This window comes from Salvia splendens, chromosome 19 (assembly GCF_004379255.2).
Source record: "Salvia splendens isolate huo1 chromosome 19, SspV2, whole genome shotgun sequence".
Lineage (NCBI taxonomy): Eukaryota > Viridiplantae > Streptophyta > Magnoliopsida > Lamiales > Lamiaceae > Salvia > Salvia splendens.
The window spans coordinates 17580009-17652097 of record NC_056050.1 but is presented as its reverse complement, the minus strand read 5'-3'; the positions used below and the strand labels follow the sequence as shown (position 1 = coordinate 17652097).

The 72089-nt window shown below is 39.4% G+C and overlaps 4 protein-coding genes across 6 annotated transcripts; 1 reads left to right on the top strand and 3 right to left on the bottom strand.

Annotated features, from left to right (window-relative positions):
- Positions 1-30145: 30145 nt before the first annotated feature.
- Positions 30146-32088, top strand: LOC121778707 (L-ascorbate oxidase homolog). Its single transcript, XM_042176111.1, has 2 exons — positions 30146-31512; positions 31650-32088. The coding sequence occupies exons 1-2, from the start codon at positions 30146-30148 to the stop codon at positions 31948-31950; spliced, it is 1668 nt and encodes a 555-aa protein (XP_042032045.1). The 3' UTR covers positions 31951-32088.
- Positions 32089-33785: 1697 nt separating this feature from the next.
- On the bottom strand, positions 33786-37021 carry LOC121779105 (endoglucanase 12-like). Its single transcript, XM_042176447.1, has 5 exons — positions 36838-37021; positions 36208-36515; positions 35222-35819; positions 34286-34458; positions 33786-34175 (listed from the first exon to the last, which is right to left on the bottom strand). Exons 1-5 carry the CDS (start codon positions 37019-37021, stop codon positions 33786-33788), a joined length of 1653 nt encoding a protein of 550 aa, XP_042032381.1.
- A 1715-nt stretch (positions 37022-38736) lies between these two features.
- LOC121780155 (beta-hexosaminidase 3-like) lies at positions 38737-43212 on the bottom strand. Of its 3 annotated transcripts, none has more exons than XM_042177674.1 (15): positions 43099-43212; positions 41912-42245; positions 41574-41648; positions 41321-41356; positions 41101-41212; positions 40925-40995; positions 40651-40781; positions 40434-40499; positions 40177-40277; positions 40020-40079; positions 39858-39891; positions 39675-39773; positions 39533-39592; positions 39202-39452; positions 38737-39065 (listed from the first exon to the last, which is right to left on the bottom strand). In XM_042177674.1, exons 2-15 carry the CDS (start codon positions 42242-42244, stop codon positions 38899-38901), a joined length of 1596 nt encoding a protein of 531 aa, XP_042033608.1. In that variant the 5' UTR covers position 42245; positions 43099-43212; the 3' UTR covers positions 38737-38898. The 3 variants fall into 3 exon arrangements, with proteins under 3 accessions (XP_042033608.1, XP_042033606.1, XP_042033607.1); XM_042177672.1 differs by having other exon boundaries at positions 43071-43147; XM_042177673.1 differs by lacking the exon at positions 43099-43212 and adding an exon at positions 42852-43051.
- A 21497-nt stretch (positions 43213-64709) lies between these two features.
- On the bottom strand, positions 64710-65870 carry LOC121779104 (protein FAR1-RELATED SEQUENCE 5-like). Its single transcript, XM_042176446.1, has one exon. The coding sequence runs from the start codon at positions 65868-65870 to the stop codon at positions 64710-64712; it is 1161 nt and encodes a 386-aa protein (XP_042032380.1).
- Between the last annotated feature and the right edge of the window lie 6219 nt (positions 65871-72089).

The window sequence follows — 72089 nt, the reverse complement described above, 5'->3', positions numbered from 1 at the left end:
TCTATCACCCCAGTTTTGATTTTTCGACTGGTTCGTCGCACACATCGACACCAACGGAGGCTGCGCCTCCGGCCCAGTTTGACACTTTCTCCTTCGATGACTTGGGGTTAGATCTTTCCGGTGTTCCGGATGCTCCCGTTCAAACGGGGGGCGCAGGGCGGGGTCGGGGCGCCCCAAAGAAGAAAGGCAAGGGGAAAAGGGTCGGCGAGTCCTCGCAGCCGGGTGAGGACGACAACTCGGTACGGAGGAGGTGGACGGACGCGGAGAACGTCGCCCTGTCCAAGGCGTGGGTGAGTGTTTGCGACGATCCTCTCGTTTCGAACAACCAGAGGATCGTCAACTTGTGGGGCAAGATAGCAGCAGCTTACCAGAGGTTTTGCCCGGAGGGGAGGCCACGCAATGGGGAGGATTGTCGGAAGCGGTGGGACCGAATCAGGGTTGCGGTCTCCCGATTTTCGGGCTTGTACACCAACGCCCTCCGCATGATGAGCAGTGGGCAAACGGAGGACGACTGCAGGAGGATAGCGGAGAAAGCCTTCCCCCTGAAGGGGGTGTACAAGGAATTCACCTACTGGAACTGCTATCTTGTGCTGAACGACTCCGAGAAGTTCCGAGTAGGTATCGACTCTGGCTGGCCGAAGAAGCAACGATTGAACTATTCTGGTGATTTCAGCGGCAGTAGCGGTGGTTCCCACGACCTCCTTGAGACGGCCCAGGAGGTCCCGACCCCTCGTTCGTTTGCTCGCCGTACTCGCCCGGTTGGGCACAGGCGGGCTCAACGGGAGGCGAGGGGGGTCGCCGGGGGTTCACAGGAGGTCCAGTCGGCATCCCTCCTTGGCCAATCCACAACGGATCTCAGATGGTCAAGACGATGGCCGAATGGCGGGCGGCGGTGGACCCCGTGGAGAAGAGTTTGCTTCAAACATTGCTCCTGAGCATGCAGGAGGATTTAGAGGCGGCACGGAGGGAAGCCGCCGGGAGTAGAGGCGGCGGCGATTGTTAATTATTGTAATTTTTTTTAAAAATTATTGTAATTTTTTTTTAATTATTGTACTTTTTAAATTTTTAATAGTATTATTAATGTTTCCCGTATATGTCTCGTAAATTAAATTTCGTATATTGCGTGATTGTTAATTATTTCATTTTGTATATATTTGTTAATAGTGATGTGGATATTATGTGGCTAGGCTATGGCTGGGCTATTGCTGGGCTATTTGCTTGTTTTGATGATGTGGCTGGAGGATTTTTAGTGCTGATGATGTGGCAGTGGCTAGGCTATTGCTGGGCTATTCCTATTGTGGATGGCCTAATTGATTAATTATGCAATAGTTATAAATATTCAAATTTACCCCAAAACTCATAAAAATTCAAAATAAGGTCAAAACTCGCCTTTTATATATGTATAGATAGTTGCTGACATAGTAGTAATGACAAGTACTGGTGTGTCTTTCATATATGACCAGTTCTTTAGATATTTTTCTGACATAACCGACTCTGCCTACTAGTTTTTCTGACATAACCGACTCTGCCTACTAGTTTTTGATTGCGCCTCAAACATCAAAATCCTCATTTATTTATATTACTTCTTCCGTCCCAACTTAATTGTCACTCTTGGGGTGGGCATGGATTTTAATAAATTCAAAGAAAAGTTGTGATTGCGCCTCAAACATCAAATCCTCATTTATTTATATTACTTCTTCCGTCCCAACTTAATTGTCACTCTTGGGGTGGGCATGGATTTTAATAAATTCAAAGAAAAGTTGGTTGAAAAAGTTAGTGGAATGTGAAATTCACTTTTTTATATTGATTTTATAATAAAATGTTAGTGAAGTGAGTTAGTGGAATGTGAGACCTACTTACCATTTATAGTAAAAATGAAGTGTGACAATTAAGTTGGGACGGACCGAAATGGAAAAAAGTTACAATTAAGTTGGGACGGACAAAAATGGAAAAGAGTGACAATTAAGTTCGGACGGAGGGAGTAATGGCAATTCAAAAATCTAAAATGGAAAATTGAATTATTAGGCCCCTAAAATTTGTTGGCATTTACCATACTAGATCTGTCATATTAAAAATGAAACGTTTTTTCTTTTTGGATTGTCCCATTAAAAACTAAACATTTTCTAAAATGGAAACAAAATCTTCTCTATTTTAATACTATTTTATTCTCTCCTCTTTAACTCATAAAATCACTGTACATAAAATTATGTGCCAAAAAATAAATGTTTTATTTTTAATGCTACGGAGGAAGTATATTTAATGACTGTTATGACAAGTGTATTAGTGAAGCGAAAAAAGCGAAGAGCTAAAAATATTTCAAATATTTTGAAAATGACTTAGATTATGTTAATCCACAACGGTGCTAGGTAAGTGGTCACAGTCTTACATTACAGCACTGGCGGACACACATACAAATGGGGAGCGCTTAAGCCCATGCTCAAAATATTTTTGGGGATTTTTTCTATTTTGAAAATTATTAAAAAATTTTGAAATTTATCTCTAGCCCTCACCAAATTAACTATATTGAAGATTAAATCATCAAAAATTGAATAGAAAGAGAGGCTGAAATGAATCAAAAAGTTAAAAATTACAGAGAATAAAATGAAGAACGATGGTTTACTTAGATGAGTTTAAGGAAGAAGATGACTTGATTACGATTAATATTATAAACTTCCTAGTAAAATGTGTCAAGATGATGTGCTTTCTAAAAATGGTCTATTCTTTTATTAGCTACTAAATTAAATTGAAAGTACAACAACCCTTAAAAGTCTATTTCGTTTTGATGGAAATATTTGGATTTCTTTTAAAATGTATTTAGTTAAACTTTCTTTGGACTTGGGAAGAGTAAACTAAATTTCAATTTAATAGCTTAGTTTTCATCGGTGAACTCTAATTTTTCGTCTCCTTTATAACTTTTTCCAAAATCATAATTTACAAAGTATTATTTTAATTATCTTTCCAAATAATCGATGTAAACTCAATTTTTATTTTCTTAGTGACTTTAATCCATAAATTAAATTTTTAGACTTTTTCTTTTCAACCTAATTATGCAAAAACTTCTTGTATTTTTACAATATTTTTATTATAAAAAATACTATATGCACGTTTACAAAATAGTCTGTTTTTTTGTATATTCACCAAAATTAATATCGTTTCTATTTATAGAAAGATTTCCACCAATTTTTCCCCCCTCCTATTGTACTTTATCAGTGATTCTCTTTATCTTTTTACGATACCAATAAGCATTAAAAATTGTTTCGTCCATAAGACTATTTTTCATAGATAATGAGAGTATATAGTGAAGACCCTACTAACAAAATTTCCTGCGTCCGCCCCTGCATTACAGATAGTTACACGGTTACACTTTTACTTTTAAATACCAAATCTTTTTGAAAGAAAAATCGAAACTCATTGCGCGTACACTGGGGAAAGGTATTTAAAATTTATATTTCTAAAATATATTAGCTCAATTATTATAATAAATTCTTCTCTACTTTATAATATGAAAAAATTTAGGTACACATTGTACGACAAGAGGTACAAAGATGTCTATCTTTCTGTCGGCCCACATTTACGCATCTTCATTGCAACATATGGAAACACTAATTTTATTTACTTTTCTCTATCCCTCTATAGAAATATTTGACGCTCTGTTTATATTTACTTTAGGTTTGATTATAACTACAAGTGTGAGAATATTAATGTACAATTATTACAGTGTAAATATTTATATATTCTGTGCAAATTAGCACAGCCCCTTTATACGTTGCGTTCATATTGGTGCATACACTTAAGAGCATCCACAACCGTGCTCTTGCCAGCGGCACGGTTGTGGACCCGACCCCACTTTTTCTGCCTGCTCTCTGGCAAAAGCACAACATCCACAGTTGTGCTCTTCCGCAAGGACGAGCACAATTAATTTAAAATTCAATTACACAAAAACATTTCCATAATACTAAAATTCATTAAAAAACCACAATAAATATTACAAATTACAAATAAAATAAAAAAGACATAATTAAAATCCTAAAAATTAAAAATTACATAATTAAAATCCTAAAAAATAAAAATTACATAATTAAAATACTAAAAATTAAAAATTACATAATTAAAATCATAAAAATTAAAAATTACACAATTATTGGCTAATATTACCCGAGGAAGACTACGCATCCGGCGGCACCAACCCCAATTGTTTTTGGAGACCCAATATCATGGTCTTGTGCGTTTGAAGTTGTGTGGGGGTCATAGATGACCTATCGGCCATATTGAGTTGGGCCAAAAGGGCCCACAACGAGTTGTTCGCGGGTGGAGGTGGAACATAGGGTGCGGGTTCGGGAGTGGGGGCAGATGGAGTCGCGGCGCGACGGCGTTCGGCCGCCGCCTTCTTCCTTCCTTGCGGTCGGCGTCGGGAACCGCTTGGTCCGGCGTCGGGGCTACCCAAGTTAGCTTCGGCGAGTTGGCTAGCCACTTCTTCGCCGGCGTCGGATAGGGATGCCGACCGTGACCGTTTGGAGGAGCCGCTAGAGGAGGATGTTACGCCTCCCAGATACTTCAGGTGCGTCCTCGTTTCCTGCCAAACATTTAGGTACTTGAACGACTTACCGTTCATGGATTGGTAGGTGCTCAGCGCCGCAGTGATGATGTCGACCTCGCTCCGGCCGCTCCCGACATTACGTGATTCCTGGAGGAAATAGCCATTGAACTTGCCAATTTCGTCGTTGGCTCGGCCGATGCAGTTGCGCACCATACTCTCGTTGCGCTCGATCGTTCCCGACGTCGGTTTGCATTGTACCGCCGAGAGACGCGCCACCAAAAGTGATCGCCGGATTGGTTCGTGTCAACCACCGCATCTTCGGATATTTCCAAGTACGCCTTGAACAATCTATCCATCTCCGCCGGTGAGTACGGTGTGCGGACACCGGCGCGAGATGGAGGAGTCGGAGTTTGGGAAGGGACGGGAGGCCTAGGCTCTGGTGTCCACCCGTATCGCCCATCGGAGCCACCTTGGTCGTCGACTGGGTATGGCCGGTAGCCACCCGGAACGCCCGAATCTTGGGTGAGAGGAGGGGCCGAATAGTCCGTTTCCGAACTAGGAAACGGTTGTGAACCGAACCATTCGGGGTTCCAACCGTGGGAGCCGCTTGGGTTATCGTCGTGACCGGACATAGTGGTGTTGTAGGGTGTGAGAGAATGAAGATGAAAATGGATATGAGAGATTGAAGATGAGAATGGAGATGAGAGAATGATGATGAGAATTGTGTAGTTTGATGTGAATTTTTGGGAGTGAAATTGGGGGTATTTATAGATGAAAGTGTGTATTTTTGGGGTAAAAAAAATTAAAAAAAAATTAAAAAGTGGGAAAAACGGTTATAAACGGATATAATTTTTTTGGGAAGTGAATTTTTTTTATTGTTTATCGGTTTTTTAATTAAAAACCGATTTTTTTTTTAAAAAATAATTTAAACACAACGGCTATGCCGTTGACGAATGAGGGCGCGCCACGTCAGCTGCTCGCTGGCACGGCGCGAGCGCAGCGGGTGGCGTCCGTGCCAGTGGCGCGGATCGCCGTGGCGACGGACGCCACCGTTGTGGATGCTCTAATACGCAATGTGCGTATTAGCGCAATCAATTTTAACGTTTTTAATTTAAGAAATTTGTTATGTGAAATTTTCCCTCATATACATACTTTTACTTTTATGGAATTATAAACTTTTTTTCAGGAAATGGAGAGTCATCGCGGAGGAAAAATGACTGATTGTTTGAAGGTGTTTATGTGATGATACATTACTAACAGACAACTATATGTACATGAAATGAGGAAGATTGACTGATTGTTTGAAGGAGTTTGTGTGATGATATATTACTATATGTACATGGAATCTTAAATTTAAGTGTAGAAAAACTGAGCTTTATTTCGAAAGTTTCTATAATAACTTTGTCAGTTTGGCCTAGATACCTCTTAATAAATGTAGCCATTTATACTTATTGTGCCAATCATCTATGACACAAATCACTATCCAAAACACACAAAAACACATTTGGAACACTAGTTCAAATTTATATCTCTTCTTTTTTATATACTCCATATGCCAATAAATTTTGGCCTCTAAATATTGTTACAAGTTATTTGTAATAAAAACTTTCATTGATAACATCAAAAACTTTCGTTGATAACATCAGAACAAGATGAGCCAGGACAGGTGACACCACTGGCGGATCCAGTGTAGAACAAAGTGGGTACAACTGTACCCCCAAAACTTGAGGTGTTTATAGATTACTTAGATATTGACAATTACATTGCTCTAGCCTAGCGGTAGAATGCCGCTGAGTTGCCTCGATGACCCAAGATAAAATCCTAGTAGCGACGGCATTTCTTCTAGATCCGCCACTGGGTGACACGAGTGGAGCCATAGGGACGACTCGTCCTAAAAGTACATTGATTTATATATGTTGTGATTTTTTGTTGTTCAAAAATCTAAAATGTGTTTTTTTTTCAAAGTTTAGATATTTAAAATGGGCAAACCTCATTTTTGAAAGATTAATTACAAAATTCACTCTTATTTGTAATACTACAACCATTTGTTGAACGCCGATTCAAGATTTTACAAACATGTGACAAAACTTACTTGATTTAATTATTTGTACCAACTTCAAAAATATTACTTCCCCTGAGGGACGACTCGTCCTGAAAGTACATTGATCTATATATGTTGTGATTTTTTGCTGTTCAAAACTCTAAAATGTGGGTTTTTTTTTCAAAGTTTAGATATTGGGCAAACCTCAATTTTGAAAGACTAATTACAAAATCCACTCCTATTTATAATACTACAACCATTTGTTGAACGCTGATTCAAGATTTTACAAACATATGATTCTTGAATCTAACTCAATTGGGCACTAAACAAAACTTACTTGATTTAATTATTTGGACCAACTTCAAAAATATTACTTCCCCTATTTTGTCTAAGATGACACATTTCTTAGTCGACACGAGATTTGAGGAGTTGTTAGTTAACGTTTTTAAGTGGAGATAGAAAATGTGGGTATAAGTATTAAGTGGAGTTGAATATTTTAATTAGAGGGAGATAAAATAGTTTGATGTATTAATTGGATAAAGTAAATAACTTTATTGTTTTAGAAGATAGAAATGTGTTATTTTGTTTGGGATAATCTGAAAATAAAAGTGTGTCTGATTGAGAGAGTAATTACTTGTGCCCTTATAAAAAAAATTATTTGAGCTCCATTCAAAACCAATTGAATTATTAGGCTCCTAAAATATATGGGCATATATGTTTAATGATGGGGATGTGCTAAGTGTATGAGTGAAGAAAAAAATGCAAATTAGAGCTGAATTTTTTTTAAATATTTTAAAAATAACTTAGATTACGTTAATCCACAACGGTACGAGGTAATTGGTCAGAGTCATACAGAATTACAGATAGTTACACATTTTCAATTTTAATTTTACAGGTATAACTTTAAATTCCAAATCCCACGAATTAAATGTTTTTTTGCAAATGCTTTATTCCACTATACTTTATTCCTCCATCCCTTAATTAAGGGACGGAACCTGCAACGCTCCATCCCTTATTCCGTCCCTTAAATTACTATTCATTCAATTTCATTTTTTTTATTTTTTTTCCAACCCAATTCAATTAAAACAAACTCACTTTATTAAAAAACACACTTTATTAAAAACACACAACATAATTTAAAATACAAATTTAAAGAAAATAAAAAACTACTCCGTCGGCTAATCATCCTCCGGAGGCGGTCGAGGTTGAGGGGGAGTCGGAAGGCCAAGTTGTGCTGCCATATGCACAATTATGTTCCACCAGGCCGCGAATTGGGCATGCGAGAAGCGGGAAGTGTCCGCCATTGTGGCGGTCATGTACGCCACCATAAGTGTGTCCGAGCCTCCCCGCGAGCCCGATCCCGAGGCAGCCTGGCTTGATTAGCCTCGGCCCTTCCTCGCTCTAGCCGCTTTCGCCGCCTTCGTCCCTTGCGGCCGACGGCTGGATCCTACAGCATCGCCGACGGTACCCTCAAACTCCTGCGATTCAGCCTCATGTGGGCTGATGCCCTCAGCGGTGTCACCACCAGACGAGTATTGGCCACTCGCCGTATGCTTCGTGCGCTTCGAGTTTGAGCTCGAGCTGGAGCGGAAACCGCCGGCCCACCGTTCCTCGTCCTTCACGGCCTGCTTTGGTAGCGCGCGCAAAGCGGACGTCAAAATGTCGGTTGTCGTGGCGCCGCTTTGGTAGCGCGCCGCTTCGGCCGAGTAGAGGCTGCAGAATTTTTTGACCTGTCGGTCGACTCGGTCAAAGTGAGAGCGGAGCATTTTATATTTGCGCTTGCGGGAGCCTTTCGGCTTTATCTGGTGGTGGACCTCGCAGACCTTTTCCCAGAAACACTTCCGGGGTTGTTGATTCCCGACGATGGGATCGTACGAGACGGTGATCCAGGCGTTGTACACCGCCAGCGTTTCGTGGTTGTTGTACGGATGCCGGCCTAGATCCTCTTCCTCTTCCCTTCTTCCTCCTCTTCCTCTTCCTCTTCTTCCTCCTCGTCCTCGTCCTCGCCCGCCTAGGGTTGTACACCGCCTCGTCCACCTCCACCGCCTCACCCACATCCACCGCCTAACCCACATCCACCGCCTCGGCCTACTCCCGGCGTTGGATCAACGGGAAAATCCTCCCGGATCTGGGATAATCCCTGCGAATACCGCGGGGCGGAGGGACGGGCATATGCATCAACGTCAAAGTTGGGTGGTTGGTACCCCCCCGCGTCTCCGAACCCTGGGTCCCCAGCGTCGACGCACTGGAACCGCCCAGTGTGTGGATCATGGTATCCCAATCGCCGAAGGCGTTGAGATCCCACCCGCCGGAGCCGGAACCGCCGTAGTTGCCTTCGCCGGACATCTTGTGATGAGAGGAAATTTGAGAGGAAATTGAGATGATAGAAGAATAGATGTGTAGTTGTGTGTGAAATGAGGATGAGTGTAGGAGTATATATAGAGTAAAAAAATTAAAAAAACAAATAAACGGTATTATTACCGTTAGAAAAAAATTATTAATTTTTTATTTTTTATTTTTTTTAAAATTTGAATTTTTTTTTAAAAAATATTTATTGCGTCAGCACTTGACGACGCCCACTCGCGGGCCGGCGAGTGGGCGTCACGCATGACGCCGGGTCGCGCCACGTCGCATAGGCGCGTGGCTAGCCGGCCCGTCGCTTGTCTCTGCGATACAGGACGCGGGATGGGGCATGGGACGAGACGGGACGAGACGGGTGCTGCAACGCGGCGCGCGACGAACTCGTCTCTCCGGGACGGGTCGCGGGACGCCGACGCACCGCGTAGTGGATGCTCTAATCCATTTGTCACTGAATCTCTATAAAAGAATCATTAAAATAAAAGTATATGAGAATTCATTGTAGAATTGTGTAATTGTTAGAAATATTATTCACACTGAGATTGTACATCATATATAGGTTAAAGATAGAGCTAAACAAGACAAGATATTCTCAATCAAATCTTCCTAATAACTCGACTATGATCTCTTCTAATCTTTTCCTGATTTTGTGTTATCTCCTTTATTTTGCTGAATATTCGGGATCTTCAACACTCCCCCTCAAGTTAAGTGACGGGATTTCTGAAACTTAACTTGCACAATACTTCTTGAAAGCTCTTTGCAGAAACGGCTTTGGTCAAGATATCTGTCAGTTGATCCTCTGACTTCACATATGGAATTTCCACTATCTTCTCTCCAAGGTTCTCCTTTATGAAATGTCGATCGATCTCGACGTGTTTGGTCCTGTCACGTTGCACTGGATTCTCCGAGATATTGATTGCGACCTTATTATCACATAGTAACTTGCAAGTTTTCTGTGACTCCAAGTTTAGCTCCTTCATTAGTCTCCTAAGCCAAAGAATCTCGGTTAAGCCACTTTTGATGCCTCGGAACTCGGCTTCTGCGCTTGAGAGGGCCACCACCTTTTGTTTCTTGCTCCTCCAAGTAACCAAGTTGTCACCTACAAAGGTGAAATAACCTCCATTGTATCGCCTATCATCCAGATTTCCTGCCCAGTCTGCGTCAGAATACCCATGAATGTTTAGATGCCCATTCCTCCGGAACAATACTCCATGTCCGACGGTCCCCTTCAAATAGCGGACTACTCTAAGTGCTGCCTCCCAATGTTCGTCCTGCGGGTTATGCATGAACTGACTAAGCACTCCTACTGCATAGGCAATATCTGGTCGAGTGTGGGATAGGTAGATGAGTTTCCCAACAAGCCTTTGGTATCTTCCCCGATCAGTAGAAGCTGCCCCCTTGATGATTTGGAGCCCGTGATTTTGAACTATTGGAGTGTCTGCTGGTTTGCAATCTAGCATCCCTATTTCTGTCAGAAGGTCAAGAACATACTTCCGTTGACTGATGAAGATTCCCCTTCCGGATCTGAGTACTTCAATCCCGAGGAAGTATTTAAGATCCCCAAGATTCTTTATCTCAAATTCTGTAGCCAAGTGACCTTTGAGTTCCTTTATCTCCTCGGCATCATCGCCGGTAATAATCATGTCATCAACATAAATTATCAAGCAAGCGATCTTCTTCCTATTCTGGTTGATGAAGAGAGTGTGGTCGGAGTTACTCTGTTGATACCCATATCTTTTCATTACCTCGGTGAATCGTCCGAACCAAGCTCTCGGAAATTGCTTCAGTCCGTATAGTGTCTTTTTCAGCTTACACACCTTGCCTTGTCCAAATTCCTCCGTGAAGCCCAATGGAGCTTCCATATAGATAGGATCCTTCAGCTCTCCGTGAAGGAATGCATTGGTGACATCGTACTGATGAAGTGGCTAGTCTTTGTTTGCCGCAATGGAGAGTAGAACTCTTACAGTGTTCATTTTCGCAACAGGGGAGAACATCTCAGAATAATCAACTCCTTGGATTTGTGTGTACCCATTTGCCACCAATCGAGCTTCGTATCGCTCAATACTCCCATCTGGTCTTCGTTTAATGGTAAAGACCCATCGACAGCCCACTGAATGTTTCCCATCGGGCAATGGGCTAATCTCACAAGTGCCATTTCTTTTTAATGCCTTCATCTCGACTAGCATTCCTTCCCTCCAGTGTTTGATTTTCACGGCTTCCTTGAAGGATCGGGGTATTTCCTCCTCGCACAACGCAGTGTGGAATGCCCTCACCATCTTAGATACATTAGCCTCCACAAAGTTTGCCACTGAATATCTGCTCATTCTCCCTATTCTCTCATGTGAGTATCTCTTGGGAGGAACTCTTCTTGTACTTTTTGGGGGAAGCACGAACTGACCAGTATCTTGATCAATAGTAGTATCTTCTTCTTTTGTACTAGACGGGTCAGAAACAATAACTGAACTCTCAGGATGTGGGCTAGATATTACCTCAGATTCCGTTACGGTTGGATCAGAGGAACGCGGCGGAAGCGTTGTTTGGCTTGATTCTGTAGATGGGATCGGCTCATGGATAGTGCCAACTTGTTCTGTTGGTTCCGAATCGAAGTTACGTGGCATATACCACCGAAGGGAGTCGCTCTCTTGGGTCTCTCCCTGTCTTACACTCTTTCCCTGAGTCCCAAGGTGGTAAAAGAATTCTGTTTCGAGGAAATTGCAATTCATGGTAGTGATTACCCGTTTGGTTTTTGGATCATAACATCTATAGCCCTTTTAGTTGATTTCATATCCCACAAAAAACACATTTAATCGCACATGGGGAAAATTTGGTTCTTTCATGTTTTGGGACAAGTACGTAAACGGAGCAGCTAAAGTTTTTGGGTGGTAGGGATAAGGCTGAAGGGATTTCGGTTAATGTGGAAAGGTGGTCTAGAGGGGTTTTCCAGTTCAATGTTTTAGTAGGGAGTCGGTTGAGGAGGTAAACGGAGGTGGCTATGGCTTCGGGCCAAAAGGACGGTGGTACTTTTGAATCAAACAAGAGTGCTCGGGTCATTTCAAGGATGATTCTATTTTTACTTTCCGCTACCCCATTTTGTTCCGGTGTGTGAGGACACGATGTTTGGTGGATTAACCCATTATCTCTAAAAAATTTAGTCATAGAACTGTTCACAAATTCCCCCCATTATCGGACCGTAGGATCTTGATAGAGGTTTGAAATTGGGTTTGAATCATTTTGTAAAACACCATGAATTTATCATATACTTCAGATTTATGTTTCATGAAATAAAACTAAGTAGTTCTACTACAATCATCAACAAATATCACAAAGTATTTAAAACCAAAGCTAGTTCCAATAGGCACCGGGTCCCACACATAAAAATGCACTAAGGAAAAAACAGTTTCAACACGAGTATCATTTGGTTTAAAAGTTTCGGCTGCTCTTGGCCAAAAACACAGGCTTCACAAGAAAAATCTCCAAGAACAAAAAGTTTGGGAAATAAATATTTTAAATAACCCGGAGAGGTATGACCCATTCTTCGGTACCAGAGCCAAGTATCTTGATTAGTGGATCCATGAGCAAGCATCGCCGCACCATCTTGTCGAGCAATCTCGTCCACAAAATAAAGCCCACGACGTTCAGTGCCACGTCCAATAATCTTCCCCGTCCAGATATCCTGTAACATACAGAAGTTTGGATACATCAGTAGAGCACAATTTAAATCCTTAGTCACATGACTAATTGACATCAACTAGGAACATATAGACAATTTGAAATTTGCACATTTGAGAATATCTCTATAGTCCCTACCCCTTCAACAGGTGTTACCCCCCATTTGCGGTTTGGATATGTGACTTAGGGGTTTTATGATATTCCACAAAATCACTTTTATCATATGTCATAATATCAGTGGCCCCACAGTCAAAGATCAATCCCGTATCATCAACCTTATCTCAATCTCGAGCCTCAAAAGCATAAGATAAATTTTCCAAGGGTGCATATGAGTTTTTGCATATAATGGGGCCAGAATCGAAATTATTCATAAGTTTGGGGCGGTATTTGCATATACTATCCAGGTGGGGTAATTATTTGTATTTTCCATTAGTTGAGGATTTAATCATAAAGAGGCTTTTAATAGGGTTAGGGTTTTCAACCTCAACCTTTTACCTCAATTTTTGCCGCCTCCATCAAGTCTGAGAGAAGCCACCAATCGCCTCTGTCTTCCCCCCCACCTCCATTGTCATTGTGTCTGCCACCGCCGGTTTGGAGACCTCTTGTGTCAGATTTCCTTTCCTGGAACAGAGTTGCCTCACGACTCCCCTCTGGAACCGACTGATTCTTTCCTCCTCCCTCTGTTCCGACGGCGAAATTTTCCTTCCCGGTCTTCTCTTCTTCCCACCATTCAGGATACCCCACCAATTGGAAGCACGTTTCCTTTGTGTGTTTGTGCTTTCCACAGTGGGAGCACCAGAGTTTAGACTTGTCCAGTTTGACGTTTCCCCAGCGGTTGGTGAAGCGCGGCGGTAGTGGTTGACTTCTGTTTTGTGGTTGCGATGGGCGGTACTCTTTTGCTCCAAAGCCGAACCCTACTCCCGATGATGAGTCGCTTCCGACGGCGGTGGTGGGTGATTCGGACGCCGATGACATGATTTTCAATCGAGCTGCCTCCCGTTTCACCCATCCATACGCCTCATCGACTGAGGGATACGAATCCTCCTTGAGGATCTCGCGTCTGACCCAGTCATACCTTTCGTTTAATCCGGTGAGAAATTTGAATAATCTCAGTTCCAATTTGATACTTCGATAGTGTGAAACTCCTTTATCACAGCAATCGACGGTCTTGTGTGGGCACCGATCGATGTCCATCCACAACCCATGGAGCCTACTCCAATAGGCCTCCAAACTCGTTTCCCCTTGAATGATTTCGCTTGCTTTCTCTCGCAGGTCATAGATAAGGTAGGAATCGGCCGAAGTGGCGAACGTCACAGCAAGTGTATCCCAGAGTGATTTCACCGCTTGGTGGTGTGCGAAATCGGCTATAATGTGTGTTTCCATGTTGTTGATGATCCATGAGAAGACTATCAAGTCTATCTCATCCAAATAAGTGTATCCTTTCTCTCCCAGTTGTGGTGGAGTCAGGTTTCTGGTGATATGGCGGTAGACTCCTCTGCCGCCGATGGTCACCTTCATTAGTCGTGCCCATAGTGGGTAGTTTGAGCCATTCAATTTGAAGGCTACGGTAACACTCTTACTCGATCTAATCTTCTCGGCAATTGGTTCAGTTTTTGGTTTTTTCTTTGTCATTTGGTTGGGTTTGGTTTCTCACCGTTTCGGTCGAGAAAGGTATGTATTAGGGATATGATGATATTTTTCTGAGCCTAACCTGCTCGGATGCCATGTAGAATTGTGTAATTGTTTGATATAATATTCACACTGAGATTTTACATCATATATAGGCTAAAGAGAGAGCTATACAAGGCAAGATATTCTCAATCAAATCTTCCTAATAACTCGACTATGATATCTTCTAATCTTTTCCCGATTTTGTGCTATCTCCTTTATTTTGCAGAATATTCGGGATCTTCAACATTCATTATATAGTGAAAAAGTGAAGACTGCTTTTGTGAATTCAAGAAAATGCGAATTCATTCTCTTGCACTCTGGTGCAAAGTAGTTTTCATTTAGATATGTTCTTGTTTTGTGGTTAAATTCCTAATTACTCTTTTGCAGATTTGAAGTGTTTAAAATCAACATTAAGTTGCTTACAAAGGTATTGGTTCATTTCACCTTGCTTGTTGTTGATGATTCATGTTAACTTTAATCAAATCTCAGTTTGTATGTTTTATGATGGTTCCGCGAATTTTTGATGATGATAAATGCTCGTAAAAATAAATCACGACACAGAGAATTTAACGTGGTTCGATTTACTGAGGTAAATCTACGTCCACGGGGAGAAATGGGGGCAGGTTTGTATTGCTTGATCTGCCAAATACAGCTTACAACACAGACTTGCTATATGATTGTTTCTCTAGAGAGATTCTAACCTCTTCTATCAGATCTAAGTTCTATTTATATAATGAACTCAGATCATGGCTTGCATCACCACCCTAAGTCGTGGATGTCGTGTAGGTTATGGCCTAAGATCGTGGGCGAAGCGTAGGTCATGGCCTACGATCGTGGCCTGAACTGACATCACGTGGTAGTGGGTGTGTTGGACATCCTGTATGGGTCCACTAACTCCTTGTTCGGCCGAATACCGAGACCGAACTGCTTTGGTTGCCGATCTGAGAGTAGAGCTTGATGCCGACCTGAGAGCAGAGCTTGATTGGTTGGCTTTTACCGAGCTGTAGGCTGAGGCCGAACTCTTTGGTAATGCCGAACTGAACTCTTGGGCTTTGGGCTGGCCGAGCTGTCACTGCTATTGGGCTTGTTTAGTACGTACCCCATCACTACCCCCCCCCGAAAAGCGAAGTGATTCACTTCGGCGAAGCGAGTCACTTCGGCATTCTGGAAAAGGGTACGGGGGAGGCTGAAGTCAGGGGACGTGCCCTGCGCGTGACTGCATTAAATGCGGCATTAAATGCGACAGTAAAATCCGGCCGTTGAATCCTGAAAAGGTGGGATATGAAACGGTGCGATGATTTGAAATCTTTTCCAAATCTGATAAATACCGTCTTTCTTCATGATTTGAACACCTTTGCTATTGGCTTCTTCTGCACTCTCTATCTTCTGCGTGAAAAATTTCCTTCCGCTTTCAAAAATTTCTTCAGACTACCTTCACCTTCAAAAAGTAAGAAAAATGTCTTCTTCTTCTTCTTCGGAGTCGGGTAGCGTTAGGAAAGGGGGTAAGGGGTCTTCTAGCCGGAAAGAATCCGGGGAGAAGACCGTAGAGTATTTTCACAGTATCTTGAGTAAGGATACTGTGATATCCCTTTACGAAAAATACTCTTTTCCTGGGGGGAAGGCGGTGGTACCTGACGGTGATCACAGGGCTGACTCCCCGCCGGAGGGTTACGTCACCGTGTATGAGGCCTGCTTAGAATGCGGGCTTCGTTTCCCCCTCCCTTCTGCCTTTATAGATTTACTAGATTTTTTTCAGCTTCCTTTAGGCCAGGTGACTCCGAACTCTTGGAGGCACTTGTCGGCCTTCGCTGCCGAACTCCGTAGGTTAGGAAGGGATTTGTCTTTGAAGGCGATCCTTAAATTCTTTCAATTTAAGAGGAAGGGGTCTTGGTTTTACTTGATCCCTTTACAGCCCTTTAGGGCCTTTTGTAAAACGAAGTGGCCGAAGTGGCAAAATCGCTTCTTCTACTATGATAGGACCGCGGCTCCTAGTTTTCCCTGGAGAGGGCCGGAGTCCGTTATCCGTCACCCTCGGCCTGAACCGTTGGACGAGCTCGATGGCGAGCTCAACAAGATTCCCATAGTTAGGAAACAATACACGGAGTCTGAGCTCGTCAAGGGCGACGTCGTGTTCGACATCTCGTCTTCGGACGAAGAGGCCGAGGGTGAGGATTTCTCTTTATCTTTATGCTCTACTGCTTTAACGAAGAAAATCTGACTTTGCTTTCTTGCTTTTTGGCAGTGTTCATGTTGAATAAGGCTATCAGAAAGTCCTCCGAGCTTGTGGAGCCGGAGAGAGAGAAGGCTACCAGCTCGGCGCCTGATGCCGAGAAGAATCCGAAGAGGCAAAAGACCTCTTCGGGTCCAAAGAAGCCGGAGTCGACTTCGGCAAGCAAGAAGGGGGAGACCCAGAAGCCCCCAAGGGCGCCAGAGAAAGACGTGGTCTTGGCGCCTCCTTCGGAGCATATCTGTGAGCCATTTTTATGGCCCACGGACTTCGCCGAGGTGAATTGTCTTCTTGATTCCTTGGCTTGGCTTGTCTTGTATTTTTGGTGCCCTCTGTTAACTTTTTTCCTTATCCATTTTCAGAGGAATGATATGCTCTCCAAGCTCGTCGCCGTCGAACTCTCCAAAGCGTCCAACGACTATGCCGAGATGCAGAGGAAATTGGCGGCTGCTTGTCACCGGGCCGAGCAGGCTGAGGCAAACTTTGAGAAAGCCAGGGCTGCTAGGATTTCGGCCCAGGATGAAGCTCAGTTTGCCAAAAACCAGCTCGTCATCCAGCGAGAGCAGACGAAACGGAGGGATGCTGCCGCCGTGGTTGCCCAAGGAGAGGGTCTCCGTGCCTACACGGAGAGACTCTTTTTGAGCAGCCAGTTCTCGGCCTTTGTCGGTAGTCTGGTAAGGCTAATTGCCGATAAGGGCGAGCAGGGGCCCGACGTCGTGCTGCCTCTGTACAGCCGAGAGATAGCTGCTCGGCTTCAGAATCTGCCGCTCCTTGAGGAGCTCGCTTCATCCTCGGTCCTGCTTTCTGCAGACCGAGTCCGGAGTTGTCGAGCTGATCGGGACGAGAACCTGGAGGCTATCTTTGCCTCCGTGGGACCCGTTTCACCCGCTTCGACTTACAACGGAGAGGGTGAGGCCGAGCCGCTGGAGCGGGAGGCCGAAGTCGATCAGGCCGGGCATCCGGAGAAGGAGGCCGATCAGGAGGCGGAGGCGAGGCCGGCAGGAGGCGAGGCCGAGGCTGAGGTAGCCCAGGAGAAGGAAGCTGTACCAGACCGAGGAGCCGGAGACGAAGCAGGCGGAGTATGATTTCGTCTCCCTTCTCTTAGTCTAGTTTCTTCCTTGTAAAATGGCCTTGAAGCCCTAGTGTAAAAAATTTTCCTTGTGAATGAAAAATTCTCTACATTTGTCTTCGTATAGCTTTTCGTACTCGCCTTTACTCCTGTTGTATTTTACTATCTGCTCGGTACAGCTGCCGAACTAATATAGCTGCTTTGTACTCAAGGAGATGGAGATACTTCACTGGAAACGGCTGTACTCTTCGGCTTTAGACGAAGCTGAGAGAAGAGCTATAGCCGATCAGACGAAGAATGACGAGCTTCTGGCTCGTTTAGTGAAGCTGGAGGCCGATAATAAGGACTTAGAGTCCGATAAGAAGGATCTGGAGGCCGAGCTGAATACGACCATTGCTGAGAGGACTGCGTACGAGGATTACATCCGTGTGCGCGGGGGATTGACCATCTCAGATGTTCAGAGTCGAGTTGACGAACTGTGGGAGGAATATCTTGTACTCCGGAGGAACAATGCGCTGGAGAGCTCGGCTTGCCAACAAGTTGTGAAATCATTACGGCGCTGGGCTTCTCGGTACGACATTGTTCTTTCTCGGCGCCCCTCCATAGAAAGATTCCTTCGGCATATCGTGCCAACAGATGCTCGCACTCCAGATCAAACCTCTGGTTCCCTTGTTCAAAATCCTACTCCCAGCCAACAACGAACTCCGGAACAGCCGGAAACGTCAAGACGAGAACGGGCTCAGGAGCAACCGGAATCGTCAAGACGGGGACGGACTGAAATTCGCCGAGGAGTTGTGACTATGAGCGAGCAAGATCAGCAGATGCTTATTGCAGAGACTCTTCATCGCCGAGGTGTTAGGACTTCTCGGGCTCGGGGAAGAGGCGTTGGGTCGAGGATAGCATCTCGTCGACCTGCTTATTCTTCATCTGCTCGGAACAACCGAACTCGGCTTCCAGAGGATTTTGCAGATAGGTGGCTTAACTTCAGCAACCCTGGACGGTAGAATAGTCCTTTGTAATAGCGTAACGCCATTTTGTAGGGTAGCGGAGTTGTATGCCGAACAAGATTTGATAAATGAAATTTTGTTTTCGCTTCTAACACTGTATTTACAGCTTAGCGAAAAAATTTCATCGTACTTGTCCTCGGTCTTATGAAGTAAACTTCTTTGACCGGACTTGGTCCTTGGTCTGATGAAATAAACATCTTTGACCGGACTCGTCTTTGGTCTGATGAAATAAACACCTTTGACCGAACTCGTCTTTGGTCTGATGAAATAAACATCTTCGACCGGACTCGTCTTTGGTCTGATGAAATAAACATCTTTGACCGGACTTGGTTTGTGTTCTAATTTTGCGATTTTTGTCGCCGGGATCGAACTTTCCCTTGTCCTAATTCGGCGAGTTTTATCGCGTGGATCGGACTTTCCCAGTTAACCGAAGTGGTCTTATGCAGTAAACCTCTTTGACTAGACATGGTCGTCCTCGGTCTTATGAGGTAAACTGCTTTGACCGAACTTGGTCGTCCTAATTCGGCGAGTTTTATCGCGTGGATTGGACTTTCCCTTGTCCTAATTCAGGCAAGTTTTATCGCGAGAATCGGACTTTTGTTGCAGTTCGTTTCAGACGAAGTGCTTGATTCTTAAGCAGAATTGTGGTCTTGTATCCTCTTTAGAAGCTTTGACACACAATCGTGGGCTTGTTGCAGCTCGTTTCAGACGAACTGCTTGTTTAAGCTGAATTGTGGTCTTGTATCCTCCTTGGAAGCTTGGACTCACAATCGTTGGCTTATTGCAGTTCGTTTCAGACGGACTGCTTGTTAAGCTGAATTGTGGTCTTATATCCTCCTTAGAAGCTTGGACTCACAATAGTCTTTAATAATCGATCTAAAAAGGGGATCAGTCTTTAAAGAACGATATACCTTGGTACCATTTGTAAGAGACGACAAGCACATAGGGACAAAACACATAGAGAAAAAATGAAAAAGACGAAAGAAAAAACTTTAAACTTTTTATAAAACGACAAGTAAAAGGTGCAAGTAAAAAACAAACAAATAAAAACACATACCCCTATGACCGAACTAGACACGAGACGGACTGACCGGACTTGTCTCTTACAAGTGGAACTTCTTGAGGTTGGAGACGTGCCATGTTCGGGGTACTTGTTCTCCTGACATGTGAGTCAATTTATAAGACCCTTTGCCGAGGACTTCTGACACCCGATATGGACCCTCCCATGTGGGTTCGAGTTTGCCCAGCTTTTCTGCTCGGCTTACTTCGTTGTTTCTCAAGACGAGATCTCCCACTTGAAATTGAAGCTTTTTCACCCTTTGGTTATAATACCGGGCTACTTGCTCCTTATACTTGGCTGCTTTTATGCACGCCAATTCTCTTCTTTCTTCGGCGAGATCTAGTTCTGCTCTCAGTCCGTCGTCATTCATTTCTGAGGAGAAATTTAGAGTTCGGGGACTGGGTACGCCGATCTCCACCGGAATTACGGCTTCAGTGCCGTACACCAGACTATACGGAGTTTCACCGTTGGAGGTTTTGGGTGTAGTTCGGTAGGACCATAGGACTTGAGGGAGATTTTCTACCCATTGTCCTTTGGCTTGTTCTAACCGAGCTTTCAACCCTTTCACCAGAATCCGGTTCGTTACTTCCGTTTGTCCGTTTGCTTGGGGATGGGAGACCGAAGTGAACCGCTGTTGTATGTTCAGCTCTTGGCACCAATTCTTGAACGTCTTGTCGGTGAACTGAGTCCCATTATCCGAGATGAGGATGTGGGGTATGCCAAATCGGCACACTATGTTCTTCCAGACGAAGTCCAATGCCTTTGAGCTCGTTATCGTAGCTAATGGTTCAGCCTCCACCCACTTCGTGAAGTAGTCCACGGCAACGATAAGGAATTTCATTTGCCGAGGAGCTTGAGGAAGTGGTCCCACTATGTCTATGCCTCATTGCATGAAAGGCCAAGGGCTTTGCATAGTGTATAGATCGGTCTGCGGCATCCTTGGGACATTTGCATGAATTTGGCACTTCGTACACTTCTTGACGAGCTGCACTGCCTCTTGTACCATGGTTGGCCAATAATATCCCCATCTCAGAACTTTTTTAGCTAAAGCTCTGGCTCCGATGTGGCTACCGCACGATCCTTCATGAACTTCTCTGAGGATGTAGTCCGTCTCTTCTGGTCCTACGCACCGCAATAACGGCTGGAGGTAAGACTTTCTAAAGAGGACTCCTTCATGAAGTTCGTACCGAAGAGCTCGGCACGTGATCTTCCGAGCTTCTCTCTTATCCTCGGGCAATTGTCCATGATCCAGATACTGCAAGATCGGCGTCATCCAGTTCGGCGAGCTGGATACAGAATGTACCTCGGCTTCATCAATGCTTCGATGCATTAATTCTTCCGCCTTTGAGCTCGGATCTGAGGCCAACTTACTTAAGGTATCTGCTCGGCTATTTTCCGCTCTGGGAATGCGGATTATCCGAAAATAGGAGAAACTTCGGCTGATGCTTTGCGCTTTGTCCAAATACTTCTTCATTCTCTCGTCACGGGCTTCACTTGTACCCAACATGTGATTTACTATGACTTGTGAATCACAATGGACTTTGAGAGATTTGACGAGTAGACTTTGCGCTAACTGGAGTCCGGCCAGGAGGGCTTCGTACTCGGCTTCATTATTAGTAGTGGGGAATAGGAAACGAAGTGAGTAGGTTACCTCGTGTCCGTCGGGAGCGACAAGTAAAATACCAGCTCCACTTCCCATCTTGTTTGAAGCTCCATCTACGAATCCGCTCCAGCAGTCCGGCGGCTCTACTTCGGATTCCAAGGGTTGTGCTAGTTCGGCATTGGCAGAATTCTTCTGTTCGGCAATAATAGGAATTGCTTGATCGAACTTCGCTTCTGCAAGAAAATCTGCCAAGGCTTGTCCCTTGATGGCTTTCCGAGGTAGATATTCAATTGTGTGCTCTCCCAACTCTATAGCCCACTTGGCGATTCTGCCCGATGCTTCTGGCTTGGTCAAAACTTGCCGAAGAGGTAGATCGGTTAAGACGCATACCTTGTGAGCATAGAAGTATGGCCGCAGTCTCCTTGCTGCATTTACTAACGCCAGAGCAATTTTTTCCAGAGGTTGATACCTTGTTTCTGGACCTCTTAATGCTCGGCTTGTAAAGTAGATGGGAAACTGCTTTAGGCCTTCTTCTCGTACAAGCACCGCGCTAATGGTTTGATCCGATGCCGCTAAGTATAAGAATAGTACTTCGGCTTCGGCTGGAGCAGAGAGAATAGGAAGCTCGGCTAGATAACTTTTGAGCTCGTCAAAGGCCTTTTTCTGCTCGGCTCCCCACTCGAACTTTGGTGCCTTTTTCAACACCTTGAAGAACGGCAGTTGCTTTTCGGCTGCTTGGGAAAGGAATCGACTCAGTGCGGCTAGACATCCGGTTAGCCTTTGCACGTCATGTATGGACTTCGGCATTGCCATGTTCTGAACGACTTGAACTTTTGAGGGGTTTGCCTTGAGTCCGTCTTTTGAAACCCAACAACCCAGAAACTTTCCCGAATCTACCAAAAAGGTACACTTTTGGGGATTAAGTTTGAGGTTGGCTTTCTTGAGCACGTTGAGAGTGGACTTGAGGTTGTGCTCGTACTCCGAGGTGCTTTTGCTCTTGACGACTATATCGTCAACATATACTTCGACTTCCTTTCCAATCAGGTGCCGAAAAAGCTTGTCTACCATCCTTTGATAAGTGGCTCCGGCATTCTTTAAACCGAATGGCATCTTTTTATAAGCGAAAATGCCGAAATCAGTAATGAAGGCCGTTTTTGAAGCGTCAATCTCATCCATTAAAACCTGATGGTATCCTTTGTATAGATCAAGAAAACAAAAAATTTCAAAGCCTATCAGAGCTTCTACTTTTTTATCTATGTTCGGAAGGGGATAGCAATCTTTGGGACAGTGCTTATTTAGATCGGTGAAATCTATGCACATCCGCCATCCTCCTCCCTTTTTCTTGATCATGACAGGATTGGCCACCCACGAAGGATACTTCACTTCGAATAACACATCCGCCTTCAATAATTGACGGACTTCGTCATGGATGACTTGACTTCGTTCTGCCGCAAAGAGTCTTTGCTTCTGTTTTATCGGCCGGACCGAAGGATCAATATTTAAACGATGAGTGATTACCTCGGGGGGCACTCCGGTCATGTCCAACGGAGACCATGCAAAGACGTCTTTGTACTCCTTGAGGAGCTGGATGGTTTTTTCCCGAAGTAGAGGCGTTCCCGCGAAGCCGATCTTAACCGTTCTGGATGGATCGTCTTCGTACAGCTGAACTGTCATCGAGTTCGGCTCCGGTATGACTTCGGTCATCGCCTCTGACTCCGGCTGCTGTGATTGCTATGCTTGGTGGTGCCGATCTGACTGCTCGGCACTTCTAAGCGCAATTTGCAGGCATTCCTTTGCTCTTTTTTGGTCACCTCGGATGACCGCTATCCCTCCTTTAGTAGGGATCTTGATGGTGAGGTGATAGGTGGAGCAAACGGCCCGAACTGTGTTGAGCCAGTCTCTTCCCAGGATGACGTTGTACGGGGACCGAGCTTTTACCACGAAAAACTCAATCATCGTACTGGAGCTAGTAGGCGCTTTCCCCACCGTGATCGGAAGGCTGATAATACCTTCAGGGCGGGTGTCCTCCTGGGCGAAGCTCTTCAGGGGAAGCGGAGCCGGGCTGAGCCGAGCTGGGTCCACTTCTAGTTTGTCGAAGCACTCTTTAAAAAGAATGCTGACTGACGCTCCTGTATCCACAAACACCCTGTGGATCAGTTTGTTTGCCACTCCGGCTTGGATGACAATGGCGTCTTGGTGAGGAGAGATGGCCGGGACGGGATCAGCATCCGAGAACGTAATCACTTCGTCCTGCTTCAGCCTTTTATGCGTTGGCTCCTCTCGATTGGAGCCCCTGCGCTCTGACTTCAGGGACGACTTGGTCTTCCCGGCAGGGAGAGCGTCAATAGTCAGGATTACTCCATCATATTGCGGCTCGTCATCGTCTTCGGGATCCGGCTGCCTTTTCGGATCCTGAGGAGCGCAGTTCGCACCTCTCTGCTTCTTATTCTTCTTTGACTGCTTGCTTTGGTATTTTTTCAATGTCCCTGCCCTCACAAGAACATCGATACCTGCAGCCAAGTTTCTGCACTCCTCGGTATCGTGACCGTGGTCTTGATGGTAGGAGCAGTAGTTATCCTGGGGTCGGCGCGCGGCAGATTTCGTCATCCGCTTTGGCTTTTCGAACAGGTCGGAGTGTAGTTCGAAAATTTCCGCTCTCGGCTTGTTCAGCGGTACGAACTGAGCGGGCGGCTTCTCGGGATTGAGACGGGGTCCCAATCTGTCTTGCACCGGAGTCCTTTGAATCCTTTCAAAAGGAGTTCGGCGAGGATGTCCCTGATCGCCAAAAGGAGTTCGGCGAGGATGTCCCTGATCGCTATGATCGGGCTTCCTCCTGTCTCCTCGGGACGATGAGCTGTCTAACGACCGTTTGCGACGGTCTGCCTCATCGGCTCGGGAGTACTGGTCCGCAATGTCCCACATTTCCTGAGCTGTCTGCGGACCGCACTCAACGAGCTTCCTGTAGAGAGCTCCGGGCAGGATTCCATTTTGGAATGCCGAGATGACAAGCAGATCGTTGAGATCGTCCACTTGCAGGCATTCCTTGTGGAATCTTGTCATAAAGTCGCTGATTTTTTCGTCGCGACCTTGACGAATGGAAAGCAGCTGAGCCGAAGTGATTCGGGCTTCCGCTTTCTGAAAGAACCTCCTGTGGAAGGCATCCATTAGATCTCGGTAAGATCTGATGCTGCCCTGGGGGAGGCTATCGAACCACCTTCTCGCGTTCCCGATGAGCAGCTCGGGAAATAGCTTGCACATGTGGACCTCGTTGAGACCCTGGTTCGCCATGTTATATTGATAGCGCCCCAGGAAATCGTGAGGGTCCACGAGCCCGTCGTAAGTCATCGACGGAGTTCGGTAGTTCTGTGGTAGGGGAGTTCGGGTGATGTCGTCCGAGAACGGAGTCTTCAGTGCTCCGTACACGGCGAATCCGATATCTCGTCGGTATGGAGGAGATTGAGTTCTCCTGTGATTCCGGTACCGAGGAAGATCAGGAATATGTCGGGGTTGAGGATTCTTCTTCCTGGAAGACACGGCACTACTGCGGTAGTGACTTTCATGTCTGGATGAGGAAGGAGAATCCTCCGTTTTCGTCTTCGGCTCTTGGCTCTTTTGCAGGAAGGCTAAGAACTCATCCTGCTTCTCGGCCAAGAACAGCTTGACAGCCTCATTCAGATCAGGCTGCTGGGAAGACTCAGTGGGACGATTTTTGGAGCGGCCTGTTCCTTCGCCATGAGAACTGGTGGTGGATTTATCCCTAGGCTGTTTTCCAGACCTATGGGATGGATTGGCTTCCTCCGGGTTCTCACGGGCAGGAATGCGGGTATTCTGCGATCTGGTATGCATTTTTTGGGTGGAAAAAATGGATCAAAAATTCGCTTTATCACAAATTTTGTTCTTCGCTTCCCACAGACGACGCCAGTGATGGTTCCGCGAATTTTTGATGATGATAAATGCTCGTAAAAATAAATCACGACACAGAGAATTTAACGTGGTTCGATTTACTGAGGTAAATCTACGTCCACGGGGAGAAATGGGGGCAGGTTTGTATTGCTTGATCTGCCAAATACAGCTTACAACACAGACTTGCTATATGATTGTTTCTCTAGAGAGATTCTAACCTCTTCTATCAGATCTAAGTTCTATTTATATAATGAACTCAGATCATGGCTTGCATCACCACCCTAAGTCGTGGATGTCGTGTAGGTTATGGCCTAAGATCGTGGGCGAAGCGTAGGTCATGGCCTACGATCGTGGCCTGAACTGACATCACGTGGTAGTGGGTGTGTTGGACATCCTGTATGGGTCCACTAACTCCTTGTTCGGCCGAATACCGAGACCGAACTGCTTTGGTTGCCGATCTGAGAGTAGAGCTTGATGCCGACCTGAGAGCAGAGCTTGATTGGTTGGCTTTTACCGAGCTGTAGGCTGAGGCCGAACTCTTTGGTAATGCCGAACTGAACTCTTGGGCTTTGGGCTGGCCGAGCTGTCACTGCTATTGGGCTTGTTTAGTACGTACCCCATCATTTTACGAGATCACAGATGCACGTACTAAATTTTATGTAGACCCATGTTCATCAATTAATAGTTTTGAAGTGTACTGATTTTGAACATTTTAATTAGTAGGGGTTTATTATAATCTGGTGTAGTGTAGTAATTTCGATAAGTTCTTGTCGCTTCTTTCATAGATGTATATATTTTAAATCTTAGGTTTATCCATTATTAATTGTTTAGTCGTTACGAAGAATGATAACTTCGAGCATGTGTATTTATAAATGTTTATTGTATTTTGGTGTTGTCGTGTAGTAATTTGATGGATTATTCTCAGATTTTTTACATGTGTTTAGTAAGGTTTCATATCTACTTTAAAATATAAGGTGTGTAGATCCAACTATAATATTAACAAATACATAAATCCATAAGAGTGCATTTTACCTGAAAAATGAAAAAAATTGTTGTAGGATTTATTGAAAATTTCTCACATTTTTTCATAAAATATATTTCTTTTTTTCATTTCTATTTTGATTTTAAAACTATGCTATCGTCGTGAAACTCGTTGTGCATATAATTATTTGTATCAAAGTTTTATATATTAGTACCAAATAGCAATAACTAGTTATGTTTGTTTCTAAAATGTTTGTTTATTAAATAAATAAAAAAAATTAATTTTAATTTTTATATTGGTTATGGCTTATAATTCGGATATTGAATATTTTAATAATTTGTAATGTGCAAGTATGTAAAATTTTTCAGAAATAATGGAGCAAGGATCATCCTCACCAAAATCCCTATCAAATTCCAATCAAATGCTTAGTGATGAAATGCGTGCTATTGTGAATTCTTCTTCCCAAGCTTTCCCAGCTGAAAAGGAAGCAACACGCAGATGACTATTAATATCATCAATATAACTTGATAATTAGTCATGATTTAAATTTTTTAATAAGTAAAGTATATATAATTATTCATACGTCTAAATATTTAAATTAAATTGTAGCAATATCCCCGAAACAAGTGAATTGTATTGCAGGTGAGCTTTCTTGATCCTTTTATTTTACAATGATAATGTGGCTTAATTATGTTTATGCATGTAGTATTTTCTATCCATGAATAAATATTAAGCATATTATGATAAATTAAACATTATATTAAATCATTGTAAGGGGGAAATGCTTTCACAATTTCATGGCGCAAATGTGGAGCCTTCTGCGTCCTTTGGTAATTTAAAATCGCATGATCAACAGTTGTAAGTACTATTTTGATTCTAATAGTTAATTGTTTTATTTAGGTTATACTATATTTAAGGATCAATTTTTTTTTAATTAGAGGTAAATTTTTTTTTGTAAATTGTGCTTTATTTTGGGTTTTATTATCTAAAACCACAACGGTTTTAGTTGTTTTTAATTTTCAACCATAGTAAATGCATAATCACTTTAATTTTAAAACTAATCAAAATTCGTAACATTAGGAAAAGTTAATTGACTCTATTGGTTTCATTTTATAACAGTGTTCAGAGCAATAAGATGCCTGATGAAAACACATATTATGATGCGATGATAAATACATATAACCTACAGTCTACAAATGTCGGGATGCATATTCGATCCTTACAAACCGTGGTAAGAAATATGTATGTATAATTGCCCATTATTTTTATGATAATTGCAACTCACTTAGAGATCAAGGGTATAATTGTTTAATTATTAGAATAACGAAGAATTTTATTTTGGCTGCCCGTCTATTATGTGATATTCTAAATAAAATCTATGTATTTATGATAGGTACCGTTTGAAAGGTCAAGTGTTGATGCATCTCTTGGTGCCACCAGACACAATGCTTATTCGACATCTCTAGCTCAAACCATTGATATGGCATTTGAGAATTTAAATTCCATAAGGTAATGTTCTTGTGCTAAACAAAATACTGCCCATGTCCCTCAAATATTGTCCCACTTTGACTTGGTACGAGTTTTAAGAAATGTAATGGAAAATGAATTGAAAAAGTTAGTAAATTATGTGTCCTACTTTTATATATTAGTTTTATAATAAAATATGAGTATGAATGAGTTAGTGAAATATGAGATCCAATACAAAAAGGGTAATTGTGCCGTTGAACTATCTATTGATTGATTTAAATACCTTTAATTCAGATCAATGAGTTCTCATGCCCTTCCATATCCATTGAGCACACCCAATGCCTTTGATCTACTAATTGGCAGCTCCAATAAAAAAAAAGGCCCTGCAACATCAACACTCGAGGTAAAATACCGCTATGTACAAAATTTGAAGTTAATTGTTTTACAAAATTGTGTTTTGCAAAATGGGTAAAAAAGTTAATGATTATTTATCGATTAACTCTCCATTAATTGTAATATATGCAATCATTTGCTAGTTAGGAAAAATAAACTACATAGGTGATAGGTGTATGTTACTCCCTAAACACACGTAGTAGAGTCATTTAATTTTCTGCACTCGTTTTAAGAAAATGATAGTAATAAATAGTTAAATTGGAGAAAGAGTAAAATAAAATAAAAAATTAGATAAGAGTCTTTATTCACTTTAACTATTTTCAGCTCTCATGTAGCTCTTCTATTTTTATTTTGCAGAGGAAAGTGGCTTGCCGTGATGATACAACTCAAAACAATCAGGGTTGGAATTCATTTGGGGAAGGTCTTCAGAGATACAGTTCAAGCAGCTACAATGGGGGAAGGTATTTAGAATTTATATTTCTAAATTTACTTGCTCAAATCCTTCTCTTAAATAATACTTATATAATATATGAAAATTTTAGGTACACATTGTATGACAAGAGGTACAAAGATGTCCATCTTCCTATCGATCTTCATTGCAACATATGGAAATGGTAATTATCTTTACTCTTTATCAATCTCTTTATAGAAAGATTTGATGCTCTATAGTCTATTTTACTTATACTTTTGGTTTGATTAACTCTTAACATGATGATATTAATGCAAAAGTTATTGAAGTGCAAATATTTTATATACTCGGCGCAAATTAGTGTAGGTGCTTTATACGTTGTGTGCATATTAGTGCATATACTTTATACGCATTGTGCAATCGATTTTACCATTTTCAATTTAGTTGAACCTTTCCCATTTATAATAAATTTAAAACTTTATTTTTTCAGGAAATGGAGAGTCATCGCAGAGGAAAACGGGCTGATTGTTTGAAGGTGTTTGTCTAGGGCGAGCCGCTAGCCAGTGGCTAGGGCGTGCGGTCATCCGCCATTGTGAATGCTCTAAATAAAGTTTAATGAAAAATGTTAAAAAAAAATTATGTCCACACGAAAATACTCCTTTCTTTCGTGAAATAATGTCTCATTTTGCTATTCGGGAGGTTCGTGCTTTAAAGTATTTTTTGCTTTTTTTAATTTTAGGTAAGGGGGTCCACCATTCACCTAACTCATTACACCCACATCCTATAATAAAACCAATAGTTCTATATAAAACTGGGGTCCACTTTCCACTAACTCATGTACTCAGTTTTTTTTACAAATTCAAACAATTTCTTAAAACTCGTGTCGAGTCAAAATGGAACTCTAAATGATAGACGGAGGAAGTAAAAATTTTAGCAATTGCACGCAAGAATCGAACGATTTATCGTGATGGTGCAACTTCATGCGAAATTCAGAAATGCACACTTTGGTGCGAATTAAATTATCTCGTGTGATGTATATTCGTGCAAAAATAAGAAATTCTCATAATCGTATGAACCTCCAAATTGAATTATTTCCCGATTGTAAGTTACTAACATCATTTTGAAAAGAATTACTCCCCGCTTCCTGAAAATTTGCCATTTATTTTTCATTTTTGTCCGTCTAAAAATTTATCACCTTTCACTTTTATCATTTTTTGTTATGGATCTCACATTCCACTAACTCATTCTCACTCACATTTTATTAAGTATAAAACTAATAGGACTATATAAAAGTATGATTCACATGCCACTAACTTTTTTCACTCACTTTCAATTAATTTTTTTAAAATCCGTGTCTGATTAAATAGTGATAAATTATTGGAGACGGAGGGAATAATAGGTTCATAATTGAAATTTATATACTCATTCGGTCCCCTATCAAGTGCTATTATACAATCAATTCATGTCTAAATTAAATCAAACATTGCTTGAACTAGTCATATTATTTTCTCCAACATGACTTCTCCTACCTCCACGTCCTACTCTTATACATTTGTTGAAACCAAACCAACACAAGGCAAGAACCTCTCTCTCCCCATCTATTATTATTAGTTGAAACAAGTTGAAACCCAAAGAAAATCGAAACTCAAGGCACACCACGTACAAGGTAGCATGAATTCCTCCTCCCCCTCCAATATAAATCCACCTCCACCTCTTCTCTCTCTTCTCCAAAAACTGACGACCACCACCATGGCACCCTCCTCCTCCCTCTTTTCTCTCCTCCTCTTCGCCCTCCTCCTCGGCACGGCCCGGGCCGAGGACCCCTACCACTTCCACACATGGGACGTGAAATACGCCACCCTCTCCCCCTTAGGCACCCCTCAAAAGATCATCACCATCAACGACCAGTTCCCCGGGCCCCGCCTCAACGGCACCTCCAACAACAACATCGTCGTCAACGTCTTCAACCACCTCGACGAGCCCCTCCTCTTCACCTGGAACGGCATCCAGCAGCGTAAAAACTCGTGGCAGGAGGGCTTACCCGGCACCAACTGCCCCATCCCTCCCGGCACCAATGTCACCTACAAATTCCAAGTCAAGGACCAGATCGGCAGCTACTACTACTACCCTTCCACCTCCCTCCACCGCGCCGCGGGCGGATACGGCCCCATCACCGTCCACAGCCGCGAGCTCATCCCCGTCCCCTACGACTTCCCCGAGGCCGAGCACACCGTCCTCGTGGGCGACTGGTACACCAAGCCCCTCCCCGACCTCACCAAGCTCCTTGACTCCGGCCGCAGCCTCGGCCGCCCCGAGGGCGTCCTCATCAACGGGAAAGGCGGGAAAATTGAATCAAACCCTAACCCTAAGGAGGAGCCGATGTTCACAATGCTCCCTGGCAAAACCTATAGATACAGATTCTGTAACGTCGGAATGAAGAATTCAATCAATGTTCGATTCCAGAAGCATTCGATGAAATTGGTGGAGGTTGAAGGGTCTCACACGGTGCAGAACATTTACGATTCCCTCGATGTTCATCTCGGCCAATGCTACGCCGTTTTGGTGACCGCCGATCAAGAGCCGGGGGACTACTACCTGATCGCGTCGACGCGGTTCACGAAGGAGGCGGTGGCGTCGAGGGCGCTGGTGCGGTACGACGGCGGGAAAGCTCCGGCGCCGGCGGAGATTCCAGAGGCGCCGGTGGGGTGGGCGTGGTCGCTGAACCAGTTCCGGTCGCAGCGGTGGAATCTGACAGCGAGCGCGGCGCGGCCGAATCCGCAGGGCTCGTACCACTACGGGAAGATCAACATCACGAGGACGATTAAGATCGTGAACAGCGCGGGGGCTGTGGACGGGAAGCTGAGGTACGCGATCAACGGCGTGTCGCATGTGAATCCCGAGACGCCGCTGAAGCTGGCGGAGTATTTCAGAGTCGCGGATAAGGTTTTTAAGTACAATCTGATCAAGGACGATCCCGGCGAGGTCGGCGAGACGATGACCATGGCGCCGGACGTTGTGAATGCGACGTTTCGCGATTTTATTGAGATTATTTTTGAGAATCGGGAGAAGAGCGTGCAGACGTGGCATTTATCCGGCTATTCGTTCTTCTCCGTCGCGTAAGTTTTCTTTAATTTGAAAAAAAAAACAAAATTAAAAGGAAAATAATTAAGCAGGCGCTGTGTGCTTAATTAAAAGAGAACTGAAACCACTATATAAGTATAATGGGTAACTCTGATGCATGGACATGGAACAGGATAGAGCCGGGGAAATGGACACCGGCGAAAAGGAGCAACTACAATCTTTTGGACGCGGTGAGCAGGAACACGATCCAAGTGTACCCGGGATGCTGGGCGGCGGTCATGTTGACCATGGACAACGCAGGGATGTGGAATTTGAGGGCAGGCTCTACGGAGAGGGCTTATTTAGGGCAGCAGCTCTACTTCAGCGTGCTCTCGCCGGAGCTCTCGCTCCGCGACGAGTACAATCTCCCGGACGATCAGCTTCTCTGTGGAATCGTTAAGGACATGCCAAGGACTAAATTGTATACCATTTGATTATTTTTTTTTATGGATGGAGAGCGTGTGGTGATATGATATGATATGTATGACACTGATTAATTTGTAGGCAGACCTATACTTCATTCTTGTTTGGATATATATAGAATAAAGGTAGAGGTATTGGCCAACACGTATCAAAAAAATTGTTGCTAGAAACTAATATTAAAACCATTTCCATGTAACACACTTTTACAGTTAAATAGATATATACATACGAAAATTGTTTAAAGTACTATATTTTAAAACTAATATTAAAATCATTTCCATGTAACACACTTTTGATTTAACATTTTATTTCTTTTCTTACACAAACTTTTGAAGACATTTTTTTTCTTTCTTCTCATGCGTCACTTGGTTTACGGACGATCAACATGTGTAATCATGTATGAGTTTCAATACGGAAACGCGCAAACTAGAGTGATGTAGTTATAAAAGAAAAGCCTTGGAGGCTACGAAAATTATATTTTTGATTTTATTTATTTTCTAGTTAATAAAATTAGTACATGGAAAAATATTAATTATTTTTCCTTCTATAAATTAGATTTTTTGTTTATTTTTGTTTAGTTATTTTTCTTTCAATTTTATTTTTCATAAGTTTAGGATTTTCGTTTGCCTATATAAATGCCTCATTATTGAACCTAAGAGCATCCACATCCATGCCCGGACCCACTTTTATTAATTTTTTATTCTCTGCTCTTTCCCAAGAGCACAACACCCGCATCCATGCTCTTCCGCAAGAGCATATTCAAGGGTCTCACCATTCCATTATTCAATTTAAATACTTCAATTACTGAAAACATTTTCACAATATTAAAATGCATTAAAAATATCCGATACCATTACAAATTACTAAAAAGGTAAAAATTACATAATTAAAATCCTAAAAATTAAAAATTACATAATTAAAATCCTAAAAATTGAGATTGAGAGAGTTGTTTGGTATAAGGTCATTTTTTTGTGTTTGAAATGATAGTATTTATCGATGGAAGTATGAATTTTAGGGTAAAAATAATGAAAAAATAAATTAAAAGTGTGGAAAAAATGGATATATTTTATTAGGAAGTGGGAAAATATTTTTTTTATTACATCTGAATTTTTCAGCTTTTTTCAAATATTTTGAAAAAATAATAATAATAAATGATAAACCAATGACCAACCAGAGCATGCCACGTCAGCTGCTCGTGCTCTTGCCGTTGGCACGGACGTGCTCTATGCATAGAGCAGGGTCGTGCCGTCGGCAAGAGCACAGCGGCGGACACAGGCGTGTTCTTGCCGACGATACGGACGATGCTCTTGCCAAGAGCACCTTTGTGGATGCTCTAAATGACAGACTTTTGAATATTAATTTTACATTGAGTCTGAACTAGTTGAGTTCTTTATTTACCAGTTCAATCATTCTTCACACGTTTCTGCATCATAGAGTCAATGGAAAATACTCCCTCCGTCCATGTACCATTTAAGAGCCAATTTGACTCAACATGGGATTTTAATATATTCTTTGAATTTGTGAAGAAAAGTAAAAAAACAAAGTTAACAGAAAGTTAGACTCATTTTTAGTGGTATTAGTTTTATAATGGATTGTGAGTGAAAAAAAGTGGAATATGGGTCCGTATACTAAAAGTGGAAAAAAGTAAATGGATCTTTAAACCGTAGTTATCCCAAAATGGCAAAATAGATCTTTAAATCATGGATAGTTGGAGTATAAAACAACACACAAAATATAAAGTTTGTTATATTTTAAATCACTTTTGAAGTTCATAGACAATATCAGAATTAGATCAAAGTGGCTACAGGGACCAATATCCCAAAACAAGTAGTAGTATGTTTAACAACTACGGCGGCGGAGGGGGGCTAGTAGGGTAGAGCAGCGGCACACCTGCGAAAATAGAGTTTTTGTCGACTCCAACGCCGCCACCGGTGGTGAGGGAGACAAGCGCGGCCACAAGCCCAGCATTTCCGGCAAGTGTGGGCTCGGTGTAGGTCTGGTTAGTGCGGACGTCTTTGAATTCGTCTGCCGGATAAGGGCCAGCAACCATGGCACCGGTGACGATGTTGGGATTGGGTGTGCTGGCGTCTCTCCAACGCCATCCGCCGCGGCAAGAGTAGCGGGTTTTGTCTCTAGGGATGGAGGCGCCACGGTGGTGGACGTGCCTCGGAAATTTGGTGCCATATCCCACAACGTAGCTCGTTTTTAAAGGGTTGGCGCCTAGTATATAATTTATCTTAACAAAACAAAAACATACACAATTGTTAGTTGTTACCAACCATCTACTATAATTTTTTTTTTGTATAAAATAAAATTAGAAACACAATAAAAGAGAGAATATGGTACTTGTAAAGTTGCGAAATCTTTGAGAACACTTAGTGGCAAAAAGGTTGAGCCACAAAACCAGCCAGGAATTCCAGTAGCGTTGAGGTAATCAGCATAAACAGATGCCAAAAATGCTGCATTTGCTACATATTGCAAATTTTGTGGCCTCCCACGGTTCAATTCAACCATTCCTCCTATAAATTTCACAACAAAACAACCAAAGTTTATCAATTAAATAGGCAACTAAGCCTAACTACACAACTTTAGTTCAATTCTGATTTTGCACACAAATTATAAACTATGCCTCTAAATACACAACTTTCTTGTTATTTTATAGTACTCCCTCCGTCCCGGGCTACTCGCTCATATCCTTTTCGGCTCGAAGATTAAGGAATGAGTGTATAGGAAAATCAAAAATAACGGCTGTAGGTGAATTTTTTTACTAAAAATGGAAAGAGTGCAAGTAACTTGGGACGCCCAAAAAGGAAATAAGTGCGAGTAGTGCGGGACGGAGGGAGTAGTATACAATTGCTTTAGATTAGTGCAAGAGGTGAGCGCCTTAAATGTCTACATAGCTCAAAATGGTCAACTTACATACTATTACTAAACGACATAGTTAGATCATAGATTTTTATGTTATTTAGCTAGCCATGATGAAATTAATTTACAATAAAATACTCCCTCCGTCCCCGATTAATTGTCACTCTTTTCCATTTTAGTCCGTCCCTCAATAATTTTCACACTTCATTTTTACCATAAATGGTAAGTAGGTCTCACATTCCACTAACTAATTTCACTCACATTTTATTATAAAACCAATATAAAAAAGTGGGACACACATTCCACTAACTTTTTCATACAACTTTTCTTTACATTTTTTAAAACTCGTGTCCGGTCAAAGAGTGACAATTAATCGGGGACGAAGGGAGTATAAGATTAAATACTATGTAGTCATACCTCGAGTCCAATTGAAAACTTTGTTGCTACGAAGGTAAGAGCACATAGTAAGCCTGGTAATATTATGATGCATATTCAACATAGCCTCGTACGGATATCCCGGTTTCAAGAAAAGCCCGACTCTTGTCAGGAGTAGCATTGCCCCTGGCAGCTTATTATCCCAGCTAAAAACTCTCAAATCAGAAGTCATGTTAAAGGCCCGGGAATTCTTCGCCATTCCGGGATTAGTAGCCAGGGACAAGTACGAAGAGTTGCCGGTGGCATAGAAAAGCCACGCAGCGCCCCAAATGTATTCATCGTAGTATCCCGTTGAGTTGTAGTATGGCTCGATGAAAGGGTTACCTCTCGAGTAGCGGGCCCTCCGGCCCGGGTCGCGGGCAAAGGCGAAGATGTTCTTGGCCCCCTTGATCAGCTTCTTGGAGTAGGCGTGGTTGTCGCGGAAAACAATGGAGGTGGCGGCTAGGGCGGCCGCCATCTCGCCCGCAAGGTCAGGCCCGAAGGTCGTGGTTTGGACCGGGCGAGGGTAGTCCATGTCTTCAGGACGTTGCCAGCAGAAGTGGTCATCAGGGGTGGTGGAGCCGGGTCGGGATCCGCCAACCTGCTCGAGTTCGGGTCAGGATATATAATTGCCCGTGAGAATAGGTCCGTTATAATGTGCCTCTCGAGTTTAAATATATGGTCATAGTATGTACTCACTCTGTTTTCCCAACTATGTTTCCCACTTTATTCATACATAAAAAAATGTAAAAGAAAGTGCATTGAAAAAGTTAGAGGATTGATGGTCCTAATAATAAAATGTGTCCAAAATAAGTTAGTGGAATGTGGGTCCGCTGTTACCAATAGTAAAATTGAAATGTGACAATGAATAAGAGCTGGACCAAAATGGAAAACTGTGACATGGATGGGGGGATTATTGCAGGCACAAGTCTAATATTAGTATTATTAACTATACATTGATTTAAAATTATAGTGAAATAGGGGCATACCTGAGAATAAATTTGGTTTATTTTAGGGGAGGAGGAGTTGAAAGTTAGAAGCAAATAGTCAGCGCCCCATTTGATGAGGTCTCTAACGTGATTATATTCTCCATTTGCACGATATTTGTGCTTATATTCAATAACGCTCCAACTTAACATCGTGACGGAATATGCCATGGGAAAATGAAATTTGGCATTATCTCCGGCATCATAGTATCCTCCCACCAACCCGCCGTTAACGTCTGTTAAACCCGACCCGTCTTGTAACCCGGAATCCCCTCTCCATGGGATACGGTTATTCTTGCCCAATTTTCCGGCTGCATTGACAAATTAAGGATGTAAAATAGAGAATATATACACGAGGTAAATAATTTTACGTACATCAAATAAATATTTGTAAACATTTTAGGTAGAGCATAATGCTAAACTCAAATGCAAAAAGCATATTGTGAAAAAAACTTATAGAAGCTATGTAGAGTCTCCTAGAAATGATAAAGCTATAGCTAATCAGATCCAAATAATATAATTTTACACTATCTCATATCAAATTGAGTCCTCTATTGACTATTGACATATACTAATAAAAATTAATAAATAAATAAATAAGAGATTAACATATATAGTAGAGAGGAAACGTACACTTTTGAGCATCGAAGAAGAGAAGAGCCTTGTGGAGGGCGGCTGCGTAGTTATCCGGCAATGGATGCGGGGACGGCTCGTGCTTAGGTTCGGAGTTAGCTTCGGTTATCGGAAGCCCAATCACGATTAAAATGGACAAAAATGCCCATTTCAAAATGCATAAATATTTATTTTGTTGCCTCATATTGGTACTTAGAGATCTCGAAAAGAAACACAAACTCAAAGTACCTGAAAATGTCAGTGGCTAAATTGGACACCAGTTCTAATCTCTCTTTGTCTATCTGTAGCTAGTATATATGCACTTGAATTGTATATATAGAGATTATATTGGGCAGAATAGAAAAAACAAGTTGACTTCCTTGATGATTTTTCTTTGATTGATGCATGTGCAACTTTGTAATACTCGGAGTTTTTTTTAGGAATGAGTGTATAATTATTAATTATGAGATTTAGTTTAATAGAGTTGAGGTGGTAAAGAAATAGTTTAAAAATCACACTAAATAATATTTTTCTTTCGCAATGGAAATGGCCTTCAAGAAGGAAGTATAAACATTAATTTGCGGTAGTATTTTATGTCTCATGTTGTTATTAATTAAAATTAAAAAGAGGAGACCATAGACGTCGTGCTATATACTATCCTTTTGAAGGCTATGAAAAATACTAATGAAACTACAAGAATTTATGCAAGTTGAATTACATTGACAAAGCTAGAGAGATTTAGTTTATAGACTGAACGGAAGCAGCTCGAACCTAGCAATTTAAATAAACCAGTGCTGAAATTTAAAAACCCAATATAAAATAATATTAAAATATTTAATTTTATAATCTAATATCATTGCCGCTTTATGCTATCAAATTGCTATGCTGTCAAAAAATCTAATACGCTGCTCCCTCCGTTCTATGTTAATTAATTTTTTTATTTTGGAAAGTTCTAATATAATTTAGTCATTTCTATTTTTGACAAAAAATAACCTTATCTTTTAATTTATTTTATATTCATCTCTCTTACTTGTTCACTATCAATTTAACACAATATTCTTTAACTCCTTGCCGAAAAAAAATGTCTCAATTAATAAGGAATGGAAGGAGTATAAAACTGAACTTAGGAGAAAAAATGAATACCTATGCTCAATCTTCTCTTCTGGAGTACCTAAATTAAGCAATCATTTTTATCCTAAATTCATTAGCAGCAATTCTAAATGAAAGCCGAAAATCTAAATGTTGAAATATGGAATTCTAATTTCTAAATGTTGAAAGATGGAACAGTAAGTTTAACTCAATCATAAGAATCAAATTAATGTCGAAAGTTGGGTTTAAAAGTAGTGCCCGTTCAAGGGTTCAACCATAAAGAAATAGCATCTCATAAACTCAAGAAATAATCAAGATCCAAGAGTTAGTTAAAATAATCTAGTAAAATCTTTAATTAAAATTCAATTTCTTAGTTTTTTTTAATTACTAAAGGTATCCACCGGCAGAACCAATAACTATTCCTCGTTTTGATTTGTAGGCACCTCGATGGGTGGGACAGCTGACTCAAGGATTTAAGGCTGCTCCATACCCAAAGACAGGAATTGATCCATTGACCATTTGGTTAAACATGGACGAGTCTCATACCACTCGATCGCAACCCTTGGATTAAATTTCTTAGTTTTTTCGATTCCACCTATTGGTTCTCGATTGTTAGAATTGGGAACCGATGTCAGTGCAGAATCCCTAACCGAAATCGAGACCTAACCATAATTTAGAAGTCTGAAGTTAGAAGTCAACAACAACATCCTCTATCCAATAGGTTGGGGTTCGAATCATCACATGGGTAAATTATCAACCAGTATTGATCCTTTTTTTAAAAATTAGTAGTATTGTAGTAAAAAACAACTATTTATTAAATTAGTAGTATTGTAGTAAAAAACAACTATTTATTGCCATACTTTCTATATAAGTTATAACATTATAAAAGAGTGGCTACAATCTGAAAATGTTGTGATCAATAACAAATTCATTTACATTTGAATGTAAATGTTCAGTAAACATATCATATTTGTAGCAGAACTATATACTATATCACTGCAAATAACAAGAAGCAGGCTCTACTGGTGCTTCTCTCCCAAGTCCTTCCAATGGAGCTGCAGCTACTCCCCTTTGATTCAGCAGACATCGGAAATACGACAATCGGCTCTTGACCTTCTCCGGATCCTTTGCTAATTTGTCATAAGGTGTCCATAGCCTCTCTGCAAACATGGTAAACAAGGAAACAATTAGTGAGATCCGAACTTCAAGATTTAGCCGATTTCTCCTTCTTGTCTTGGAAGGACCTTCGAGATTTTAGCGAAAGGTTGTGTGTTATATGTTCATGTAAAAGGTTACCTGCAGCTGCTGCAGCTCGTGGCCAAATCGTTTGCTCAATGTCGGATGCATCGATATGCTCAGCCCACGCGCACACCTCACCTCCGAGGACCAAGGCTTGCTGCTTAGGATCTGTGATGTTTGTCAGCGGCTCATTCAAGTAGAAACCTTGCCAAAGTGCATCCAAATGGTCCAAATACCAGCTGTCTTGATTGCTCACAATGCAACGGAGCCCTGCTTTGACTACATTTTGAGCAACACTGCTGCCTAGCCTGCATGGCATCAATACGAGTGCGTGGGATTACCATGAAAGCCTGCTATTAGACCTTCGTTTGAGCATTTAGTTACGTACCAGTTATGAACCACGGTTTTGGGGTTCAACTTTTTCCCGAAGTTGTTGAAAGTCTCTTCCCTGTAATCAGATTTCACATGTTATCTAGTACATTGTTTAGAGAGTTTTTTAGATTAGGCTAATTTCATTTGAATGCTCGTACCAGTTTATGATGTCGTATCCATGAGAGAGAGCGATCTTCTGTGCTCTCAACACGAAATACTCGTAAGCCTTGGATCCATTCATGTGGTTTTTGTGCAGCCTGCAAAGGAATGTAGCTAATTGAGGTCATGTTTTTAAAAAATATTTTGACAGAGTATTGACGATTGAATCAGACGATTTTTACCATTTTTTAACATGAGGCGTCGTCTCCCAGCAACCTGCGATCCACATTACATGCATTTCAGAACAACGGTATGCAAAGGTAAATGATACACTAATACAAAAACACTAGCAACAAATAAAAACAGAATTGTTTTGCAATTTCGAATTTTTCCTAAAATCTTACTCGTGTTCACTTCATCGCCTCCCAAGTGAACGAATTTGTACTTGAAGATCTTACTGAAATCTGGAAAATAGAATAGCATCATATCGTTAGTTGATCGTAGTGTTCCGGGGTTGAGAGATGAGAGGGCCACGTTTCATGAAACAGAAATGAGATGTACCTGCGAGAATCCCATCGATCAGTTTGAAAGTAAACTCATTGCTGACATCAAGTGGCTGCTTACAATCTTTTGAAGGCCATAATGCAGGATATCCCACCCCCCTAAAAATCAAGAATTTATGTTTGTAATGCTAGTTCCGAGTTCATAATTTTCACGAAAAAGGTAGTAAATTTGATGTTGGTTCAAGATCAATGTTGTCGATCCATCATTAAAACACGTATCGTTGAACAAGTGATGAAGATGTTGAACAACAGTACCAGGATTCAGCGTGACCGGGCACATCAATTTCAGCTAACACATTGATCCCTCGTCTCTTAGCATAACTGAAATACCAAGAATGAAACGTTAGAGAAATGACACTATATGTATATATAGTATCTGCACTTATCACAATGCAGAAGCTTTATACATTCAGTACAGTGTTTTAACGTTTTCATGATAAAAAAAGGTTCTCACAAATGACGATTCACTTGCCTTACAATCTCTTCAGCATCAGCAAACGAGTAGCGTTCTGGTATGGAATATGCTCCATTCCACAGCTTCGGATACGATGGTAGCTCGAGTGGGAAGGATTGTGTATCTACAATATGCCAATGCAGCACGTTCTGTGACCAGTAACATTCATTACAGAAAAAAAGTTAGTTTTGGCAGCAAAAGATGCAGAGTCCTAAGAAAATCACTTGCCTATTTTCACGTGTTACATCTGAAAAAATCGAATTAGATACACTCTTTATGTCGTGTTACTTACTAGCTTGGCGTAAGTCATTGAATCGATGACCTTCTTTATGACTGGAACAGGAAGGTAATGCCGTGAAGTATCTGCAATGTCGCGAGCAAATTAGATACAAAGGATCAGAGGAATTCGAGAGAAAATGCATCTTAGAACTTCCATTTTTAGAAGGAAAACAGAGATGAGCGTCTCACCTATCAGAAGCCCTCTGTACGAGAATCTCGGTTGATCAGCTATGGTCCATGGAACTTGATGGACTTGAATTCCTCTTGATGAAATGTTGTAGTGGCAGACTTGGCTAAATGTCTGTTGCATTTTGTAACATTAATATTCATCACTTTTACACATTTAATACATGTGATAAATTGAAAAAAATAACTACAGATATTGAGCATTTGAAAAAGAATAGCAAACCTCTAGTCCATGCAAAGCTCCATAAACAGTTTTTGCCTGCAAAAACAAAAAAAAAACACTCTTAAATCATTTTCAAAAATATGAAGATATTAGCATTCACTGCATGAGCATCATGTCCAACTAGCTAGTGTTATCTTGCTAAAATAGACGAGCGAACAGCCTAATACATAAATTATACTATACGGCACAAGATGAGTTCTGTTTCAGAGGTCGTGTTGGTATACTCGAAGTCATAAATTTTCATTGTACACACCTCAATATGTGCATAAAGTGGATTTCCCTGAGCAGGGACGTGCAGCTTATACGATTCATCAGTTCCGTGCTGCAACTGTACCACCACACACGAAAAATGTTAGAAGCAAGGTTTAACAAAAACTGGACTAATAGGGAATAATAAGTATGAAACTACATTTGATTGAAATGACTCCATTTTGACAAGATAAATATTAAGCTTCATCTTTCCATATGAAAGTCAGAGGTGTAATCTCATTATTACTACTGCAGCATCCAAAAAATCGAAAACAATGAACAAAGAAGCAGAAAATGTGTTTTAAGTAAATTGCGATTCGCACAAAAGGTAATGAGGTATACCTCATCAGAAGGTGAGGAAACTACTATATGAATTCCTTTCAGCACCAACGAAGGATCAACCTTGGAAGCGTTAAATTCAATCACATGAGTTGATCTGACGATGTCTATGGACCTCTTGAATGCATCCTTGAGAATCGAGGAAGCATCAGCAAACTTGCTCCCATCGGTCCTGAGCTCAAATTCATTGCTGAGGTGGAGATTTCCGTATCCGTAGCTCACAGATTTAGGCATCGGCCATATGTTCAAATGCTTGATATCAATTGCATTAGCTGATATCACAAAAATGCACACCAGATACCAAAGAAACATGCCTTCTAGTCCTCTTCTTCCCATCCTACAACAGGAAAGGAGACAATCAGTGTTATTTTTCAACATTTTGGATAGAAAAGATTTACATATATTGTCACTTCAATTTCATTCATTTCTCAAATTTTCAAAAGGAAATGTTTTTTATTAATTGCAGTTCAATCCAATTTACCAAATTTAGACTCATATACTGACTAAGGTCAATGATCCTTCAATTCAAGGAAATGTTTATTTACTAGATATTTCAACTGCAAAAAAGTGATAGATTTACTATACAGAAGGAGTGATTTTTCCACATTTTAGCTATAAATCCCTATACAATTCTGCATATCTTTCCAGATTTTCAAAAGAATGTGTTTTTATTCATTGCAGTTAAATACATTTCACCAAATTTACCCTCCTCTACTGACCAGGGGCAAAATCCTTCAATTCAAGAAAAAAGTGGCATTTACTAGATAATAGAAAATTCATGATTTTTTCACCATAAATGCATTAATGAAGATTTATTTCAATAATCCCAATGCACACACCACAATGTAGATGCAACAAGAGCTCATCAAATTCAGCATTCAGAAACACATAAAAAAGCAATAAAATGTAGCAAGAATAACATGAAGAAATGTAAAAATAGCACCTTTCGAATTTCAAGAAAGCCCAAAATTTCTTTTATCTTCCAGCAATATGATGAAAGATACAAACTTTTTTATTATAGAGGTTTTAGCAATGAAGCATCTTGAATTCCCAGACAGATACAAAAGCAAACTGCTTTTTGGGCTGAGTTAAAAAGCAGGAAATAATTTGATAATAGTCCAAAATGTGAAAGAGGAATAATTGATGATTGTAAACACATTACTGTTCATCAAACCGAAACGTAGATCTACCTCCTTCTGTTCCTACATTGAGATGGGATAACATTCAATATAAGGATATACACCTCCACTGTGTGTGGTCGTGTAGCTGTGGGCGGATGGTGACAACAAGCTGACAAAAATGATGGATTACATGTGTTGTTTTATGTTTAAAATTTCCTTTTGTTAATTGAGTGTGATGGCGTGGTGGTTAATTAGGTGCAGAATACTCCCTCCGTCCCCGAATAAGAGTCGCTAATTTCCATTTTGGGTCGTCCCCCATTAAGAGTCACTCTTCATTTTTACCATAAATGGTAGTAGGCCCCACATTCCACTAACTCACTCAACTCACATTTTATTATAAAACCAATATAAAAAAGTGGATCTCACATTCCACTAACTTTTTCAACCAACTTTTCTCTACATTTTTTAAAACTCGTGCCCGGTCAAACAACGACTCCTATTAGGGGACGGAGGGAGTATTAAATAAGAGTCCCGCCTTTATGGTTTATCTGCCGACTAAATACGCTCTCAGTCCCAGCTAAATTATGGACCCTTTCTAATTTTAGAAAATCTTTTTTTTTATGGAACTCATTGCTTATCACAATACTTTAATTATTTTTTCTTTCTACCTCTCTCTTATTTTGCCATTTTACATTAAAACCTGAATAAAAAATGCATAATTTTTTGGGACGGAGGGATTATTTGAAAAGAATAATAAATAACAATTAATGTGGAAAGAAAGTAAAGTAAGAGAAAGAATAATATAGAGGAAATTATCTTCTACATTATTCTCTCTTTTACTCTACTTTAACTATTTATTATCATTTTTTTTAAAACAACGGCCAAAAAGAAATCAGTCACTAGAACGGGGATAGAGGGAGTGTATGTTTCTAAATATACTACCAACGCTTTAAAGAGTGTTCTTATTGTTGGTGTCGTAATTAAAATTGGAGGACGCAAATGGAAGCGTTCTACAAAAACAAAATATTAAGTTATTTTGTTCTTAATTTATAAACGTTTTCTTTTGTATTATAAATTATTCTTATTTTTTTAAAAAATTTCAAAGCAAGTGATTGCGCCTCAATTTTTGTATTCCTAAATTTTTTTTGGTGCCTTTTATTTAAGCATTTTCTAATTGTGTGTTAGACCTTATAACTGAATTTGTGTTAAGAAAAAGCAATGGAGTTTAAACATTTACACTAGATTTCGTTGTCTATAAATCGAAGTCTGTACTAACGTATTCCTGGAGGTGTGTTGTTATGGTTTCAAAGCGACTTACAATCGACTAGTTAAATGTTTAAATTTGAAGTAATTTTTAAATTTAAAGGAAATTTGCATAAATATCAGTAACTTGGTTTGACCTTGGAACTTGACATGTTTTCGCTTTTTGTAAATAAAATATAGATCGTCTAGATTCGGAACAAATGTCTAGACCGTGGCGTACGTTTAGTTTAGAGCAAAACGACTAAACTAGAGCTTCATTTATTTGTAGTGTAACGCTTCATTCAAGTTGTGAAAACTGATAGGATCTGGACATTCTATCGGCCGTGAGAGCACACGAAGTTGTGAAAATTGAAAAGTGATCGAAGAACCCTACTTGTGAAATTATTGTCACACCCACACCCACACCCACACCCAACTTTATCTGAAGTAACTATTTATAGTAAATAAATTTAAAATTTAAAATTTTAAATTTAAAATAATCCACTTGTCAAATAAATAAATCACACATATTATATAATTTCAAAAACCAACATTTAACAAGTACATATTTCAAAACATTCTAAACCGTAGTGGGACCCTCTCACCACTCTTTATACTACACATTTATCTACAAGCAAAAATGATGAGGAGGAGAAGGTTGTCAAAACGCGTTAGCCGCCGAACCTGATAACACGTGCAGTTCCTACGACCCACATCAACCAAAAACTTCACTAATATCTTATTCCTGAAAAATAATAGTGGTTTATATGAGCCACAACTCAGTGTATATAAACCTTACCTTTAATTTTACAACCCAACAATCAAACATATTCTTTAATTAATATAGATAACAATAATCAACATTTATTAAAAATAACTCCATATAGATATGCATATTTCATTCTGTTCTGTTTATTATTATATGACAAATCAAGCCCGGTATCTGCCCTGGATTCCATTGTATATGACCCGAAGGTCCCTGATATGGTTAGCCTTCCTTAACATTCGATTTCCACACAATCAAGAGATACAGGCCGAAGTCGTCGAGCGCCCATGAGGTTTGGGTCGGCGATTTCTTCCGGCAAAGGGGAAGCTGAGCGCGAGAGAGAATCTCGTCGGCAACGATAGATAATTTTGGATTCCTGATACTCCACAAGGGGGCAAACGATAATGATCTTATTCATTTCTTAATATGAGAGACTACACACATATTTATAATGTGTGGATACAATATGGAAAGATATGCTAAATCGCTATAATATCTAAACAAAATAATATAATAGAAGAGGATCTAAACAAAATAATATAGTAAAAGAGGCTCGTATCAACTCCCCCACGGTTGAAATCCACCTTGTCCTCAAGGAGGGAACCACGAAACAACGGACCAAGTCGATGATAACAAAAGCATCGAGAATTCCCCTCCAGGATCGAACGAGATTACAGACAAGAATCCAAGAATTCGTTCCCAACCTCTCTCTTGATGCTTCCTCAACTTCCTCACAATGCACTCTTCACTCCGCATTTGATCCTTTAACTGCGTCCCCATTTTGTCAAGGTTTGATACAAGACCCACAAACGCTGCGCGAGAACTTGAAACTGTTGGAGCTCCTCGGCTGTACGGTTGTAGGTACACCTCCCTTCACCATCACGGTTGAGCAGCTTACGGGTTTCTGCATCAAGCCGCCATAGAATCTCCCACGACAGGCACAACTGGCCAAAATACATCGTCTCCAAATCTCGGTGCCCTTTTCCAGCCAAGAATCTTGGCAAAACAGAGTCAGCCCTTGTTTTGCCTGTTGTAAATGCCTCGGTTTCCTTCAGAACCTTGTACCCAATCATGTGATCACTTTTACGAGGCCTCAAATCTTCAATCATCATAGGAGTTACAGAGTCCTCGAATATTGTTGGAAGACATCTGATATCGCAACTCTTGAGCTCCACCTTCATCCGCTGCACTAAATTCTGGTGTTGGGACAAAACATCTACTCTATCATCTTCATCTTCATCTTCATCCCCACACTTCTGCTGTGAACAATTATCAACACATGATGGTGATGAAGATGACTCACTCACTCCCACCACATCCCAATGCAAATCCGAATCATCACTCAGCCTCACAGATTGAGGCTCCATCTCTATGAACTCATCATCATTATAAATGGCCTTAACACGATTATCATCTAATATGGATGATTTTGATTCATCAACCACATCAAGAAAACTACCCCTCCAATTCAAGGAATCATTTGGTTTCATTTTTGGATGAGCACCCAAATCGTGATCAAGGCTTGAAGAATGGCTGCTGGGAATCCATTCAGTTTCATAACAAATTTCTTCATCCACTAATTTCATCCCGTTAAGCTGCAAGTCCACTTGATTTAACACGTCTGAATCACCTTCAACTCCCAACTGCTTCTCTTCACAAGAAACAAGCTTTGTAGCCTAACGGAGGCTCGTTGGATGCCCGAAAGCCAGGTGCTGGGGCAAAGGGTGGTGCACAGTAGGGGGCTGTTCGAGGCAGGATACAGTCCGACTGAGGTTATTTGAGGGCGAGCTCTGTGGTACAGGCGGCGGGGCAGCTGCAGGCAGCGGCGCTGCTGAACGTTGGTGACTAGGTGAATCAAACACCGTGCGATTAGGTTGCCAAGGTTGTGTGCCCGGGCGTGGGCTGCGCTGCTGCCGGAAGTGATCGGTTTGCCGCCTGGGTGTATCCCAACAAGGCGGACATGGTGGTGGCTGATCATAATCCGAGTATCCTTGCGATGCACGGTGAGGCGGTGGTTCCCAACAAGAGGGCTGCCATGACTGTGGTGGGTCGTAGGGCTGGAAGCTCGGTAGTGGTCGGTTACTGGGAACATCCTAACAGGAGGGGCGGCGTGACAGACCCCATTCGGTGAGGCAGCGGTGGCCGGTGGCCATTCTGTCGGTATTGTTTCCGACGAAGGTTGTCCACGAGCCGATCTGTTGTGTCAATACGGGATTCCATCCTGTCCAGCAAGCGATCAAGTTTTGCAATAATAGGGTGCATCTGGTGTAGGGGCTGATATTGGTGGATTTTGGTTTGAGAAGTGGAGTTGGTGGTAGCCATGGTTTGTGAAAATTTTGACGGCTTTGATGAAGGGATAAAAGTGGTGGTGGATTAAATTGTTTTTGATTGAGGAATGGAAACCTTCAAAGTGGTAGAAAAAGTTGAGAATGATCTGCGTTGTAAGTGGAAACACCACTTGACTGTAACTCGGGAGGGCTGAGAACACAATGAAAGCACCATTTGTTAAAGGTAGCCTTCCTTAACGTCTGATTTCCACACAATCAAGAAATACAGGCCGAAGTCGTCGAGCGCCCAAGAGGGTTGGGTCGGCGATTTCTTCCGGCAAAGGGGAAGCTGAGCACGAGAGAGAATCTCGTCGGCAGCGATAGATAATTTTGGATTCTTGATACTCCACAAGGGGGCAAACGATAATGATCTTATTCATTTCTTAATATGAGAGACTCCACACATATTTATAATGTGTTCCACAAGAGGGCAAACGATAATGATCTTATTCATTTCTTAATATGCTAAATCTCTATAATATCTAAACAAAATAATATAATAGAAGAGGATCTAAACAAAATAATATAGTAAAAGAGGCTCGTATCAGTCCCATTGCCTTTGTACATATATATATGACCCGAGGGTCCATTGCCATTGTATAATATGACTCGAAGGTCCCGTTGCCATTGTATACATATATATGACCCGAAGGTCCATTGCCGTTGTATATATGACACATAGGTCCATTGCCATTGTATATGACCCGCAGGTCAATTGTCATTGATATCAGACACAGGGCATGACTGTCACAGATCCTCTGTAATCCAATGATTCAAATAATTCCAAAACCATGTGCAAACATATCAATTGCATCAATTACATATTTCTATCATATTCCACCATTGATATCAGATAACACATAATCATATCAGAGTCACATCATATAGTCCAATTATTCACTTTATATAAATACCTAGCAAAGAAACACATAAAACATGTAAAATTAAAAGTGTGATTTATACACACCTGATCAAGATAGATAATCTGGCCGAGCACTTATTCCTGTTTCTACTTATTCCTGTTTCTCGATCTATACCCTTGATCCTATATAATATATTGACATTTGGTTTAGTATCATGGTCAACTTATTTCCTATTTCATTAGGAACCTGATTAGTTATCAGATAACTAATATATACAATATTATGCGTATAGTTATTATTAAGCGATTAACTTTTAAATATACTCTATATATCTCCACATAATTGTACATATTATATATATGATCACGTATGATTATCTCATGCACATATGTATATATTAGACCTTTGATAAATTATTTAGTTACTTAAGTTAGATACACAAACTCAAATTATAATTATACTTTGCATATTAAATTTCTTCTTCTGCAGTTTATAATTAAATTTTTGTATGATTAATAAAGCTAGTCTACAATTATTTCAATCATACATGTTATTCATTTATACACTACAAAATGAAATCTTGGATCAGTAACTAATCCTCTTAAATAGCCAACGGTATAATAATATGTATTGCTATCAAAGAATATAATGAATACATCCCTATATATATATATATATGGATATCAAAGTGTGTATTGAAAAAGAATGATTATTCAACCTTAGAAGAGAACTTAATCACCCTTCAATTTCTTCCTCTACGAAGCACCAGAATAAGGTTTTTTTTCCTTCTTCTACTCGTGTGATATGAGAAGCCTAAAAGATTTATATGATGAAGAATTAATATAATCACCTAAGTCGGCAAAATAACTCATTGAACCACTAAATTGAATAATCTCATCCATTTTCATTCTTTTATTTCATTTATACTAAAATTTTGAGATGACTTATTGTTTAGCAACTTACACGTATTTTCTATAAGTACACCTATTACAAATATTATATAAAGTATATCATGTATGCATAAAAGGTAATGTAATATATATATAGTTATGATAATATACAAACCCTCAATAATACAAATTATATAAACTTTAGGCATTGACATTGTTGACATTCCCCCCAATGACAGAATTTGTATTAGGCGTTGACATTGACATTCCCCCAGTGACAGAATTTATATTAGGCGTTGACATTCCGCCCAGTGACTGAATTTGTATTAGGCGTTGACATTGACATATGAATCCCATTGATAACCGTTGATTACTTACAAGGAGTGTGTAGGATTAAAGTTTGTAGTTTGTATTATAGATAGGTGTGTGTATTTGATCACACCTATATATATATATATATATATATATATATATATATATATAGGGCAGCGTTATTCTCCTATTCATCCCTTAGATCTTTTATTCTTCTTAATATGGGCCGTTAGATCTCATTCATCAATGGTCCAGATAATAATGCATTATTACACTATAATGGTGGATTATTAGTCGGTGTGCATTATTCAACTGAAAATCTGCATTATTAAATGACACGTGGCACCAATCTAACCGTCGGATGACAAAATCGTGGGGCTAAGATTAAAAAGAACAAAGAACAAAAGATACAAAAAAGGAAATGAATACATCCCTATATATATATATATATATATATATATATATATATATATAGGGAGATGATCATATGATAACCCCCAATTTGTGTGATAACCCTATAACCAAATCTGGACCACACATATTTTCTAATCATGTGGTTCAGATTCAAACTTAGCTTTCCTTCATAAAAAAGGCACAGAAGGTAAATATGTCATTTCCCTCATTTAATTTCTGAATTTCGCTCGTGATAAAATGATAACATGATAAAATGATAAAATGATAAAATGATACTTCTGACCTATAAAATGATAAAATGATACTCACAGCAGATAAAATGATAAAATGATACTCACATCAGATAAAATGATACTTCTGACCTATAAAATGATAAAATGATACTCGCAGCAGATAAAATGATAAAATGATACTCATAGCAGATAAAATGATACTTCTGACCTATAAAATGATAAAATGATACTCGCAGTAGATAAAATGATACTTCAGACCTATAAAATGACAAAATGATACTTGCAGCAGATAAAATGATACTTCTGACTGATAAAATAATAATCTTGGGTGATTATCATCCGATGGTGGTGTAAGTCAATTAGATTGAAAAGTCAATTTTGTAAGTCAAGAGTCGGAGACGTGTATGTTAGGATTGGTATACTGAAAAGCATATTTCGAGCATGTTGCACGGATAGAATTGCTTGTATACAATAAATTCTACAATCCACTTTTAACCCACGGCGAGAAGAATTAATTTTATCGCATTGGTGTTTGCTTATGCATTTATAAGATGTTTCTCAAACATTTAAATGTATAAGAAGCAAATAAGTCTAATTCTTCTACATAGTAGACTGGTCGTGAACGACGTTCACAGAAGGTGACGCAGTCGGTCCTTTGTAGAAGAGAAATAGAATTTCACAACCTAGATAGGCTTTGGCTACCTATCGTGAAAGGTTGCAGTGTCAGTCCGCATGTTTCCTTACCTTAGGAAATAAACGACACTGGTGTGGTATAGCACTGAAGGATCTAACAGTTGAGATAAGTCTTTCTTGCTATTTACTGAAAGACGAGGTCTCGGTGATTGTTATTTCTTAATCATTGTTGATATAACATTGAGCATACGATATTGATAATGCACTACTTTGATTTATCAAATGGTGCGGATTTTTTGCAATCCAAGAATCCTGATATCTTGGGTAGTGGTGATTAATGTCTACAGGTGCTAGTATTGTTATTGCAATGAATCATGTGCTGGGTGAGTCCAGTTTGATAATATCCTCAAGAGGTGTTCGAAAAAGGTTTTATTATTCAGAAACCCGGCGGGTTGGAATTTATTCCAGAATAATAAATAAAGATTTTGAACTAGACAACTCTTGGAAAAAGATATTAATTAATTAAAGTCAAATAGCAGGCTTAAATTAATTAATGGATATTTATATCTTAAACACGGGAAATAATAAATTAAAGAGGTAAAGCCCGGATTACTCGTAATTTGGGATTGGACGGGCAGTCAATATTATTTTACTGTAGTGGCTGATAATAATATTCTGTCGGACTTGTATTAAATTGGGGCTCAATTTAATTAGTAAAAGCCCAACAGGTTTGGCTCAAGTCCAACCTCCATGGATCCCTAATCTGGCCCATTATAACTCAATATAAAAGGAGATTAGAAAGGAGATTTAGTGTGAACAAACCTCATAATTTTCGTGTTCCCCTCTGGGAGTGGACGAAAAATCAGTTTTTGAGAAAACTGATATTCTGTCTTCTTTCTAATCAAGCCCTTTTCGATTCTGATAAGCTTTGCCCACCCAAAGGTCAGATTCTGAGTTCGGGATACAGATTAGAAGATTCGTGGTTGAGTACGAAGATCTTCATGTGGAGAAGGCGCAAGCAATCGTCGATTCTTTGGAGAATCAGATCAGTAATTCTAAACCGTAGGAAATTCATGAACTAGGTTTTTAATTCCTTAAGCATGATTTTTGTGCGTTCTTATATGCAATTGATTGTTTAACATGTAGATATTTAATCCCATAATCGATCAAATAGATCCATATGTATGATTTATTTGGGTATGCATGACTTCCGCTGTGCAAGGGGCACCAAACCCCAACAGTGTATTCATCCGAAATTACCAACTAATAAGAGAAAGTAGAAGTAGTTCATAAAGCAAAAAGCTAAGAGAGACCAGAAATCAACCTTGCTTCTAAAATCAGCAGAAAGTGTATGATCAACACCCGATGGTCCAAACAGTGGATTCCTAGTAATCCAAGATGAGGAATCTGTTGTTTCGGGCTGTGCAAAAATCGTAGCCTCAACCAGCTGCCTTTCCCTCAAGACAAGGAGCTCATAGTTTTGTTAGATTAAATCTAGACCACATATTTTAAAAATGTGTGGTGGAGATTTAGTTATAGGGTTATCACATAAATATGGGTTATCATTATAACGCACCCCTATATATATATATATATATATATATATATATATATATATAGTAGTGATTTAGGGCAAGTGGCCATTAACTACATAACTAGAGAACAAATCACAGCTACAAGATCAAGAAAATCAAGGGCTAGTATTAATACATATAATTTTTGAATTTAAGGAGAAATTAGTTCCCTCGATCACAAATTTACTCCATAATAACAAGGCGGGGTTATAATGGTCATTGCAACCAAAAATAACGTCATTGGCAATTTCAATTCATTTGAGAAAAAACCCGCGTTCTTCACCTAATGTAGCACCCCGGAAAATTTTTGATTTTTTTTTATTTGATGGCTTATTTTCGTTTTATTAATGTGGATGTTGATTTGGAAATACATTTTTGGAAATTGATTTCTATGAGGTTGTGTTAACGATGTGAAATTAATGGTTGAGAGTTATGTGGAATAATATGATATGTTTTCCAATGGGCGGAATTTAATTAAATAGGATCATGCATATTTGTGCCAGTTACCTTATTCAAATTCTTTTCGGCATTTCTATTTATTGGAAGTAATATCTTCTTTCTTGGATTTATTTAATTATTTTGGGATATTTATCCAAATTAAATCCAAAACCAAAATATTCTTATTTATTTTTCCATGATTTTCGAAATCTCCTATTTTTGGGAGAGGAGAAATTAAGTATTCTATAATTGATTTCTTACTTATTTCTTTCCATGAATGAATTGGAATATTCTAGCCAATCTTGCCTTACTTTATTCTATTAAAGATTTGGAAATTTTTTTGGTGGGAGGAACCTTAAACCACACGCCTACTTCTCATTATTTTTGGAGGATTTTACAAATTTCTCTACTCCGTATTATTTTATTCTACTCCGTGAAATACCAAATTAAATCATAAGCTAATTAAATAGCTATGATTTTAAAAAATCCTCCCCTTATTTCTCCCCATAATTCACGCCTCCCTCCCCCCCCCCCCCAAATCTCTCAAATCTTTATTTGATTTATTCTCCCAAATCTTCAATTAATTGTGGGATATATTATTTCCTAACTCTATAAATAAAACCAAAAACCTAACCCTAAACCCATCTCACACGCCTCCCTCTCAAATCACACGCCCCTCCCCTTGCTCCATCTTCTCCCACACTTGTTTTTCTACTCTACTCAAGATCCTTTCGATTCGCCAAGAGTTTGTTGAAGAATCAAGAGTTATATTCGTTTCTACCGATTGTTTCGTTCAAGAAAGGTACAATCAAACCTCTATTCTTCATTCCTCTCCATCCAAACATTCTTTCGACTCCCTCATGCATCTAGTGAGTGTAGGAATTTCAAATCTAAGGATTTAGTCGGTGGGGAATTTGTGTTTGCATTTATGTATGCGTTTTGAATGCAATTTTGTGAAGTTTGATTTGAATCTTTGGTGAATGATGTGAGTTTATGGGCAAACATGTTTAAGAGAGTCTTATCAAGTATGATTGTGTGTTATAAGCATGAGAATTGGTGTTTGGATGATTGAGAAGGGAACCCTAATTTAGAAATTGTGTGTCTGTTATCTGTGATGTTCGACCAGTAGCTTCTGATGAGTAATTGACCTATCAAACGAACTAATTTTGATATGAAAATTTTACTGAGTAAACTTCAAGGTGTTTTCCGTGTCTCGTGTGAATTTCAGCCCTTTTTTTATCAAAAAATGAATTTTTAATAATTTTTTGAAGTTGACTGCGCAAATCTGCCAGAAACCTGTGTTCTCGCCAAGAATGTTTCGTTTTCTTTTTGACTAACCAAATGACCTCCGATTGATGTGATTCTTGAACTATATGAAACTTTGAAGTGTCTTCTAAGTCGTGTAAAATTTTCAGCCTTTTTAGGCATTGGATGAATTTATGGTAAAATTTTCAAATAAACTGCGCAGTGCTGTTAGAAATTTTATGTTCCGACCAGAGAGTTTAATTATTGATTTGACTGACTAAACGACGTGATTTCAGTGTGAAAATTTGTCAGGATGAACTTGAATGTGTATTCTGTGTTGTGACCAAAATTTAACTTCATATGAGGTCGGGTGAATTTTTAGTGATTTTTATAAAACGGTCGCGCAGTTCTGCCAGTTTTCTGCTTTGATAAAAGGATATTTATTTTCAAGTTTAAAAGTATTATATGATGCATGTATATCCAAGGAACGTGTTTAATGATGTGATCGCGTGAGATACGTCGAAATATACTATGGTGTGTTTTTCCATCTTTGTGACGAACGTTGGGTTGGGTAATTTTGAGAGAACGGTGAAAGAAACGATAGGACATGCATGGTAATATATTTTTGTGGAAGGCTGACTTGTGTTGTCGTTGACAAGGGTGATTGTGTATTCGTGAACTCGAGGAACGAGAGTTGCCATAAGTTGGATTGTGAATTGTTAAGCGGACGAGGTGGGCTTTCTTTTCAAACCTCTTTATTTTTCCGAAAATATGATGTGGTGCTATAAGGGTGGTTTAAAGTTTTATGTCATGCCGTGATTGTTTTGATGCTGAGATTTTGTCTGATGCCTAGTTCGTTTGAGCTTGCTCCGTTAGGCTATAGGGCTATGTTGAGATTGTGCTTGATGCCTAGTTTGTGAGTTCGCTCCATTAGGCTATAGGGCTATGATAAACGAATTCGGGTCTGAGTAGGGCCGCAAACCCTATCAGGCTGTGTACATAGGTGGGATCGGGAGCCGTCCTTGCAAGTCGGCCGGTCTCGTGGGCGAATAGTGTGGCCACACTTTCGTCGCACTATGGTAAGAGGATGTGATTGATTGATTGATAAGAAAGTGGGGAGATTGTTTTGACCGGCCGGTCTGTGAAAAGTGTTTTTGTGATACTCGTGATATTTCTTAAATAAACGTAAAAACTCGAGTTCACCGGTATGGATGACATAACTGTTATAAAATGTTTTCGGCATGAGCCCATTGAGTACAACAAGTACTCAGCCCTGCATATCCTTTTTCTTTATGTGCAGGTTGAGGGGTGATGTTGCGGCGGATGTTGAGTGAGCTTTAGGAATTTCCGGATGCGTCGTGTCTTCAAACATGGGCGTCATCCTATGACTATCCTCTGATACTTGTTTTTCCGCTGCCGTGTTTCGAATCGTTCTTGTTAAAGTCTTTCGTTTTGCCCCACACTACTTTTTAACATTATTTACCTTGAGATATTAACCCGCTCCTTAATTGTTTAATCGATTAAAACTCTTCTTTTGAAGCTTTGTTTAAGATGTTATCTTTCATTGCTTTCCCCTTTTTCTTCCCTGCTCCTTCGTCCCTTCCCTAGTCACGATTTCCCCGTCTTTACTATCCTTAGTGAGGGCGGTCGTGACAAAGTGGTATCAGAGCTTCGTTCTTTCGCTCTGGTCCGAGAGTCTTCTTTCAGTCTAAGTCTAGATCAGTACCCCTAGACTAGAAGTGTCACGAAGGCTCAACATCCGAAGCATCACGCTCAACCAAAGAATGTGAGATATGTTTAAGTTGTTGAAAGAATGCGAGATTGATGTATGAAATTGATGATGTTATGATGAGGATGTTTTGGCAAGTGTACGCATGTGAATAAACGTTATGTGTGAAGATGAAAATGTAGTGATATGATTATGGGGGACATGAACATGATTGGCATGATAATCTAAACACGTGTTATATGTGTGAAAATGATATTGTGATACTGTGATTATGTGGAATATGAACATGATTGGCAAGATGATCTAAGCACGTGTTGTGTGTGCGAATATAATATTGTTATGGTATGATTATGTGAGACATGAGCAAGATTGGTATGATGACTTAGTATGTGTTATGTGTGAAAGTACTACGACGTAAGCATGTGAACATAGGAAGCCTTAGGGCGGCCTCAAATTTGGTGATGCGTGACGAACCCTAGATTTATCACAAATAACGAGATAGAATATATGTTGGAAAACCTTCGTCTTCGCGTAAATGGCACGGATAAAACAACCCGCATATAAGGGCGCCCAATATAACGTCAGAGTACGACGAATGCAAGGAAGTTACGATTTTGATAACAACGAATACTAACAACGATGCTAATATCCTTTTTCTTTATGTGCAGGTTGAGGGGTGATGTTGCGGCGGATGTTGAGTGAGCTTTAGGAATTCCCGGATGCGTCGTGTCTTCAAACATGGGCGTCATCCTATGACTCTCCTCTGATACTTGTTTTTCCGCTGTCGTGTTTCGAATCGTTCTTGTTAAAGTCTTTCGTTTTGCCCCACACTACTTTTTAACATTATTTACCTTGAGATATTAACCTGCTCCTTAATTGTTTAATCGATTAAAACTCTTCTTTTGAAGCTTTGTTTAAGATGTTGTCTTTCATTGCTTTCCCCTTTTTCTTCTCTGCTCCTTCGTCCCTTCCCTAGTCACGATTTCCCCGTCTTTACTATCCTTAGTGAGGGCGGTCGTGACACCTAACCAGCTAACCTCCTCTTATCTCTTCTGCAAAATTAAATCGCGATTCAACATCCAGTCGCATTCGCCGTAGCCATCGCCATCGCCGTCGCTATCCAGTCCTCAACATCCAGTCCTTCACCGAACACGATGACTACAAATCAAAGAGATTTTTTGAAATATAAATTTCCTACTGATTAACATTTATTTGTAGGTTTGATTTTAGAACTGATTTAGAGTTGAATTTTTTTGTAGCTTTTGAACGTACGAAGAAAAATGCAACCAGAAGTTCCGGTTGTATACAACAAGGTTCCGATCGTGAGTCATTCCTACTATTTTTAAATTTTAATATACAATATTTTTATGTATTATGATTTATACAACCGTAGTTTCTGTGGTTAGAGTGATTTATGCAACCGTAATTTCTGTGGTTAGAGTGATGTTGTTCAAGTGTTATTGTGTTGTTTCTATGATTTTTTGCTATAGTGATGTAATTTTTAACATCAGTGAAGTGAAAGCATGGCTATAGTGATGTGTTCCAGTGTCAGAGTGATGTTTCTTTGACTTTTGCTATAGTGATGTAATTTGTTAATATCAGTGAAGTGAAATCATGGCTATAGTGATGTAGTTCCAGTGTCAGAGTGATGTTTCTGTGATTTTTTGCTATAGTGATATAATTTGTTAACATCAGTGAAGTGAAAGCATGGCTATAGTGATGTGTTCCAGTGTCAGAGTGATGTTTCTGTGATTTTTTTGCTATAGTGATGTAATTTGTTAACATCAGTGAACTGAAAGCATAGCAGTGATGTATTTCAGTGTTAGAGTGATGTTTCTGTAATTTTTTGCTATAGTGATGTAATTTGTTAACATAAGTGAAGTCAAAGCATGGCTATAGTGATGTGTTCCAGTATTAGAGTGATGTTTCTGTTATTTTTTGCTATAGTGATGTAAATTGTTAACATCAGTGAAGTGAAATCATGGCTATAGTGATGTGTTCCAGTGTCAGAGTGATGTTTCTATTATTGTTTCCTATAGTGATGTAATGTGTTAACATCAGTGAAGTGAAAGCATGGCTAGAGTGATGTAGTTCCAGTGTTAGAGTGATGTTTCTGTGATTTTTTGCTATAGTGATGTAATTTGTTAACATCAGTGAAGTCAAAACATGGCTATAGTGATGTGTTCCAGTGTTAGAGTGATGTTTCTGTTATTTTTTTGCTACAGTGATGTAATTTGTTAACATCAGTGAAGTGAAATCATGGCTATAGTGAGATGTTCCAGTGTCAGAGTGATGTTTCTTGTATTGTTTGCTATAGTGATGTAATTTGTTAACATCAGTGAAGTGAAAGCATGGCTAGAGTGATGTAGTTCCAGGGTTAGAGTAATGTTTCTGTGATTTTTTGCTATAGTGATGTAATTTGTTAACATCAGTGAAGTCAAAACATGGCTATAGTGATGTGTTCCAGTGTTAGAGTGATGTTTCTGTTATTTTTTTGCTACAGTGATGTAATTTGTTAACATCAGTGAAGTGAAATCATGGCTATAGTGAGATGTTCTAGTGTCAGAGTGATGTTTCTGTTATATTTTGCTAAAGTGATGTAATTTGTTAACATTAGTGAAGTGAAAGCATAGCTATAGTGACGTGTTCCAGTGTCAGAGTGATGTTTCTGTGATTTTTTTCTATAGTGATGTAATTTGTTAACATCACTGAAGTGAAAGCATGGCTATAGTGATGTGTTCCAGTGTTAGAGTGATGTTTCTGTGATTTTTTGCTATAGCGATGTAATTTGTTAACATCAGTGAAGTGAAAGCATGGCTATAATGATGTTGTTCCAGTGTTAGAGTGATATTTCTGTGATTTTTTGATATAGTGATATAATTTGTTAACATCAGTGAAGTGAAATCATGGCTATAGTGATGCGTTCCAGGTTTAGAGCGATGTTTCTGTGATTTTTTGCTATAGTGATGTAATTTGTTAACATCAGTGAAGTGAAAGCATGACTATAGTGATGTAGTTCTAGGTTTAGAGTGATGTTTCTGTGATTTTTTGCTATAGTGATGTAATTTGTTAACATCAGTGAAGTCAAAGCATGGCTATAGTGATGTGTTCCTGTGTTAGAGTGATGTTTTTGTGATTTTTTGCTATAGTGATGTAATTTGTTAACATCATTGAAGTGAAATCATGGCTATAGTAATGTGTTCCAGGTTTAGAGTGTTGTTTCTGTGATTTTTTGTAATAGTGATGTAATTTGTTAAAATCAGTGAAGTGAAAGCATGTCTATAGTGATGTTGTTCGAGTGTTAGAGTGATGTTTCCGTGATTTTTTGATATAGTGATATAATTTGTTAACATCAGTGAAGTAAAATCATGACTATAATGATGTATTCCAGGTTTAGAGTGATGTTTCTGTGATTTTTTTCTATAGTCATGTAATTTGTTAACATCAGTGAAGTGAAAGCATGACTATTGTGATGTTGTTCCAGTGTTAGAATGGTGTTTCTGTGATTTTTTGCTATAGTGATGTAATTTGTTAACATCAGTGAAGTGAAATCATGACTATAGTGATGTGTTCCAGTGTCAGAATGATGTTTCTGCGATTTTTTGCTATAGTGATGTAATTTGTTAACATCAGTGAAGTGAAATCATGACTATAGTGATGTATTCCAGGTTTTGAGTGATTTTTCTGTGATTTTTTGCTGTAGTGATGTAATTTGTTAACATTAGTGAAGTGAAAGCATGGCTATAGTGATATGTTCCAGTGTCAGAGTGATGTTTCTGTGATTTTTTGCTATATTGATTTTTTCTCTCATATCCATGAAGCTGCTGCAGCCGAAAAGAGGTCTAATAATCGGGAGGATAGACCTCAACAACAAATTACTACAACTTCTCCTGAAATGAGGTCTGAGAATAAACATGATAGGCCACCACAGAGTGAGTTATCTAATTATTTAGTATCTTAGTGAAATATATTATGTATATGGCATAGTCATTCATGTATAATTTTGAACTATATTAAGTGTGTATTCATGAATTTGACAAATTGTTTTGTATTATATCTTCCAGCCTCGAAGCGTAGGAGGTCACAAACAAATGATGAAGAAGACCAACATGCTAGAAAGAGGCAGGCTAAAGGAAAGAGAGCAATGGTTTCTGTTGAACACTTTAAAATCAGAAGACCTAAACTAGTTGTAAAGATAGGGTTAAAAGTTCTTGTTGATGCCATTGAGAAAAAATGAACTCAAAACAAATAGCTGCTCTGGAAGAGATGGGGTTTGGGCAGCTTGTACATTTGAAGATCAGAAGTATTCCTGCTGAAATGACATTTTCACTCCTCGAAAATTTTAATCAAGACAACTGCTCGAGATTAAAACTTATTGATGATCAACCATTACACAACACTGAGGAGGATGTGCATGCTACCTTGGGACTGCCAAGAGGAGAGCTGAGGATAAATAGGGAAAAGAAGCATGACACAAATGATGTTATGATGACCGTTGCAAAGGCTTAGAAGGAGGGCAAATTTTCAATAAACCCAACTGATTTGCAAGAGCAACTTGATAGTGATCTAGATGTGGTGAGTGGTTTAAGAAAAATTTTCTTATTCTGTTGGACAATGTTCTGATCTCACCAACTGCAAATGGAAAATGTCTTGGACGTATTTTGGACGATATTGGCAACATTTCCAATGTGAGGCAGTATAATTGGTGCAGCTACGTTTTGGATATGTTAATCACAGCACATGATAGCTGAAAAGTCAAGAACAAATCCACACCATTCACTGGACCCATCATTTTCCTATTGGTGAGTTTTCTATTTTAAGCACTCCTTTATTGTGAAGTAAAAACACGCTTAGTGTGATGTAATTTAAGGTTAGAGTGAAGTGTTTTTGATGCATTTTATTATTGATCTGTTTTTGCAGGCTTTCTACGTAGATAATGTTGTCTACCGTACGAGGTTGGTGGTTAGAAGATTCCCTACTGTCCGGAACTGGACAACATCCCTTCTTAAGGAGAGAGGTAAGATGGAATTCAATAATGGAGGTATTATTGGAAGAGGAAGCATAGAAAGTATTATCGACCCGGTCTCCATTGAAGCTTTATACGTCAATAAGAATTCAATCACTATCACTGCGTCTTTCCCTTCCACTACCACTGGAAATACTATGCTAATAGCCGAAGCTCCTTCCACTGGGAATATTCTCCCAGTAGCTGAAGCTCCTTCCACTGGAAATACTACCCGAAGCCCCTTCAACTGATGAAGCTCATTCGTCTGATGAAATCAAAAATTCAATAAGGGAGGCTGCAGCTGCTATTACAAAAATGATGAAGTATATGAAGGATGCTCCGACAAGTAGCAATGACGCCAATTGCTTCAAAGTTGCAGCCATAAATGCACTAAAGATGGTGGGTGTGGAGGTTGATCAAGGATACCAAGCTGTGTCAAATCCAATTGACAACAAGACACAAGCTATGGAAGAGGATCAAGAAGATGATCCACAATGGATTGATCTCATGGAAAAAATGATGAAAGCCCATGATGAAAAGTGCAAATTAGTGACTAAAGGCACATCAATTTTTCCTAAGATTAACTTGGCAAAGAAACCAGTAAGTTGAATAGTTGGAACACAAACCATGGATATTGTAAACGATTTTATCGTGGTCTGTTGTGTTTTAACACATGACATTTGATTCAAAGTGAACTAAAAACTGTTTGTTTGATGTTGTATACTAATTAATAATATTTTTTTACTTTTTGAGTTTTTATTCTTATGATACATTACACTTCACTATTTGCAGGAGACGAATGAATTTTGTGAAGATGTAACTAAAGCATCATCACCAAACACACAGTTGAAGGTATATAAACATGCTTATAGTGATATGTTCCAGTGTCAGGGTGATGTTTCTATGATTTTTTGCTATAATGATGTAATTTGTTAACATCAGTGAAGTGAAATCATGGCTATAGTGATGTGTTCCAGTGTCAGATTGATGTTTCTTTGATTTTTTGCTATAGTGATGTATTTTGTTAACATCAGTGAAGTGAAAGCATGTTTATAGTGATGTGTTCCAGGTTTAGAGTGTTGTTTCTTTGATTTTTTGCTATAGTGATGTATTTTGTTAACATCGGTGAAGTAAAAACATGGCTATAATGATGTGTTCCAGTGTCAGATCGATGTTTCTTTGATATTTTGTCATAGTGATATATTTTCATTTCTTATTATGAAAATAGGACGACATTGTGGATGCCCAAATTGCATCTACAATAGAAGCGTGCATGGCGCTAGGTGATGATGATGACTACGTTCAATCAGAATTGAAAGGATCTTGCCAAAATTAGTCGACCGAATTAATAGTTTACGATCCGGACCTTGTAAGTGTACTACAATGATATATCTCATCCAGTGACCAACACTTTTAACACACATCAAGTGAACTTATGTCTTATATAGTGAAGTATATACACAATACAGTGAAGTTTTCATCTCATTCTTGCCGTGATAGGCAAGTGCTGGGATTGAACAAATGGAGGTATGTTCAAAAGCCGATAAGAGAATATCCGCTGCATTGCGATCTCCATTCCATGAAAGAGTGGTTCGGGTGAAAACAAGGTTTACCTTGAAAGAGTCACAAATCTTTTTCTGGATTATGACAACATATGAATTAAATGAGTAAGATTTATATTATAGTTCTGATTTAGAAGTAAAATACACAAAAGATGTGCTAACACACACACATGTTTGAACAGGGACAACATAGTGTATGATGATGATGTCGTAATGGTAACAAAAAGAGAATTCTGTTCACTATTGCCACATACGCTAGTAGAAGTGGGTGTGATCAACGCGTTGGCCTCTTATTTGAATAACATAGAAGAATACATGGCTCTATCTTCATCGAGGCGCCTCTTTTTCACAACATACCCATCTGTAAGAATAGTATAAATTTTGAAAAATTAACTGCATGGTATATGTTCCATTATAAAGCATGTTTACTTCTATCCAGATTTGACTTGTCTCATCTTTCAGCTGTATACAGTTGTTCACCGGCCTGATGGGGTTGACCTCATGACCATAATTGATAGATTCTGTGACAATTTAGAAAATGAGGTTAAAGAAATTTCATATTTCAAGTGGGCCGACGTAGATTTGGTAAATACTGAACACAATATGTTCTTTGTTATATTCACTAATTTTTTTTTTATTCTGAAATTATTATTATTATCTTTTTAGGTGTTCTTTCCAATCTATGCTTCGGAACATTGCTACACCATATGCTTCAAATTTAGCACTAAAAGTGTAGTGGTGATTAACAATTCAAAGAATGGGGACGATGAAGACATCACAGTCAATTATGGTAGCATACCTGACACTGTGGTAAGTATACATGATATATAGTAAAGTATTTTTGTGATTATAGTGAACTAGAATACTCTTTATAGTGAACTACATCTGATATTCATGATGATATATTGCAGAGAGCGTATTTTTGTCATTATTTGACAAAAATGGGTTATCACATTCAATGCAAATCAATAAAGGATGTCAACATAAAAAGGCTCAAAATGACTTGGAGAACAAGATCAAATGCGGAAGATTGTGGAGTCTTTTTGATGAGACATATGGAGTGTTATCACGGTGAGCGAGAACAAGATTAGAAATGTGGATTATCTACAAGAAGCAAGGGAACACTCCAAAGATTAAGAGTAAAATATTGCAGTGCATTAATGTTGTCGGAAATAAATCATGCGTCATTGAAGAACTTGGCAACAGTATCATAGCATTTTGAAGAATACGGGAAAAATAATGACATAGATGTGGAAAAAATGATTGTAAACTTCAAGCGTTCATGAACTATTGTAGAAAACTTCATTTAAATTCAATACCATTTCTTATGTTACATTAATATCTTGTTCATTATTTACTTCACTGTTACATTAAGGAAACCAGTGTGATCCTTGCCACGGTTAAGTGAAGTGTCTGTGATATTTGCGTATAGTGATGCATTTTGTTAACAACAGTGAATTAAAAACATGGTTATAGTGATGTGTTCCATGATTAAGTGATGTTTCTTTATTTTTTGGCTATAGTGATGTATTTTGTTAACAACAGTGAAGTAAAAACATAGTTATAGTGATGTAATCTAGGGTTAGAGTGATGTTTCTTTGATTTTTGGCTATAGTGATGTATTTTGTTAATAACAGTGAAGTAAAAACATGGTTATAGTGATGTGTTCCACGGTTAAGTGATGTTTCTTTGATTTTTTGCTATAGTGATGTATTTTGTTAACAACGGTGAAGTAAAAAACTTGGTTATAGTGATGTGTTCCACGGTTAATTGATGTTTCTTTGATTTTTGGCTATAGTGATGTATTTTGTTAACAACAGTGAAGTAAAAACATGATTATAGTGATGTGTTCCACGGTTAAGTGATGTTTCTTTGATTTTTGGCTATAGTGATGTATTTGTTAACAACAGTGAAGTAAAAACATGGTTATAGTGATGTGTTCTAGGGTCAGAGTGATGTTTCTTTGAGTTTTTGCTAAAGTGATGTATTTTGTTAACATCAGTGAAGTAAAAACATGGCTATAGTGATGTATTTTGTTAACGAATACATATAAAAGTGAACTTATTGGCACTTGAGCTTAACACAAAAACAAAGTTTGCATTGAGATAAAATTCACTCAAAAGTGTAATAAAAATGAATCATTAGTGCTCTAAAAAGGCTACAAAGTGAACTATTTCTGTCCAAATCCTCACTGCCTCTGATTTGCCTTCTCATTAACCTTTTTTGTAGTTCCTAGAATCATGGTGTCCAATCTCATGACAGTTTCCACACTTTCAACCTGGTTTCATTGCTAATTTCATTGCCGACTCCTTCTTTGATTTCTTCCTACTTCCACTGCCCTTTGTACTAACAACATCAAGAGGATGAACTTCAATAAAGTTCGGAACTTGTGAGCCATAGAAGTTCTCAATCAATGCTCTCTTCTCTGTCGAAGGCTGAACAACACCTTATCCGAGAAGAAGCTTCTTACCTTCTTCAATAATTGAAGCAAATGCATTGATTTGATGAATATTCCCTTCAATACTTTGTGTTGTTTCAATGAATAATGCATACAAGTTTTTAAATGCAATCTTCTTCTCGTCCGCAGCAAGGTGTATTTCTTGATCATCACAAAAAACTCCATGTATTGGCTTCACAAACTGTGACTTCAACCATCTCCCTCCACGCAACTTCTCGGGTATCAACTTAACAAACTTATATTTCAACACACAAAATATATGACTGCACAATAGATCAAGTCTCTCAAACTTTTTGCATCTACAAAAATAGGTATCATCACCAATGGAGTAAGTCATTGTCCATGAGTTTGAATCATTGTCCTTTACGTTATATACTTCAATCTCTCTATTGGTAGACACTCCGAGAGTTGCACAAGACAAAAAGAAACATGCAAAAACTATCTCTTCTTGAATTGCATTATAACCACTACCACTATATATCGTTGAAGCATGTTTCTCAATTTCCAACTTTGTTTTCAGAATAGGCACTTTTGTTGAATCATAGTATTCAAGCTTTGCACTATTACTTGTTTGAGTCTTCAGAGTATGGTTATAGTTCATATAAAATTGTATAAGGTTAGATCGAGACTTTGAGTACCTTTTAAAGAAGCCATTCTGTGATTCAGACATAGAAGTTGTCTTTATCAACGAACTCATCGGAAATTCACGGAAAAAGGCTGGAACCCAAAACCTTCTGGATGCAAACATTGATGAAAACCAGTCATTATTGGCCAGCCCATATCTTTCCATTATAGCATGCCAAGTTTCTTCAAATGCATCAGGTTCTATCAACTCCGACCATACACATGCATTCAGTTCCTTCTTTAGTTCTTCACTACCAAGCATGTTCTTTGGCAATTTGTCAGCAACTTTATTCATAACGTACCACATACACCACCGGTGTCTTGTATTGACAAGGACCTCCTCAATAGCAACTTTCATTCCTAAGTCTTGGTCGGTTACAATGAGTTTGAGAGCCACACCCATACACTTTACAAATTGGTTAAATAACCATGAAAATGAGTTGGCAATTTCTTTGGACAAAAGGCCAGCAGCAAATGTCACAGGGCGACCATGATTATCCTTGCCCGTAAAAGGAGCAAATATCATACAGTACCTACATATTAAAATCACTCTAAGGCATGCAGAATATAGTTCACTATATGAACAATATACTTCAATAAAATGAAAAAAATTCACTATAAACATGCAGAAATATACTTCACTGTAATGCACAATATACATCACTGTAATGCATAATATACATCACTATATGCTCAATATACTCCATGTCAAGGCATGCTCAATACACTTCACTATAAGAATGTTGTAGTTCACTAATTGCTCAATATACTTCCCTAAAATGAAAAAAATACACTATAGGCATGCAGAAGTATACATCACTGTAATGCACAATATACATCACTGTAATGCACAATATACTTCACTGAAGTGAAAAATAGTAATTAGTGTGCACATACATATTTGTTGAGTATGTCGTATCAAAAGAAACAATATCACCATGCAAATGATAGTTTCTCTTGGCAGTAGGATCACACCAAAACAAACGTGTCAGTCTATCTTTTGATTTGACTTCATACTCATATGTAAATGCACCACAAAGTTCCTTCTTCATGTGCATCTCATTTAATAGCATTTGCGCATCAGCTCCTTCCACATATGCTCTAAGATCACGTCTATAGTTGCGCACTTCAAAACATTACACCCTACATAATCTAATCCACCAAGCACTTCCTTAAGTAAGCTAAAACTTAAAGTTGGACCAATGTTTGCATTAGCACAATCAAGGATGAATCTCCGATGGACTAAATCCAAATTGCGGTTCAATTTCATAAAACGCTTATGGCGTTCCTCAACCATCTCGTGATTATGTTCTTCAATGAAACTTTCTATAACATAACCAACACCCATAAAATACTTCCAAGACACTTTAGCATTACAATGGCACTTAATAGAAGAACGCTTGCGTTTCACCTCAGATTGTTCACTATTTCTTTGCTTTGTACCTTCTCGGCTACACACCACGTAAATCCAAGTAATGACATATTTTTCCTTTTTCGATCCCTTTTTACGGGTGTCAAACCCAACATATCGAGCATAATTGTTGTAGAAGTCCAATGCACGATCAAGGTTCATGCTTTGTCCAATTTTTAGTTTCAATTCATTGGGGCATTTTGTTGCGTAAACCACTGTAAGATGAATATACATCACTGTTAGCATATAATATTTCACTAAAATGAATAATATACTTCACTGTAAGCATATAATAGGTCACTATATGCTCTATATACTTCACTACACTGTGATGATAAAAATACATCACTCTAAGCATGATTTCACTTCACTGATGTTAACAAATTACGTCACTATAGCAAAAACTCAAAGAAACATCACTCTGACCCTGGATTACATCATTATAACCATGTTTTTACTTCACTGTTGTTAACAAAATACATCACTATAGCCAAAAATCAAAGAAACATCACTCTAACCCTAGATTACATCACTATAACTATTTTTTTACTTCACTGTTGTTAATAAAATACATCACTATAGCCAAAAATCAAAGAAACATCACTCTGACGATGGAACACATCACTATAGGCATGATTTCACTTCACTGATGTTAACAAATTACATCACTATAGCAAAAAATCAAGGAAACATCACTTAACCGTGGAACACATCACTATAACCATGTTTTTACTTCACTATTGTTAATAAAATACATCAATATACGCAAATATCACAGCCTCTTCAATTCACAAAACACACACGCTTCAATTAAAGCCTATATACATTACTTTAACATATAAATACATCACTCTAACGTATCTTCACATCATACACACTCTAATCATGATGAGAACAAACACACAAACTTCATCTTCGTCACTCTAATCATGATAGACTGTAATTGTTATAAAAGTGAAACGTATAATGATTACCTTTAAAAGTCTCAGCTTCCTCTCCCGACGATGATGATTCAGAATCGAAATAATCTTCGTCCGACCTCAGAATTGAACCCATTGATTTGAATCACGATGAACGGATTGAATTGAATATTGCCTTTATAAATTGAATGAAATCGTTTAGATTTGGAAGGAGATTTGCAAGGAAAGTGATCAGATTTGGAAGGAGATTTGGAAGGAAAAAATCTGGAAGGAAATTAGTCACGTATGATCGTGAACAAATGAATCGTGTATGAGCGTGATCAAATTTCATAATGTGATTTCCAAAATTACCCTTGGCCTATTTTACATTATTAAAATAAATAATATTTGTTGCATTTATTTGTGTGGCTGAGATTTGTTCTCTAGATATACACTTAAAATTAGTTATACATTAATCACTTCTATATATATATATATATCAATAGTATAAATAGGTACTATAATCTAATCTACTTAAGTATTTAATTATACTTACATTTGTTTACTTATACGTATACATATATCTATTAATAATAACTTACTACCTTGTCCAAATATATAATTAACTACATTTTCTTTTTCTTAATTAATTTAATATTACTCTCTTTTAAAATTCTTTTAATATATCCATTATGTAAGTGATAAAAAAACTGCAATAATGTAAAATGATGCATGTTTCGGGTTAAGGATGTCACAATTATGTTTTTGTTGACAAGAGAGTAAAAGAGGAGAAAAAGGTTTTATTCTTATTTCTCAATGATCTCAATTTATTGGGAATTCTATAATTTATAGATTTTCCACTGCTTGATTCGACTTTACGACTTGGGAAAGAATCAAAAAGAAAACCCAAGAAGATTTGACTCTATCTATTCTAGTAAACAAAAATATTCTGAAAGGAAATAACCCAAAAAAATGATCTACTCCATTTGTCCCTGAAATATTGTCCAAGTTTGACTCGGCACGAATTTTAAGAAAAGTGAGTTGAAAAAGTTAGTGGAATAAGGGTCTCATATTTATATATTAGTTTTATAGTAAAATATGAGTGTAAAGATTTAGTGGAAAGTGGAGTTCATTTACCAAAAATAGAAAAAAGCAAAGTGGACAACTTTTCACGGGTGTACCAAAATGGCAAAAACTAGACAATATTTGACGAACGGAGGGAGTATCAAATCTAACTAATAGGTAGTGAAATCTACATATTTGGCTGGCCGATTCCTCTTCCTTTTTGGACGTCCTTCCTTTCGTTGCACATCCAGTTCCGGTTCGTGATTGGTTCTATCATCCTCCTTGTCAGACTCATGCGAACTATTGATATCTGTCGGCTTTGTGTTAGCGTCGATGTCGGGGTCCCTGTCAGAGTATCCATAGTGGTCGCCCTAGTGTCCGCCCTAGTTGGCGGACTAGTGGTTGCCACATCAGCATTTTTTAGTCCGACCCTTTTTTCTACAGTGGCAATGAACTCGATAACCAGACCGTTATCATTGCATTGCTCGATGAAGAGACTCAAGTGTTCAGCACGTTGATGTCGTTGTTTGACCCGGCCACGCCTAAGTGAGCATGCCAGATCCAAAGACGGTGGTCAACAATGGCTTCAAGGATAATAGTCGGGTGGGTACCCTTATACCCACTGGTGAATTGGCCTCTCCACGCTATCGGACAATTCTTCCACTCCCAGTGCATACAATCTATGCTCCCTAGCATCTAGGAAAGTCATGCACCCTCTCTCGTGTATCTACATCAGGAACTGGCAATCAGTGGCATTCGGCTTGCGCAAATAGTTGGCACCAAAGGCGTCAACGACGCCCTCACAAAATTTTTCAAGACACTCCCGCCTAGTTGCATCTCCGACGTGAATACTAGTCGAACATGTCTGCCGTGGTGCCGTAAGCCAACTGGCGAAGTGCAACTGTGCACTTCGTAAGCGGACATAGACCGATTCTATGGGCCGCATCTTCCCGATGTTGGACGTAGTTGTCGCGCGCCTCCATCGCCTGAACAATGCGGAGAAACAGTTCTCGCCGCATCCTAAACCGCCGGTGAAAAACCGTTAGTCCCCACCGTGGTTCATCGGCGAAGTAGTCTTCGAACAAATGTTGATGAGCTAGGCAATGCTCTCAGCGGACAGATGTCCGGTGGCAGATGGGCCTCGAGACCTGCTCTTCGGCCTACTCTTGTATTACACGAATACCTGCGAGAATCTGGTCCGCTAAAGCAAACATTATGCGTTCCATAGCCCGATTTGGATCCTCACCGGGAAACATTTTGGAAGAGTGAGTGTAAGAGAGATGTTTGATTGAGATGTTGTGTGAGAGTTGTGCGAGAAATGAGTGAAAATGATGTGTATTTATAGATAGAAAATAAAAAAAAAATGAAAAACGAGTCGCTCGTCCTCATCTGACATCGTCCGTGTCCCTGCAATGGACGGACGACGCGTCGGGCGACCAACCCAGACAACTGAACTTCGGTCGTCCCACTCGTCCGGACGATCGTCCGTCCGCCTGCAATGGGCCGACGATCGCAGAAGAGGACGAAAATCACGGATCGGGCGGACGATCTTCAAATCACTGTGGATGCTCTCAAATACTATATAACTAGTTTATGGAGTTTCCTTTTCGACTTACATGAATTATTATGTGGTAATCCTGAAGTCAGAAGCAATGCATTCATCATCTCTTTTAGAGTTCGATTTTTGCGTTCTGCAACCCCATTAGATTGGATGAATAAGGAGCAGTTGTTTGATGAATTATGCCACTTGCATTGCATAGTTCTTCAAACGGGCTACATATTTGTTTCCTCTATCACTTCAAATCATTTTGATTTTACAACCAAGTTGATTCTCAACTTCGTTCTTATAATTCTTGAACACTTCTATTGCTTCATCTTTGCTTTTCAAAAGATAGATGTACCAATATCTCGTGCAATCATCTATAAAGGTGATAAAGTACTTTTTACCGCCTCTTGTTTGCACAAATTTGAAGTCACATACATCGGTGTGAATTAATCAAGGGGTTTGGTGTTTCTTTCAACTGAATGAAACGGTAATTTAGCCATTTTGGCTTCAAAACAAATCTCACATTTATCTTTACTATAAACTTCACTTGCCTTTAGTAAATCAAGATTTACTAATCTTTTAATGGCGTTTATATTTACATGTCCCAATCTACAATGTCACAAGTTTGAATACTCAGTCAAGTAAGAGGAAGTAAATGCATTGTTATTGATAGCCAAAGGCTTTGGAACATGGCGAGTAGCCACACTAAGCTTAAAAAGTCCATCGGTTACATAACCTTTTTCGAGGGACTTTCTAAACTTATACAATACGAACCTATCGGATTCAAATACAAGTTTAAAACCCTTATTAACTAGTATAGATCCAGAGACTAGGTTCTTTCGGATGTCGGGTACATGCAGCACATCCTTCAAGGTCATACAGACTCAAGATGTCATTTTGAGGATCACAACTCTAGTTCCTTTCACTTCGGATGATGGTTGATTACCCATGCTGATCTTCCTCCCATCAAAAGGAATGTAAGTTGAAAACTTACTCCTATAGGCACAAACATGAGCAATTGCTCCAGTGTCGATGTACCAGCTTCCCTTGTTTTCAATCAAGTTGGTGTAACACCCCTTAACCGGTAGGTAAACCCACCGAATAAGTGATGTCACGTTTCAGTATCGAAAACCCGTGCTGAAATTTTCCTTTTTTTTCTTTTTAGCTTAAAAGCACAATTAAAAACTTAACATTTATCCAACGGAAGATTAAAGATTAAACTATTACACAACATGCCACGACTACTAAACCAAGTTGACCACCAGTGACTCACCAAAAATGCAAAGCTGCGCAACACCACTGACATAAGATCAACTCCAACCTGCAGGGGGGGAAAAGAGGGGGAGTGAGCTCGAAAGCCCAGTAGCAATATCCAAACTACAGAATCCGACCCTCTCAACTAAGACAGTAGTAACTAAATTATTTCCTTTTTAATCTTTTGCTGGTTTTCATTTTAATTTCACAAATTTCCAAAAATTACTTACAATATCACTATATCAAACTTATATGTATTTTTATCATACAACCTTTTCATATATTCTTACTTATGTCTCTTCAGATATTTCACATATCGTCATATATTATTTCGTATCACATTTTTCTCCTTTTATCATTTATTTTCATATACTATTTTTCCGTGTTAATTACCCCGAGCGGGGACCGATCAATATAATATATCATTTCTTCCGCGTGAGGTCCGATCAACAATCATATCATATATCATATTTCACAAATCACATATCACATATCACAGATCCTTATTCCCACGTCATCAGATATTATTTTATCCATCACATATTATTATTCACAAGTCATCAGATATTA

What these genes read in the sequence shown, in the direction of transcription:
- LOC121779104 (XM_042176446.1), bottom strand. Translation starts at nt 65,870, where the DNA reads ATGATATTTGCTCCTTTTACGGGCAAGGATAATCATGGTCGCCCTGTG.
- LOC121778707 (XM_042176111.1), top strand. Translation starts at nt 30,146, where the DNA reads ATGGCACCCTCCTCCTCCCTCTTTTCTCTCCTCCTCTTCGCCCTCCTC. An exon ending in TATTCGTTCTTCTCCGTCGC is followed by an intron (nt 31,513 to 31,649) that starts GTAAGTTTTCTT and finishes GACATGGAACAG; the next exon opens with GATAGAGCCGGGGAAATGGA.
- LOC121779105 (XM_042176447.1), bottom strand. Translation starts at nt 37,021, where the DNA reads ATGAGGCAACAAAATAAATATTTATGCATTTTGAAATGGGCATTTTTG. An exon ending in TAAACCAAATTTATTCTCAG is followed by an intron (nt 35,820 to 36,207) that starts GTATGCCCCTAT and finishes GAACTCGAGCAG; the next exon opens with GTTGGCGGATCCCGACCCGG. An exon ending in AGTTTTCAATTGGACTCGAG is followed by an intron (nt 34,459 to 35,221) that starts GTATGACTACAT and finishes TGAAATTTATAG; the next exon opens with GAGGAATGGTTGAATTGAAC.
- LOC121780155 (XM_042177672.1), bottom strand. Translation starts at nt 43,132, where the DNA reads ATGTTATCCCATCTCAATGTAGGAACAGAAGGAGGTAGATCTACGTTT. An exon ending in GATGCTGAAGAGATTGTAAG is followed by an intron (nt 40,500 to 40,650) that starts GCAAGTGAATCG and finishes TTGGTATTTCAG; the next exon opens with TTATGCTAAGAGACGAGGGA. An exon ending in AAAACCGTGGTTCATAACTG is followed by an intron (nt 39,453 to 39,532) that starts GTACGTAACTAA and finishes GATGCCATGCAG; the next exon opens with GCTAGGCAGCAGTGTTGCTC.